Source organism: Solea senegalensis, linkage group LG17 (genome assembly GCF_019176455.1).
Source record: "Solea senegalensis isolate Sse05_10M linkage group LG17, IFAPA_SoseM_1, whole genome shotgun sequence".
NCBI classification, from domain to species: domain Eukaryota; kingdom Metazoa; phylum Chordata; class Actinopteri; order Pleuronectiformes; family Soleidae; genus Solea; species Solea senegalensis.
The window spans coordinates 12,866,801-12,931,420 of NC_058037.1; the positions used below are offsets into that span (position 1 = coordinate 12,866,801).

The following is a 64,620-nucleotide window of genomic DNA, read 5'->3' on the forward strand; positions in this document are numbered from 1 at the left end:
GATTTCTTGTTAATACTGTACCTGGTAAAACATTAGGAATAAAGCTGTGCAAGATTAAATCCCACAGTATTTGTTTTTCTGACAGTGCAGCTGACGTGTTTGGTGTTATATTAATTAAAACTTACTGGCGATCACTCGGTTGCTGTCGGGGCTGTGCTTCATGGAGCACCCATCGGCCCATTGCTGCGCATTGTTCGCAGCCTCATTGTTCCAGGTCTGTGGGAAGCAGAGGAGAGATCGGCACGTGTGTATTGTCCACCAGCGTAATCTGGCATATCATTTAAGTTTTATCTTTTAATGCATGAAAGAAATATACAATTGCACTTTTTTTTATCTTTTATCTTTTATCATTTTTACCATTTTCAACATGTCGCTAGCAGTGGGTGTAACACCCCTCCTCAGGGCATTATGCTTGTTGACAATCTCAGTCTTCTCCGAAGAAGTGACTGCAACATTAAAAAAAGAAAAAAAGATGCGGATTCACTCATATTTATGAATTACTACACTGAATCTCAAAAGACACTGAGGTGACTCATAACAAACACTCACCTGCCTTCATGTATGATCGTCAACGATGGGAGGGGAAAAAAAAGAAAGAACTATGTGTTAATTTATTGCAAACGTTTCAATACAATACAGTAGCTTCTTCAATTCAGCCTCAGTTTCTCGGTATAGCAGTGTTTTGTTTCCACGTCACATAATACTGCGTTTGACATCATGACTGACAGGCGGAAGGTGTGAGCATAACAGTACACAACTTTAGGTTAAGGATTTAACAGTCCTCTGAAACAAGTGGTTGGAATGTGGTTCTTGAGCCGTCCTTTAGGCAGTTCTGTGGCGGCAGCGATACTGTGGCTTTAGCGACACACGAGTTACACACTGGAGCTTTAAAAGTGTACAAAAAAGTTTGAATATTTCTTGAGGGAAAAGAGTTAGAACAGGTACAGTTACTTACCTCCAAAAGAGCAGGCAGGAGCCCGAAGGCGCACAAGAAGGTGAAGGTGTACATCGTTCGCGGGTTCAGTCGAGGACTCTCTACCTTTCCGAGAGCCATGCCTGTCATATTTATGTGCAAACTCTCAGAGACACGTGATCATTGAACACAGTCTCAAGGGATTAACCAGGTTCCCAACAACCAATCTATAAATCCTTGAAAACTCCATCATGTTTTTGTGAACATTTTTCACCTTGTGACAAAAGCAGTGCCAAATTTGTCAAGGGAGGTCCTGGAAACACACAGAGAGGGATGTTTGCACAAGTCATTTCATTCATAGATAGATTAATGACATTAATCTGCCGGATTCTAAGGAGGTTGTTTGTATTATATTCGTCTCTTTTCTTTTCTTTTTTTTTTTTACATTAAGTCTCTCTGGAGGGGAGTTGGATGAAACCATGCAGGTAAATGCTTGAGAGAGTGGTGTCACAAATGTTTGATTCTGTACGATATTGACTGCTACCTCAACGTTTTAAAATGCCTCATTGAAATTTGAGTTTCTATTATTTCGCAAACCCCAACTCCAATGTTCAGATGTTGTGTAAAACAATGATTTGCAAATGCTTCGCGACCTATATTCAGTCGAATTCACTTCCGAGACCAATGTTCAAACTAGTGCTGTCAAACGATTAAAAGATTTAATCGCGATTCATCGCATTAATGTCATCATTAACTCGCAATTAATCGCACATTTTTATCTATTCTAAATGTCCATTGATTTCTTTTTGTCCAATAATTTTTTCTTACCAACATAGAAAAGTGGATCGGCTTGCTTTGGGCGAATGACCTCTGACCCTTGGGCTGCACCCCATTAAAAAGCAACATCATTCTGTAAAGGATATTACCACATGGGCTCAGGAAGACTGGCCTGCCTGTAAAAATAAGCAAAATAACACAACAAAGACCCCAGAATGTCGAGCAACTGAAGTCGTACATCGAGCAAAGAATGGGAAAGAATTCAACGATTAGTGACTTGAGAAAAGAAAGGTGATGTAACACAGTGGTTAACATTGCTCGGTCTGAACTGTTGCACGCATCACATTCAAAATCCAAAATCCAAAATACTTCATATACTGTATGTCTAAAATACACTTACATATTTTTTTTTTTTAATGACCTCCCGTGACATGGGAGGTGCCGGATCCACTTCCAACATGTTCCGGCCCAGTCTTTATCCCGGGCTTAATTTGCACCAGATCTGGCCAAACAGACTCCAGCTCAAATTAAGCCCTCATGCAGCTGAGGTTGTGAGGAGAAGGCGTGTCGCCTGAAAAAGAACATTTATGGTCTTAAGGTAAATCTTGATCACAAATAAAGATAGCGTTGAATTATAATTTAAGAACTAAAAAGAATCAAAAGACATAAAACTATATAATTAATCTATCAAAACATATACACTGGAAAGCATTTAGACTGAAGATATTGATTTTTGTTCTTCATATAAAGCTAATTGTGTTAATTATCACACAAATGATTACATATCATATAATATTATTGCGTATTAGTGCAGTATCTCATTAAATATGTGACAATTGGCTTATTTTAATACGTCTGAAACTTCATTTCTAAAGACAAGGAACAGATGGTCCTGACAGATGGACGTTTTCTTGTCCCTGGTCTAGTAAACTAAAATAACCACAAACATTTCTATGGGACTTCAAAAAGACACAGCAAAGACAAACACAATACGGATAATAAATTAAAACCAAACGACACAAAAACCAACTCTGAACAAGAGTCTTGTTCAGAGTTCACAAATCATTACTTTTATATTCATTGTCTGTCAGCATTTCACTGTTGCATGAATAATAGAAACAGGAAATTTAAAAGAAAAAAGATAAATAAAACATATATTACAAATTATTATCATACAATACAGAAGGTTAAGTTAAATAATTATTGAGACACAAATTAATAAATAAATCACCCTCCCCCTCTCTCTCCCTCCTTTAATTTATTTGCTGTATGTCATGCACAGCAAAACAATAAACCATTAAGATCATAATACTGCCTCCTACTGGCCACAGGTGGTAGTATCAGCTATGGAACCACAATCATCACCATCACAATAATTCCATATAATCAAAGTTCCATTCCATATATATAGACTTTCATTCTATATATTCAGTGTCAGTCTCTATATTCAAGTTCAATTCTATATAATCAAAGTTTCATTGGATATATTAAAAGTTCCATTCCATATGTTCAAGTTGCATTCTATATATTCAAAGTTTCATTCTACATATTTAAGGTTCATTCCATATATTCAAAGTTTCATTCCATATATTCAAAGTTTCATTCCATATATTCAGACTTTCGTTTCATATATTCGAAACTGAATAACACAACTATAATGAATCCAATGTATAGTGTTACATTTGTATGAATAATAGTCATAGCAATAGGTGGGGTCTGTTCGGCTTAGGGCCCCATAAAGGCTTGGCGCAGCCCTGGTTAGTACAGTGTGTTCTGTGTGTTTATCTGCTCCCCTCCTGCGCCCAACACTTGTAGGTACAGTCTCTAGTGCGCATGCGCAGAGCTGCTCCGCTCTCCTGTATCTGTTCCCAGACATCATCATCAGCAGCAGCAGCAGCATCATCGTCACAGGTTGAGCTGAACATCTTCTCCTTTAAAGAACGACCTCTCTCTCCCTCTTTCTGTGTGTTTGTCAATCTGCATTCATTTATTCACTCTCTGTTTGTTGTGTTTGTTTGTGTTTGCGCGTCGTCGACAACAACAACAACAACAACACGGAGCAGCAGCAGCAGCAGCGGTTGCGGAGGGAGAGGAAGCCATAAGATGAAGAAACGCTATGTGGACGCGAGCAAGCTACGGAAAATGAAGAAGCTGAGGCTGACGGAGAAGCTGTCTGAGAGGTGAGATGATGCCGCAGCTGATGCTTTTGTTGTGCTCTTTGTGTGAAATGTCACCTGTCGTCTGCCTCCTCTTCCTCCCCTCCTCTCCTCCTCCTCCTTACATCCATCCATCCATACCCATCATCCCCGCCGCCGCCGCGTCCTCCACCAGCTCTTTGTTGTCATCAGTGAAATGTGCAGACTTACTTCATGCATGCATTGTTTACAGAAACAGCGGATTTTCAGCCGCCGGCCTGTCTCCTCTCTGTCTGCGTCTGTTAGCTGCCGTGCAGTGAACGCATCACCTATTTTATTTCTAAATAAAAACAAAAAAGAAAAACTGTTGTTTTTATAGCAGACAAAAAAGAGGACACTCATTTTACTGCTGCTTTTTGTGTCACAAAATCCAGTTAGAATAAAAAACATTTGTGATTTATTTGGAAAATGTGACATTTTAAGGGTATTATTATATATATAGTTACATATATAATATGTAGCTCGTGTGTTGTGTTGTTTGTAAGCTTTATTGTGAACATTACCTTTATATTTATTAACAATTTGTCATCAATTCCATTTAAAGGAAATTGTGAACCTTAAAAAAATTAAAATATCAAAATTGTTTTTCCTAAAAATGAAACAAAAATGTATTTCCTTTGCAAAAACCCTGAGTAAAATTATTGTTATTATTATTATTGTTATTATCATTGTTGTATTGTACTGTATTGGTCATATGAAGATTTTGGGATGCTACCATGCTTCTTTTGCCCCACCCCCTTCACTATTAGTTTTTTTTTGTTGACGAATAATAATTAATGCCATATAATCTGGCAGTTTTGTGTACCATTCTAGTGAGATTAATTTAAAAAATATGCTCTTTTCTTAATTTATAAAGCAGAATTGAACCTGAATTTATGATGCTGTAGTCTATTCTAGATTTATTTTATTTTTTCCAATGATACATACAAATAATGGAGGCATTACTTGGCAGCTTATGACATAAAATAACTGTAAGGGACATTAAAAACAGTGTAATTAAAAAGGCTGATTTGAGCCTGGACGTGTAATAGGACGCTGTAGTGCTCCGTCTCTCCTCCAGATGAAATATTGCCATGGTTACCAAACAAAGAAGGGGTGATGTGATAGCAGCCTATGGATGGGCAGAACAAAGGAGGGAAACCACAGCTCCCGTTTGTCTCGCGGTCGTCTCATAAAACGAACGAGGGAACCGTTATTGTTCTGTGGTGACTCTACTTAAAAGGACGGACTGTACGTTTAAGATGCAGCTGCTCAATTACAGGGTTAGAATTGTGTGAATTCCATCTCAAGTGTTTTATTAGCTTATGTGTGTGATTAAGGCTTTGGCTGAAGAGGCTTTGGTGCGTCTTAAATGTCTTCATTTAACCAGAACCAGAGGCAGGGATTACATTTTTATGGTTTTTTTTAACAGTTGTTCAATGTGAAATGCTGATATTTGAAATTTTAAACCAGTGATCAGCAACTGGCGGCTCGTGGGCCAAAACTGGCCCGCCAGAATTCATATCCTGCCCGGTAGATTAATTCAAAAATCTGACATTTTGTTTATGTTCACAAAAATGACAAAATAATGCAGAATTCAGTGCCTTCTATTATGAAAATAGACAAACTGAATTTTAAGACCGGAGTTATAAACCAAAACATCCTAAAATTGGCGTTTGGATTTAGGGATGAGAATCAGTATCAATTCAATACTAGTCGGAATCACCGGAACTAATATCGGACAGATAAAAATGTAAAATCTGATACAATCCAAAAATCCTATATATATCACATGCTTCACTATGCACAGACTGTAAAAATGTAAATAAAAATCAGCAATTAGCATTTTAGCTGAGTCATGTTTGGGAGAACAGTAGCAGAATCATGTCTTTGTAATGACTCGGCACAAATGTGTTGTTAACAGCTTCATAGCTCATAACTGGTCTAAAATGACTGTATCAGACTAATATCCGTATGGGTAGATACTCAAGTTTGTGACATTGGTATCGGACACGGAAAAGTGGTATCGTTCCATCTCTGTTTAGATGAGAAGAAAAATGGTTAGTAGGATTTAGCCTGATGAAGATATGATGATCCCCCTTGTTTTAAATCAATATAAATACATATGTCTGTGTGTTACTTCAGTGCGTACACCTTCCTGAAGTTCATGATGATGTGGACCCTGGTGCTGCTGGCAGACTTCATCCTTGAATTCAGACTGGAGTACCTGTGGCCCTGCTGGCTCTTCTTTGGCAGCGTATACACCACTTTCCACTGCCATGGCCTGGTGAGCGCCCCCTGCTGCGTGATGTCATTTTGTTGCCTCCAGCTGATGATGATGATAACAACCGCATTAAGCTGAAATCAGTGTTGTCTTTTCTTGTGTGTTTGCAGGTGATTTGTGTTGTTTTTGTGTGTGCTGCCTTCACGCTGGACATCTTTTGTTTGATTTTTGTTCCTTTGCACTGGCTGTTCTTTGTGGCCAGCACCTACGTGTTATTCAATTACATATGGCACACAGGTGAGTATGTGCATTGTTTGTTTGTTTGTTTGTTTGTAAGCGTATTGCATTCACCTAACATCATTTCTAAAAAGGATATTTTTATGAGATTTTTTTCAGGGTCTGTTTTTATGAGATTTTTTGTGGTGGGAGTGAATGAAATAACAGAAAAGCTTCCTGTCTTGTCGCTGAATTGAAAGCAAATGCGTCCCAGTTTAATCCGGTTGTACTTTGCTTTGGGTTGGAGACATTGGTAATATTGAAGGAATTGTTATTAGTTTTGTCGACTTTACGCAGGCACCGCAGGACTTTGCAGTTGTTCAGACAGAAAGAACACTCGCAGACGGGCTGGCTACGTTGTGACACAGGAAATATTAGGAGATTGTTAAAAATACTGAGCTAATACTAAGGTTCCTCTACAGATGTGTATTGCAGCCAAAAATCCCGTAAAAATAAATCTTGTAAAAAACAGACCTCGGGCAAAAAATGACGCAAAAACAGAACTTGAAAAAAATCTCTTAAAAACCCTGGAAAGAATCTTGGAAAAACAGAACCTGAAAAAAAATCTTGGAATCTTCACTTCTGATTGTGTCATATTTGTTTCCAGAGAAGGGCATCTGTATATCCACAGTGTCCCTGTGGATTCTGCTCGTGTACACAGAGGCTTCACTTCGACTTAAAGACCTCAAATCCTCTCACGCCAACCTGTCTCATCTTTTTGCTGCGCACTGGTACGTTGACTTGATTTAAAAAAAAAAGAAAAAAAAAAGCACTCACTGTGCCTTCAGCAAAAATGAAATGAATCCTCCAGCAGAAAATGAATTGAGCCGTCATTAAAAGCATTCATATCACACCTCTGTGAAAACTGAGCGATCGCAGCATCATTTCATTTCACAGAGTAGCCGTTAGTGACAGAGGTCTGTCAGCCGGGATGTTCACATTTGAATACTTCTGCGCTCACCTTTAGCATTGGATATCCTGTCGTGTACCTGGGCTTTGATGCCACCTGCTACTTCACCAACATCTTCAAGCTGCGCATACAGAAGGCCGTTCAGAGCGAGAACGACTTCCACATGCACCTGCTGCAGCACTCGCTCCCTCCAGGCCTGCAGGGTCTCCCCAAGACTGGCACAGACGGCAGCAGCGGTAAGTTCTGTGCATGTTCATGTCCATCCATTCATCTCACGCATGTTCAACTGCAACACAAGAGCACTTAGAATTATAGAATCATGTACAGGGAACAACACAAACGTACTATTACAGAAGAGCAAGTGTCTTAAGATGAGAAGTTTAGTTTTAATTGACAGAGAAGATGGGTGGAGCCTAAGAGCAGAGATGGAAAGAGTACTGTAATATTCTACTCAAGTAAAAGTACCACTATTTTGATCACAAGTAAAATAAAAGTAGCTTGTTTAAAATGTACTCAGAATAAAAGACAAAATAAAATATGTAAACACATCATGTATCAGTCAGAATGGGTCAAAGGGCACACACTTTTAAAATGTAGGGAAGTATAGTACTTCCAAATAAAAACATGCTTAAGTAAAAGTACAATTACACAAAAAACAATCACAGTAACGCTGTAATTCCTTACTTTCCACCTCTGCCTAAGAGGGAAATATAATTTAAAGAAAGAGCATGTTTCATTTCATTTTGTGGAACAGTTTGGATCATGATGATCAAAGGAAGCAGAACTGTGATGCAGTTAAAGAAGATCTAGAGAAGAGGAATTGGAGGTGTTGAGTCAGCGTATATGGTCGTATATGTCCAGTACTGTCTAGTTTTGTTTTGTAAGACCATCACAGAGACCTGATTTAGTTGAATTTGCAGTGAAAAAGAACAGAATAGGGGTAGGAGCTTCCTCCTACACCTTTTTTTGTTTGTTGCATTGTTATTTTATGTGTTTTTGTTATGATGTTTCGAAATACACGTTCATTCATTCATTCATCCTTATAATCAGGGCCCTGAGCACTGAGCGACGTGAAGGGCTCTATTGTTTTTAGCCTCGATGAATGTTCTTCTTCTCCTCCTCCTTCTTCTTAAACAATGATCACATTTCTGGCGCCTTGAACGTGAATGGAGATTCTCTCGAGTCCTTTGAATCTTTCCCAACTGAAACTGAGACACGTGTGACACGAGTCTCTTCAGCCTGTTAACAAGCACAAATGTGCACAAAACGACCAATTTGGTTTAAGAATTTTAAGATTTCGCCAGCTAGTTTTTCCATCTACTGTCTTAGTCCTCAGTTTAAATTCTCCACACTTTTCAGAGACAATTTGTCAAATGAATTCTGCAGGTGGCGCTCTTTTGCCTGTATGATCCTCTCTCAAAATAACGACTCTGGTCTTGACTGTTTATCCTAATATATATATATAGAGAGAGAGAGAGAGAGAGACAGTTACTACTTGCTTGTGAACTGAACATTTTGTTCTTCTTTAGGTTAGAAATAAATAAACTAAACTAAACTTAAATATAGGGATACACCACCTATTGGTGTACAAGTCCGTTTATGAACTGTTCTTTCAGTGTGAGAACTGAATATTCTCAAGTACATTTTGTTGGGTTTATTCCTATTAAAAGTGATAAAAGTTGCTCACGATAGGCTCTTTTGTTGTTTGGTAAACTAGAGATAGTGTTAGAGAAAGGAGCAGAGGTGAGTTAGACAAACCTTTTGATCCCAGTTTTTTCCACTGTTGCAGACAATCTTTGTCAATGTTTTTTTGCCGCCTAATCGGTTTCATATCCCATGATTCCTCACACATACAGCTTTTTACTCATCTTCACTCAACAACAGCCGCCTGTAAAACACAAAAACATCAAACATAAGCCACTGTATAAGCCACGCTATGATGATGACATGAACCTTTTTATTCCTTTTGTTTTTCCACAGGCTCAAAATGGAAGACAAAGCCTGAGTCGAGTCAGTATCAGTGTCAGAACGGTGCCGTTGTGGCTCACGATGAGGCTCACATCGTGGACTGCCTCCAGATCCGCAGCGAGGAGAGAACGCCAGAAAAGGCAGCGCCGGAGGTGAAATCCACCGAGACAAACCGGCGGACATTGTCGACGCCGTCGTCGTCGTCCAAACACAGCACCAGTGAGTCCAGGGATGTGGTCCACAGTGGTGCAGGAGGAGCTGAGTCCTCCACAAGCACAGAACATCTACCTCAAGAGGAGCAAGGAGGCAAAGGCACGCGGGCGGCCAAAAGCTCCTCGCCAAAGGCGCGCAGAAGCAGCACAAACACTCCTTCTCCACCTGCAACGAGGACCGAGAAGAAACAGAGGTCCTCAAAAACGGTCAGCCCGAACCGGGACGCGACAGACAAGTGTGCCACAGCGACTCAGAACCACAACACTGAGCAGATCAGCAAGTGAGTCTCTCACCCAATTCAGACTGAAATGAGTCACGACGTGGTGAAAAGGTGTTTTAACATTTTGGATTTGGCAGGCTGGAGCAGGAGCTGAAGAAGCTGAAGGGCGAGCTGCAGACGAGCAGGCAGAGCGAGCAGGAGCTGCGGAGTCACATCTGCAACCTAACCAACAGCGAGAGGAGCCTGAGACCTGAGGTTTCCCTGCTCAGACAGTCCAACATGCTGCTGCAGAGCAAGTGAGTGATCGCTCACATACAGCGGCGCACGAGACGCGTAACTCCGTGTTGTAAGCGTGTGAATACAGACCGTTACCAACCCTTTCTTCCAGGATCCTGTGTTTGTCCAAGAACAAGCAGCGGGACAAGCAGAGCAGCGTGATGCTGGAGAAGAAGATGAGAGCGGAGACGGAGGCCAGACTCTGTGCTGAGAAGCAGCTGGCCGAACTTCAGGCTCAGAAACTGGAGGAGGCGGCAAACGCAGCACGGAGCCTGACAACCAGGTAAATCACACCTGTTTGAAACGCATGTGGAGTATAAATTCTGCTCTGTGATATGCCGGTTTGCAGCCTTGCCAAGATTTTACAGAGATCCGTACTTTTGTTTGTTGCTGTTGAAGGGACATTGAACAGGTTGTTAGTTAAGCTGCGTATAAAGACTGGAAACAGGAGGAAGTGGAACAAAAACGAGTTAAAGGTCCATATGTAACAGTATACACTACTCATAGGTATGTCTGTATGTAAGTGTCTAATAATCCCTTTAAAAAAAGATAAGATAGTCCTTTATTAGTAAAGATAGATGAAAATAATCAATAATAAACATGCATTACCAAAAAATGCACAAGATATAAAGATATAAAAAACGAGTTAAAATAGAATGTGGAATGTACGTTGTAGACAGTTAGTAGAATATTCACAGTATGGACTTGATATTTACAGTATAAATAGACAATTGTATAAGAATGAGAGTAAAAACGAACGACCCTCACGTGGGGGATAAAGTGGTAGAAGATAGATGGATGGATACAATATACTTGTCATTACGGTAGCCCTCGGGACTTCTGCCAGATATTGATAGTGAAAGTTATCATTGAACAATTCTACAGCCATAAAATTATCATGATGGTCATAAGATAATGACAACATTGACTTAATTCTCTCAACAAAATAATCCACTAATCCAACTTTTTCCTCAGATCTTTAACATGAGGAAACATCTTCATGACATTCATGAGGATGCAACATAAAAAAGTCTCTGTGTGTCTTTCTTTCTGTGTGATCTGGTTCTGATTTCTGAATGAATCCCCCTCTCTCACCACTGAAAACTGTCATTCTCTCCATCTCCTACACCAGGCAGGAACACTGTGAAACCCAAATGTTAAGGAAAAGGGTTAAAGATCTAGAGACAGAGTACAAACAACTACAGCTGGAGTATCAAGTGAAAGAGAATCGGGTGGTAGATCTAGAGGGTGATGTTGAGGTATCTGCTTTACTCTATTTGAGAATGAACTTGTGAGTTTAAGTCTGTGTCTGTGAGTCTCCAGTGGTCCAGTACTTTGGTTGTGTTCAGTTTGGTCATGCAGTAGTTTCGCCTTTTTTTTTTTTTTACTTCTTCACTTTATGATTTTTGTTTCTGTAAAATTCTTTTGTGTTTTGATGGAAGGTTTCTTCACGGCCTGCCGTCAGCGTTATGCACCTCTTTTATCCATCACATTAATATTACCGTATGGTTATTTACTGTCTGACATCAGGTGTGTGCATATGTAGCGGACAGAGGCCGTTTCTCAAGGATGTACTTGCATACCTGGGAAGTACGACTGGAGTGCTCGCGGTACAGTACTACAGTGCATTATTGAGAAACGGCCATAACTCTCCATGAAGCATGCTGAAACAGAAGCAATGTTCTGCTTCTCTCAGAATGTCAGATAATGTTTCAAATGAATGTGACAGAATCGCTCTCATGTTTCGTAAATGGCTGGGCATTTCATCATCACGTGAAAGTTGTTGTTTACGTATTTGTCCGCGGTGCATTGGTTCCCCGAGTGTCTCAAACTACTTCCATCTCCAAAAAAAAAAAAAAACTTAAAAAAAGATGAAAAGAAAAAAATTGACTGCTATTTTTTTTTTTAATAACACACTCAAGAAACCAAAGCGCTGACTCTCTCAGGTGGTCACCAGCTGTTTTCCACGTTCTACACCCGTTTCTCACTGTGGATCTTGTTCTTGGACTCAGGCTTTGGGGAAGTACCGCTGTGTGGAGAAAGAGACAGACATGCTGCTGTCCACTCTGTCAGCCATGCAGGAGAAAGCTCAGCATCTGGAGTACAACCTGAGCGCCGAGACCCGCATCAAACTGGACCTGTTCTCCGCTCTGGGAGACGCACGCAGGCAGCTGGAAATCGCTCAAGGTTCGTACACAGGTTTTCTCTCTGTGTGCAACAGTAGCATCTACCATGGATGATAGTTGAAAACTATGTATAGTGCTTTACTTTTTTAGTTTAGAGAGTTTTCCCCAGCTGGAAACTCAAGTTTGTGTCCTGCTCACTCTCCCACACCAAAGTCCATTATGAAAAATGGCGATTCTAGTGTCGCGTTTTTGTGAAATTAGGTGCAACTTAGGCCACATCCACACGGAAACGGCACGGAGCAGAAATTATCTTTTTCTTTGCCACTTTCCAGGCTGACTTTAGTTACTTTTCATTGAGAGCGGTCGGTAACACTGTCAAACAATCTCCAAACACAAGACAATGAACGACAGCACAGAGAGCTGGGAAGATGACGTCATCGGTTTCGTAAAGTAGCGCATTCGCCGTCTACACGGAAACGCAAAGCCGGCGTTTTGAGATTTTCACACTCTCAAAAATTATGGTGACACTTTAGGGATTATTCTATATTAGGGAACACATATTCACCATTAACTATATGCTTACTAACATATGTAGTAGCATACTAGCCCTTTATTAGTAATTATTAGCAAACACCTTATTCTACATAACCTTATTCTACCTCTATTACGACATGAATTAAGATTTTTCCTAAATAAGGTGTTAATAAGTGTTTAATAGTTACTAATAAAGGGCTAGTATGCAACTTATATGCATGTTAGTAAGCACCTAGTTGATGGTGAATGTGTTCCCTAATATAAAGTGTTACCAAAAACGCTGTGTCCGTGTGGACGGCCCCTACCAGCTTTCACTTTTTGGGGGCGCTACTGAGCTATTTTGCATTTTATTTTGACGTATTTCTCTCAATTGTATAAAATTGTTCACCAGTTGTGATTTGCGGGCAATGATTTTGTCAGTTTTCACCAACATTTAGTCCCTAAAAGGATGCGATCCTTTGGGGAGGGAGAATAAAAATTCCATGAATTTGCACTTGCCCTAATTAAACCAACTGTTGCATGTTCTGCAGATAAAAAGTTGAAGCAGGACCGGGAAATCAGCGAGATGAAGCAGAAGATTGCAGAGGTGATGGCCGTCAGCCCCGGCGTGTCCTACATGGCTCCTCGGCCTCCGGTGCCGCAGTATCTCACCAAGTTACTCAACTCTGAGCGCTACATGCTGAACCCTCGAGCACTGATGTACCAGTGTCTGAAGAAATAGACGAACGCCAGGAAGGAGGTTTTCTTAAAAAAAAAAGAAAAGAAAAAAAAACACACAGATTTTCTGATCACAGAGCTAAACGACATCTTCTTCCAGCGTACGAGTGGGAACCAGAACCGAGTCGAATGCCTTTTAGCCGGCACTGACGGTGCTAAACGTTGACTCTTTTGATTCTGTACATTTTCACGTTTTCTCTCTCGACGCCGCTCGAGGACGTGTGATATGCAGAGCTGCTGTCGGCCGCAGTTTAACATGTAAAGAAACAGACCTAACGGTGTAAATCATCAGATGCAACAGAGAAAAGAAAAAAGCACAACGTCTCTCGACAAGTTCAGACACTTGGAGCTTTGATGACATTAAAATCCGGTGCTGGGTTCAGGCAATTTTTACTCACGAGACGGAAACAGAAGAGAAGAGTAAACAACTCATGTCCTAACAGCCATAGATGTTCTGTCCAAACAAAGCTGGACCCCAATCAATCTGCCTCTGCTTCTGCCTCTGCTTCTGCCTCTCTCTCTCACCTCTGCGGTCCAAATGATCAGAAAATAAGAATGAATTCTTTACAAATGATTTGTGGATATTTGAGATAAATATTCCCACACAATTTTACCCCCACAGCAGCTTTAAAACACATTTACTTTTTTACTGGCATGTAAAATGATTCATTATCATGTCACCACAGTCTCATCCTGCGTGTTGTTTCTGATACAAGGTCTTAAAAGAAGTTTTTTTTGATTGTTGACGAGGAATTATCTTGACCTGCAATGACAAAAATTATTTTTTTACGCGTTTGTTAGAAGAAAATCATCTAATGGGCACATGCTTATATATGTACTGTATGTATATGTATATGTATATATATATATATATATATATATGTGTGTGTGTATGTATGTATGTATATATATATATATAAATATATATATATACATACATACATATATATGTGTGTGTGTGTATATATATATATATATATATATATACACACACATATACAAGAAACATGGCTGTGTTCTATTCAACTAATATTTTTATTATTTACATGACATGCCAAATATCTTCTGTGGAATAAGGCTAAATTATTATTCTAAGGTGACAAATGATAATACTGAATTATGGCCAAACCCCATACATATATATATATATACATATATATATATATATATATATATATATATATACATATACATACATATATATATACACGTGTATATATATATATACACGTATATATATATACACATATATATATGTATTAATATATGTATATATATATATATATATATATATATATATATATACACACATATATGTATATGTATTTGAAACACAATCATTTTACATGCATTTTATTATTACCATCGTCCGCATACTAAATGTTCCCCAAGAAGTATGCAACAATTATTGTTATTGTCGGTGCCTGTAAATAGAGGATTTAAAAAAGAAAAAAAATTATAATTGAAATTCAGACTAAATGAGAGTCGTGAGTTTGTTGAATTAGAATCAGAACCGTACATTTTTTTTTTAAATGAGACATTTCAGAGTTGGAATATTTCTACTCGGCGACGAGTCAAGCAATGTTTATTTGTCCGCGTAAAAGCGGTAAAAGGAGGTCGGCGTGAGCGGTGATTGTCCGTGTGTGGCAGCTCTCTGTGAATCAGAGGAAAGTGTGAACAATTGGCCATAATTCGACTTTGTTTGCGTCAAAAAGAGGAGCTGTGAATAACGAGTCATACCGGTCGTTGATTTAATTACTGTGCCTATATACATTACTTTCAAACTGGAGAGTAAAAAACAAAAAAAACAAAAAAAACCCACACAATTTTAATGTGACAAAGTAATGTGTTTGCATTGAAGTGCTATGTACTGTTTTTGTAGGTTTTTTTTTGTTTTTATGAATCACGATGTACAGAATTGACAATTCCCGTGCCGCTGAAAAACACTCACGAACTGGATGTCGCCATTTTGGTAGCTTTTTATTTGGAGTGTGTTTCTAGGGCGTTTTATATAAGAACTATTTTTTAGTCTCACTGTACTTTTATTATAATTATTATTATTATTATTGTTATTATTATACTGCTGTAATTTTGTACGGCAACGTGTTTGTCAGCATGAAATGTGTTTTACCCGACTATTATCCGAGCACACATTGTGACTTAAAGTATGTACGTGGATATACTTGCACAAGGGCTACAAGTTTCTTAACATTTTGATCGAGTCATTGTTAATTCAGTCGGTGATGCTCCGAAGGGTCGAGGTCATGCTCCTGTAAAACCAGGATTGGGTTTTGTATAAACAATTGAAACAAGTGGATTCTCTCATTTGTGTGTCCGTGTCTTAGTATATTATAGTGTCACACATTTAGTTTAATAGTTTTTAACCCTTACTTCCTGTGCCCCTTTAATATTTAAATTCTGCATTATGTGGAGCCTCATGTTCACTTTTTGACCGTTTCATAGTGAAAGAGGTGAAAACGCAAGATATTTAAGTGATAAAGAATATTTTCTTACATATAGACACACACGCACACACTTGTCCTCACAGCCAACTACAGACACACACAGAATGTGACAAGTATCTGTGTTACTTGTCCAGACTGAATGGAGCCAACGGTTCAAACACTGATATCACACTAACACATTCATGACTAGCTAGTATATTGTGTTGTGTATAAAGTCCAGGTTTATTTCTAACAGTACAATCTAATTTTGGAACTATTCATAAGTGATTCTTGTTATTTAAACGTTTTAGCTATTGAAATCTACCATGGTCTTTGCTTTGACAGTGAAATGACATTTCAGCATAAAGTTAAATCCGTGGTTCTTAATCCGACAGCCATGAAATTGTGATACACACACAAGACGACAGCAAACGACGACTTTTAAGTGCTGATAGAGTAATTTTTTTTTTATTTCAGGAGGTGAAAAAGGGGTGGGGGGGGAAATGGGTAGCAGAAACAGAGCACAGTGTCCAGCATACAGTGTACAAGATGGTTACAAGCATGCCAGGCTTCTCCTGCACGTGTATCCCACAATATCTACAGAGAACAGACCCTAATAAATAGGTAGTCACAGCATAAAGTAGGCGGGACTTGATCAGTGTCTGACACCACCGACGCCGCCATTTCCAAATCATCGCGCCTTTTCCGTTGGTGTGAAGGAGACAGAGGCCACGGGACGTTTCCAACAAGATATAAAAGTCTACAGTAGTGCAAACTAGCAGAGAGAGATCATCAAACGGGTAACAGAAAACATCTGTGTGAGCCAGATACGGAGTTGTAAGTGGTTTTAGCAAGCAGAATACCTCCACTACGAAGGAAACAAACACTTCAGAGACAACAAATCTAAACGTTAATGGCCTCAGCAGACATAAGTCTCTCTCTCTCTCTCGGCATCATACTTTACAGGGATCGATCACCATCACTGCTTATAATACATGAGACATTAAAGAAACAAAAAAAAAAATCAACTCTGGAAGCAACTGTACACATACATCAGTTTCCCAGTTCGACAGAAGAGCTATCATGCTTCAAAAACACTCTTCACAGATCATGTGATTAACCGTCAAACGCATCTCCGTATGCGTGTAAGAACCAACCTCTCCAGAAAGAAGTGCCGCCTAAACACAGACCGAGCTGCAGTCGAGAAGTGCTGCAATGGATAAGTAACAGTTGGGCCACGGTTGACAATTCCTTTGTAGAAAATAACAGCATGGCTTTAGAGGAGGACAACAAACAAAAGCACACATTTAAACAGCCACCAGCCTTTGTGCTGCACACCAAGTACAGCACGCGCGCACACACACAAGAAAAGATGCACAAATAAATAGATGGATTTTTAATATTTTCTCTGTATCTCTTCAGATTTGTGTTGCAGCTGAAGTTAAAACCCGATCGCGTGTGTTGCATTAGGAGCTCGATGCATTTGATTCTCGGACAAACCAGTAACACGTAGAACGGTGCCTCAAGAGAAAGTGAGAGCGACCAAACAACCAGACGTAACCGTACAACACCATTATACATACACCTCAGTATGCTGGGACAACTAGTTTTCATTTCATACAGACGACTATTAAAGAATCTTATGTAAAAATGTTTAAAATACACTTTTTAACACTGACTTGAGGGAAATACGGTTGCTATCCTCTTTTCTTTGGCTTATTCTAACATTCTGTCTCTACTCCGAAATGAATGAAAGAAATAAGCCAAAAAAACAAAAACATTTGTATTTTCCTAAAGTTCCAATTCAGTTTTCCTCTTAAAAGAGAAGCAGATGGCTGTAAAAGGTGGGAGGGGAAAATCAAAAAAAAGATGAAAAAATAGAAAGCGAAAAACCACTTAGTGGCAATTTTTCCCACCAGAAGATTCCCACAAGGACAGGCTGCAGGGTCTGCAGTCAGATCGAGGCTTCCTCCTCTGTCCTTGTAAAGCTTTCCTGCAACTCAGTATTGAAGCAAAAAGCTAGTCCTGCTGTAGAGGACGAGGAGGGATGAAAAGACGACCTGGCGAGTCCACTGCTATGAGGAAACGGTCACCGGATTCAGAGAGCCGTTCCGACTGTAGTACTTGGAAAAGGCCTCTTCAAGAACGGACGTGAGTCGCGGCTGATCGCCCTGAAATGGAAGACATGGCGGGGTCAGACTTATCTTGTTGTTTGTTATCTCTGTTCAGACGACAGTTAAAAGTGTCGAGTTCACAGACGGGTCGTGGTGATGAACGCTATATCTACCTCGCTGATAAATCCCAGCTGGACAAGCTCCACGGCCAACTCCTGCACATTCTCATCTGGACACAACCGGTCAGGGACAGAGGGAGTTAAATTTATGACTTTTTAAGAGCAGTTTTAAATACAATTTTTAAAACTGAGAATTTGCGGCGCTGTCAGACAAAGTTTTGATAAACAACTTCCCATGTGGTGTCGGATTTAGCGGCTTTTCTACACATAGCTCACTGCAGTCGAGGAAGACAACAAACTGACTTATCTAATAAAGTTCAAAATTATAGCAAACCCAGTGTGTGTTTGTGTGTGTGCATAGCATTTAGGAGGTGATCTTACAGGAATACCCACTTGGTAACAAATCACAGCTCAAGTGCCTGTTCAGTTTATCCTCAAGTTTCAACAGCAAGGTCAGCTGAAGAGAGAAGAACGACAACGTTGTTTAAAAAAAACAAACAAACAGTGAAGCACTTTGATTCACAAGACAGTACTGCTTAGAGGTGAGAGGTCACAGAGTCATGACTTACATGGTGCTTGGCGCCTTCGTCAACAGGCTCAATATTACACTGCATCTGAACGACCTGGCACATGAGCACACGAAGCATGACTGAAAACGGCTTATTACGATTGTTTATACAGTGTTATGTTGTGATGGGAGAAGGTTTAAAATGATTTAAAATGTTTAAATTACTACCTTCCTGGTCTCTAGCTCTGCAGGTTCAGGTGTTGGGGTTTTGACAGAAGGGGGCACTATAGGAGACTTCACCGCCTCCTGCTGAGGTTGTTGTGGGCACGGTACCCCAAACGCAGTGAGAGGGTAGATTCCATTCCTGATAAATCAAACAGGAAAAGGTTTCAACTCTTTGAAGATGCTGACTAGAGGCTGCCAAGGAAGAAAGCTTACGATACATATGCATCTGCAAAATAACATTTCGGGATGTTTCAGTAGAGGACGAGCATGTCTAATTTCTTATTTTCCTTACCTTACGTCTTCTAGGAACTTGTCCAGCTCAAGGGCAGGAAACTGAGAGAGTCTGAAACAGAGCACAAACTGTAATTAACACTGAATACAGGGTCAGAAATTATAAAACAGAACAGGATGACAAATAGTCACTCACATTAGATCAACATTGTACAACATGTGTGTAGTTTCCATCTACCAATGACTGGCAGTGGCAACTTACTTCATCTGAACTCCTTCCTTGGCCTCGACAATCACCAAGTTGGGGTCCATTTTCTTTGTCATTTCCTCTAAAGCATTTTCTGGAATCATATCTACAAGTAAACGCGAGACTTTAATTAGACATTAATCACTACTTCTGTGATGGTGCACGTTTGACTGAAATCCGACACAAAAGAGTTTGGTCAATGTCGCAACAGATGACTTCACAGCTGCACTTGTATCATGGATTATACCAAAGAAGACCACCGGTATTTTTACAGTAAATCTACCATTATTGTATTGTAATAAACCATTTGATAGATGTGTATATTTGTTACTCACGCTGGTGGCTAACGATGCAGTGTGCAGCCAGAAGCTTAAGTAAGGGCACCTCAAACAAGGCTTGGTGAAATAACAGCTCCTTAGCTGTGGGTCGCTGACTGGGATCCATCTTCAGACATTTCTGGATAAATTCCTGGGTTAAAAAATGTAAGAAAATTAATATTACGTTTAAAAAACTACTCAAGGTCATCAGTGTCCCTTCCAGTCATTTCTTTCTGCTCACCCGTTGCAATGGGTCCTCTAAGGACTGAATGGCACTGTTTATGGCTTCTTGGGACACATAAGACGAATCTCCATTACTCTGGATTTCCAACACAGCCATCTGAGGAAGAGATGAAACGTTAAAGATTATTCAGAAATAAGATAAATACATTTTCTTAAAAAAAATACCAAGCTAACCGACATCTTTAACTATTTCTGTGACAGGTGAATGCATTGACTTGTTAGGAATGCAGTGATACATACACCACTGCTGCATTACTGACCACAATCTTATTGCAGAAAAAGGACAAAACAAATAAAGGAGAGGGCGATCGTGCTCGTGACTCAACAGCTCAGAGACAAAGATGATTTCCTCTCACCTCTAAGGCGCACATTCCAAATGAATAGATATCCACGGCTGTGGTAACGTTGGCATCAGCTGAAAGAGAACAAACACTGGCTGATCAACATAACAGAAACACCAACGCACACGGCAACTGTACTTGAGAAAAAGAATCCACCGGTAAGAATCTTACCTCCATATTCTGGAGCAAAGAAGTGAAGGCTTTTCTTTTCTTCCCGACAGGTTTTCACATGGTTGTTAATGGTGTCCGGAGCAACTAAAACATAATAAAACAAGACTTTCACTGACAAGAGATAACAGTTATCATTCTCATGACGCATTGTAGACATAAATTTGTAGTAAAATACTGGTTTATCCTACAGCCTGTTCAGACCTGGTATTAACATCCATTCTATGAGATTTTATCGGTATTAGTACTACATTGACCAATGCGTGAGTCAACACTGGCTATGTCGGAGGACGTCACCTGGGAAGACGGGCTTTTATGCATCCTAGACTGAGTTCATGTGTGTTTGTGTTCAGGATCGTTTGGTGTCTGCATGTGAGCAAATATATTTCAACACTTTAAGTGTTGTTATGATGATGTTGTCACATTAAAGAAGCTGAAACTTATGAAACCAATTGGTGATTCATTTAGTAATCTATTAATCCTTGCCCTAGTTTGTACACTGGTGCTTTCTATGTGGACCTGTGAGAGCCCAGGAGGTCCCTTATCCTCAGACATGTTTCAGCCATATGTTTTAATTCAATTCAATGTGCTGCTCTCATACAGCCCAAATCATTCCATTCACTTGCCCTCAAATGTCCCCAAATGATCTGTGAGGCCTACCTGAGCCAATCTTGATTAGGCCGTTGTGCTGAATAAAGATGGTGTCACAGGTCAGGTTGCCATGAATGATGGGAGGTTCACAGGAGTGCAGGTAGCTGGAGACATGAGAGAATGAGAACATCATTTCATGTAACTGTCACAACGTAAAGTAGGTAATTATGTGCAAATAATATACAATGCAGATGACTAAAACAAAATCTTCCCTTGAGCATACCTGAGAGCAGACAGTATTTGTGTGCACCAGCGTTTCCAGGCCTGTATAAAAAAAATTAACCTGTTATATTGTGCAAGAGACAACAAGCTTAACAGAATGTGGCGGCATAATTTCCAAAGAAATGCATTTAAAACTTTCACATTCACACCTTTTCATTCATGGTCTTGTGGTTTTTCTTAGTCTTTTTCAAAAACTGTTTGAGACTTCCCGAGGACATGTATTCTGTGATGAAAATGACCTGCAGACAAAAAAAGGCAAAACAGTGGAAAATGTTAGGCAAAAAAGATCTTGACACTGTTCTTTAGATGAATATAAATGAAGAGATTATTCCTTACCCTTGCTCTATTCTCTTTAACATCTGCCCAGTATTTGTGGAACTTTACAATGTTTAAATGCTCCAACTGGATCAAATTGTCAAACACTGCTTTAACCTTTTCCTGAAAAAAACAAAAAAAATACACAGAAGAAACTCCTCATTAATACATAATACCTCATACCTGTAGAATATACTACGGTTGTGTCCACTGACTCTTTGTGTTGTTAAATTTGTCAAACTGAGATAAACTGACTTGATTTTTTTTTATTTGAGACGGTTATCAACACAGGAAAAGAGGCTGTTTGGCCAAAGGTCCAGTGAGATAATCACCAAAACTGGACAATGCCTTCAAATAATGGAGAAGCAGCTCAGTCTCTAGACAATAAAGCCAGAGGTCAGAGGAGGAAAGTCAGAGTAGTTTGAGATGGTAGAAAGGAGGTAATAACTCTAATAACCACTGGTTACAACAAAGGTGTGCAGAAGACCATCTCTGAAAGCACATCATGCTGACCCTTAAAGCAGATGGGCAGCTGAAGGAGACCACACTAGGCACTTTATTAGGCACGCCTACCTAAAGAAGTGGCCAGTAAGTGTTTTCATTCTATGTTTTAACATTGAAGTATAACACTATGCAAATTCTAGCTAGGGAAACTGGACATCTAGTTGTGTAAATGGTACGTGGGCAGCTCAAACAACATGTTACATACCTCACACCCACAGACATTACAAGCAGTTTTAACAGAATTAGAGACAGACGTTCCTCAGGCAGAGATCAGTCCATTAAGATTACAGTGATGTGGTATGCATCTTAACAACAAGTTTATTTATTTTTTTTACAAGAGTGCAACAGAGATTATGTTCAAAACAACCAAGCAGATTGTAAAAAAACAGGTATAAACTGCCTCCAAATTAAGCAAAGCCATCGGGATAAATGCCTGCTTACACCTTCCCCTTCACATTTCGTAAAGCTGTTCCTGCAACTACTTTAGTACAGTGTGTTCTTTGCTGTGCTGCTGGCAGCAACAAGTCTGACCACTAGTCAAAGCAGCTTATAGCCACTGGGGAAATGAAAAAAAGGAAGGCCTCCACTCTGTAAGATCACACCAAAAAAAAACACCAATCAAAAACAGTGCTAAATGCCATGTCTAGATATTTAATTCCTGGCAGATATAAACACCCTCGTCTTATCACACCTTATTAGCTTGTATGTAAAGATGGTACTGCACTATACAAATGCTTCAAACATGTCTTACGCCAAGTTTAGACATCCATCCTGAGAGTTCCGACCTCAAGTGGGCAACATTAAGTATGAATGTTGACACCTGGTATAAAATGCATCCTAGATGCTTCTCTTGTGACTACATGTGGTCACACATATGCAGGCTGTATGCATAGTCACATGTCAAAATGATATATATGAGTATGAGGGTACAAATGTTTCTCTGTGAGTGTGTGCGTGCATCAGTGTCTGTATGTGTAAGGGAGAAAAGTCTTTTTGCTCCAACCATGCACTCACCTCTTGTAGTTTGAAATTCTTCCTCTCTGAGAACATAACCTCATTCCACACCACCTCGACTCCTTCCTCTGTGTCCATGGCCAAGTAAGCATTGTCGATCCCTGGGACGTTACGCTGATTCACCTTCATGAGGAAAATAACACATTGCATAATTCGTATCTAGACTTACACTTATGATTTTTAGTTTTGGAGGTCGGAGTATATGAGATACTTATACACTTAACGGCATGTGGACAGGGGTCAGCAGAGAAAAACTGTTGTATAAGGCCCAGGAATAGCACTGATACTTGTTGCTATAGTTTGAGAGATTCTTAACCTACCATGCTGTCACACAGCACTTTCCTTAGGCACCAACAACACAGATGCTGTGTCACGATGATTTGGCAGAACAGGTGTTTGGATTATACATTCAAACATGTATTTTTAACATGGTTGAAGGCAAGAATTTTATTTTGGTTTCATTTTGCTTCTTCCAGTTGGACGTTCTACTGATCCCATTCAAACAAAACCATAGATTGTTTAAATGAAATGGACTTTTCAGTTTGAAAAGTGAAGCATAGGAAGCAGTAGTTGACCACAAGGGGGTGACTGCAAAAATAATTCAGTTTAAATTGAAATCTATGAGAAAATGAGCCTACTACTCAGTTTACAACGTCAATAAACATTTCCCTCAGGAGTTGATGGTGTCACTCATTGGTTTCATGTCTTCTTCAGTAGAATGTCAGTTGTGTATGTTATGTTCCCATTTACAGGAAAACAGATGATAAAAAATGACACATGCGTAGACATTGTATGACTGACAGTGAGTGTCTTGAATTTTCAGTTTCAAAAACTGTCATGGCACCAGTAAAACTGCACATCTTGAGATTTTACAGCAGAAGTTTGTTTTGCAACCAGGAGACAACGCCCACTTTTATACCCACTCAGAGTAAAACATCTTGTAAACCGTGATCCACATCTCCTAACATTCTCTCAAAACAGGCAGCACGTTAAACGCTGTCTTGAATGTTGCATGTAACACACGGACTTTGCAAACATGACCCCTTTTCCAAATAACTACATTTTCAACAAAGGTACATCTGTGCAGACACACGCCCTTACCTCTTCTCTGCGTTTCTGCCAGCGTCCACACGGACTCTCCTCTAAAATCTCTGACTCATCCTCGCTCTCCTCTTCCTCATCCTCTGTGGCAGCAGTAGCTGGAGGCTGTGTCACCATGGACACAGGGGGAGAGACCGATGTCACTCCTTGACCCGCCGGTGTAACAGCCCCAGGCTCCGGCTTCGCCTCCTGGGCAGAGTCCGGGGCCTGCTTGTTTTCTCCCTCAGACATTCTCTCCCTCTCTGTTGTCAGGCACAACCGCCTGCTGTGTGATTTACAATAAAACACGCAACGTGAGCACCACAGGCCGCTCGTCAAATGCCTATAACTATAAAATTAGACACACGTAAAATATAGCCGAACAATGCATGCACTTGTTAGCTTTAGCTGGCTAACAAGGGTGCATAAGAGTAACTTTGCAAAAGAAGTTAGCTGATTTAGCACTGTGCAGGAAAGGCCATTATGACAATTATCTCAAATGTGAGCAGAAATTACACGTACGTGTTAAATATGGCAAATGTGACGATGCCAGCTCCAGTGTATCAGACTCCCACAGAGGCAGACCTTTCCTGGGTGGTCACTTTGCTCAGCTGGGCTAAAAATCTCCTTTTCTCGGCAGAGTCGCTGCTATCTCCGTGACGCAGCTAGCTCCTTAGCTGAGGTGCGTAACGAGTGAAACGACAGGGCGTAAGAGCTGACACCGCCGGCGAGCATTTAACTCACAAACAAAATCGTTAGTTTATAATCCCTTTTCAGTGGTTATATTCTCGGGTTTGCGTGCTAACTAGCAAACGATCTACTCGGTTCGGTATCAGATTTAGCAGCCCACCGCCCCTCGCTGCTTCTCAAGACTCCAGTTCCGCTAATGAGGAAACTACACAAAATAACAACATCCTAAACACATTAACTTGTTAAATAACAACACAACCGCTCGGACGAACTCGGCACAAAGACAGAGGTTTGAACGGTCTCAGTAACTTCACCTACGCGGACACAACGGCAGACTGACTTGGGAGCTAGGTTAACATTTAGCCCGGTATGATATGATGGCGTCAACTTACAGATGCAGTAAAGGGCTGCGGCTAACTGTGGCTACCATACCGTGGCTTCTCACACTGGTTGCCAGGTCTAGTTAGTGCCATCCCCCTTCAGCAACATTTAAATAAAGCAGCGTTCTGTCTCACACATATGAAAGTGAAAAGTTTATTTTATAAACATTTTCCAGTTCTAGTCTTCATGCCAATTTTCGACAGTTTTCACTAAAGTTTAGTACCTCAAAATGTGATCCTTTCGGAAGAACAAACTATTCCATTACTGCACCACTGTACTTCATCCTGGGGGGGATACATAATGGTGAGATTCTGCTGATACTGAGCTGGAGCAGGCTCATAATAATGAGATAATTTATCATAATGTGAAACTAAGCACATTATAATGAGATAATCCATAACGTGAAACATTTCACCTCAGTGTGAGATTATTTAATTTGTTACAACGTTGTTTTAATGTGAAACCTTTCACGTTATTATGTGATACTGGTTTTCTGGCATGGCAGCCATATGCTTCCATACTTTCTGACCTGTCAGGCATATGTATATACTGTGTTATGAGCATATGTAAGGTAATCAAGAATTAATGAGTTTGACACATGTTCAGCAATGACTGCACAGAGTATGTCAGGGCGTGCCTATGTTCAGTGGGCCCCTTACCACTGGGACATCTGTAAATGTCGGTTAGTGCTGGTGGTCTTTTACGTCAGTTGGCAGACACTGCCTCCTTCTGAATTCCAGTTCTTTCTCACTTTACAAAAAAGTAACCTGAAAAGGATTCATACATTGCATTCAATTTTTTTCTGCTCTTGCAGCTCTCCGCTTGTTCCCCATTCATTATCAATTGGAACACCGTGTACTATCTCTCTTGCACTTATGAAAGGCTGATGAATTTCCCCAACACAGTAACCACAGCAACCCACATCAAAGGCAGATGAAGAGGTGCAACCATTCATGACCTATGGTCATGATAGGTCAACTTCCAGTTGGAAATAAATGTCAACTACTTTCTTTTACCACTAGGTGTCAATGTAGCTATCATTAATCCAAGGGGTGCAAGAGAAGTGACACATCAAATTCCTGTAACAGATCTCAGCCCAGCTAAGAAAACAACCAATAAATAATAATAAATAAATAAAAAAAATCATGTACAATTTTGTTTGGAAAATTCTGAATGTTTAAATTTCCAGATTTCTTTCTTTAATGCATGGCACATTTTTAGATATGTAAAACATTACTCAAAAACAAAACACACAGGATAAATATATTCATAGAAGTTACCTCATGATAAACAGTCACGCACATGTGACTGATTTAAGTTGTATTAACATTTGACTCTGGATAATATAATACATGACTGTCAGATTTGTTGAATAATGTTAAGCAATATCTCAAAAGCTTTATTTTCTATGGCTTAAAGTGTGATAAAAAAAAATTGTTTTCTGATTCCATTTGTTGTTAATGTAATGTTGTAGTCCATGTGCACGTACGATACTGAAATGTTCCTTTCTTGGCAAAGTCTCACTTTTAAAAGAAACTTTAGCCTCAGTTTAACTTCCTAATAAAATAAGGAATTAAACATTTAAATCCATGTTTGGTTCATGATCATTCTAACCACTTGTTGACGTCTTGTGACCTCCATAAATGTACTTTTCATGATTTGGTGATAGCAAAATGCATTCATGGTATAGATTTCAGTCAACACCCCTGACGGTCAGGGTCTCTCTCTGAGAAGCCTCCTCCCCTCCTTGAAAGAGACCTATATTTAGGTCCAGGGACCCAACAGTGACTGTGGGAGTGTTTGTGTGAGAAGCTGCATGTTGGGTGGTTAAAAGGAACTAAAAGTGATCACCAGAGTCAGGGAGGAGGGCACAGGAAGTTTCTTTGGGCTGTTTTGCAAGTTCATTCTCTGTTTCTACAACTAAGGAAGGACTTTACTTCATGACCTGCTCTCTGAAATAGAAATGCCAGTCTAAGGTAAACACTCACAAGATGGGGGACAGAAAATATGACAAGAAAGAGCCAGTTGTGGAAGAGACAAAGGTGAAAGTGCTTCTTGAAAGTGAAGCGTCATTCGAGCCTGATGAAAAAGCTGATTATGCTCCTGCTGGTGCGAACTCAATCTACTCTGCGATTCTGAGCAGAAATGAGGCCGTCAAAGATGCCAAGCGCCTGAAGACATTTCTGGAGCTGCGAGACAAATATGTGAAGAAGAAGGTTCTGTTTGAGGACCCCCTGTTCCCTGCAAATGAATCCTCACTCTTCTATAGTCACAGACCTGCCATGAAGTTTGAGTGGAAGCGCCCCTCGGTGAGTGCCAGTCTTTCATCATTATCACATCCATTAGTGTAGGCCCAAGATAAACTCAACATGTTTGCAAAAGCTCTCCTCTAAAATCTGTATATGTCTCATCACTTACTCCACCGCACACAGATTGGATGTCACGTTGATTGGGCTGAATGGTTGCGGGTGCATTCTTCGAGGTTATCACCTTCTACAGTCACAAACAGCTGATCGAGGAACATTCTCTGCCATGAGTGGGCAGCATAGTGTCTGAGCAGTGTTGGTCTCAGGTTTTCACATGTTCTTGAAACACAAATCTTTGATTGGCGTTCGGTTTATTGTAAACAGCAAATGGGTCTGATCTGCAGCCATTAGACATTAGGTCTGGCATGAAGAGAGTATGTGACATGCTATATGTCCCTTGACTCACAGTACTGTACTTCATGGCAGCAAACTGACACAAATGTAAACACTGATAGACTAACGCTTAGGGGGTGACATTTAACCACACTTTGGTTGCAGGGGGTTTTGGTGCCAATCCCAGCTGACATAGGGCAAAAGGCAGGGTACACCCTGGACAGGTCACCAGTCCATCACAGTCAAACAACCGTCCACTCACACCTACAGTCAGTTTGAAAAGTGTCAAATTTGCCTTATCCCCAAATATGCCTGAGGAAACCGGAGAAAACCCACAAACACAGGGGAGAACATGCAAACTCCAACTACACCAACCGTGTGCCCCAGTATGAACAATGTGTGATAGTGTATATGGCTATATAAAGAAAAGACCATTTAACCATTTATGTTCCACATTAAGATTCTTGGGAATAAAATTAAATCAATACATGGCATAACAACACCTTCTGTAATATCACTTGTATCATTATGTGTTTTTTATATTACTATTGAACACACAAACATAACCTACGACAATTATTTAAAAATATTGTTATTTTAATTACTCTGCACTTCATTTGAAAACAACCATGTTATATTAAAAAAATCCTGTACAACATTAAGTGCACAAAGAGGCAGATAACAAATTTATGTGTCTGATAACTATAAACTGTCAGCTTAGCCTGTCTTAGGTTAGCTTAGCACCAAGGCTAGTAGAGGACACAGCCAACCTGAATAAACAAACTATATTGTTTAGTGTGTTTATTTGTGAGATTTAGACATGCTAGTGGTATATTTTTATACCCAGGAGAGAGTTAAGCTAGCGCTTTCACTCCCATTTCCAGTTTTTTTATATGCTAAACTAAGCTCCTATAGCTTCACACTTTATAAGTTATAATTTCTCAGCAACAAAGCAAATAACTATGTATAGTAGGACTGTACATTTTAAGTCTGAGTAGGATTAAATGGAAATATTGAATGCAGAGAGATTACTGGAGTTAAAGTAGTTGGATTAATCAGTTTAATTTGGTCCTTATTGAGATTTATTGTCTCCATCCATTTGCTTGTTGACCATTCGCTCACACAGGAAAAAGTCAAGATTGCTTACTTGCAAATGAATGAGATCAAAACAATATTTAATTTCAAATTGCTGCCTTGTTGAAATCCAGTGAAATATGAAACTGTAATTGCTGCCTTAATGGCTGACGAAATTGCCTCTAAAAACATTGACATGAGATCATTGATACATGAGTCACACTGAGGGGTCAGCAGAGGTGTCCACTCTAAATTTGGAACATGAGGCTGCATTTCTACAGCTGTAGTTATGGTCAGTTGTGTCATTACAGGACTTAAGTTTCTGCCAAAGTATCATGTGAATAAACTCTGAATAAGAGCTAATTAATAATATTTTTAATGTTATTAATCTTCTGGGAACATTTGGGATATTACATCATTTTTTGAGTTTATAGTTTGGCCCAATGGATCTCAAAAGATTTCAATATACTTCTTGTGTTAACTAATAATTTATAAGAAAAATAAAAAAATAAGGAGGAAACATCAGAGAAAAGCCAGCCAGTTACACATGTACATAACAGAAATATAATTTTCCTTTGTCATTCCAAATCCCGAGGTTAGAAATCATTTTTACAAAACCCATTTAATCCCATGACATGAAATTGCTCCCATGACCTATATACATTGCTTTAAAAGAGAGCTCCAGCATAAATATATCCCTGATGACAGCTGCCTCATTTGGCAGAAGATTCAAGATTCCCACTGAAGCTGTCAACCTTGCTGCCCTGACAGTGCCATGTAGTTATGAGGTGAGGGCTTTGCTGTGCTCAGTGCAGCATTAGCACTTGTCCAGAGGACTAAAGAGTCATGACCCGCTGACCTCTAACAGCTGACTTCTCACAAATATGCAGTGAAAGTCAGAGGGCGACCCGCGGTCCAACGTCCAGCACACCCTGGGAAATCTCTCCAACTAGTTTTCAGTTTCAGGGTCAAGTCCATATGTCATAAATCATGTCAAGCAGAGTTTAAATGCTGACTACTACAGAAAACAATAAATATCATTTTTGTGACCATTAGTTTAAAATGGCAAACTGATGTACAAGAACTATTAACAACAAAACATTTACCTACTCTAATTTTATAAATTATTTTTTTCTGATCAGAAAAAAACAACTGAGTTTTCAGTATACAATATACAATATTATCGCTTATCTGGATTAAAAGCCTTTACAGTAAGTTAAGACCGAGGAGGTCACAGTGGACTACAGGAGGTCCAGGAAGACTGAACACGCTCCCCTCAGCATACATGGAGAGGAGGTGGAGCGTGTAAACAGCATAAAGTTCCTGGGCATCCACATTTCCTCTGACCTCTCCTGAAGTGTGAATACTTCACATTTGGTGAAGAAGGCCCAACAACGGCTCTTCCCAGCTGCTCATAAACTTTTACATAGCTACTTTAGAGAGCATCCTGTGTCTCAGCGTGACAGTGTGGTACGGCAGCTGCACAGCACGGGACAAGAAGAACTTAGCTCGGGTGGTGAGGACAGCACAGGGGATTGTGCTGTGAACATACTTGCAGTTTTATATTTTGTTGTGTCTTATTTAAGTGTTTAAGACTTTCGTTATTTTTGTTATTTTATTGTGTGCCTTTAAGCTGGGAGTCACTGCAAAATTTCGTTATGTCCTCGTAATGACAATAAAAATTCTTGATTCTTGATTAATCGTGGTGAATTTCTATTATCATGTTAATCGTGAATGACTAAGGCCTTAATCATAAGTCTGATTGTTATCGTCCATGAAATTGAAAAGGGTAGAGAATAGAAAAGGTGCTTCAGATGTGTCCTACTATTGACCTCATCAGTCTTTTAGTCCGTTAGTAGTCCATGTTAGTCTTGTGGCACAATCAAATAAATATACCTCATCTGTCATTTCATCTTGCCCAGTCTTTCATGATGAGAGAAATAGAATAAAAACATGTTGCAAAATATGTTCAGAAACATCTCTTGATTGTGGTTTTTCTTTACGACAGGAAATTTGTCAAAGCCCTCACTTCATCATAGATGGAGCCAACAGGACTGACATCTGTCAAGGAGAATTGGGTAATTTTGGACTTTGAGTTGTAAAGTAACTTTATTTCCTGCTAGTTTTTCCAGATATTCCAGATTTTCCCAACTTTTTATTTTCATTTTAAATAAATAAATATATAACACTAAAAGAAACAGCTAATAAATATTCAGCTATATGCCAACATCCTGTGTGTTTACAAGCAGAAACAGACCGACAGAGTAGCGAAGTACAGAAAATATAAATGAGAACCCAGGCTAACGCTAAGGCTAAGGCCTGGTATGGAAAGCAGAGGAACAATTGGAATGACCCTGTTCAGTTATTGACACCTGCAGTGATGTGGTTTGCGTTTGTTTCATATCTCGTGATTCTGCTCTTGACAGGTGACTGCTGGCTGCTCGCCGCCATCGCCTGTCTGACGCTGAATGAGAAGCTGCTGTACAGAGTCATTCCAAGAGATCAGAGCTTCACTGAGAACTACGCCGGCATCTTCCACTTCCAGGTTTTCATTCTATATCACATTTTCTACTAAAATTCTACTGTTTTGTTTTGTTTTTTTGCAGTGTCTCAGTTTGTTTTTTAGTATTTACACAGTAGGTTAGACTTGTATTTAGTGACTGTTTGTCTCGTCTCATTACTAACTACCCACTTTCACCTTGTGCCCTGCTTTTCAGTTCTGGCGTTACGGGGAGTGGGTCGATGTGGTTGTGGACGACCGCATTCCCACCTGCAACAACAAGCTGGTGTTCACCAAGTCCTTCAGGAAGAACGAGTTCTGGAGCGCTCTTCTGGAAAAGGCTTACGCAAAGTAAGTCGCACAGAAACATCAGATTGGAGTAATTTGACCAGTTATCTGTGGTTCTCACACTTTAAATAACAGGAGGAAGACTCATCCTCCTCCTCTTCCTCATATATATTCCACACACCGGTATAGTGAAATTAGATTAAGCTGGAGTGAGTGATAAGGTGACTCTTATTATTTAATTTCCTACACACTGTGGTCAAAATTCCAGTATTTATGATTTTCCTCCAAGTACCACCAGTGGAAGCTCGCGTACCACTCGTGGTATACGTACCACAGATTGAGAACCATGGGTGACAATGTAGATGATTTACATGTGAAACCACTGACTTATAACCTCATTACATTACAGTTGGAGGTAAAACCTATGTTAAGACCTTTACCGTTTGCATATTTTTTTCCACATTGCTCCAGAGGCTGTGAAGAATCTATGCCTCAGAAAACAAACATGTCTGTGCACTGAACAGAATGATTTTACCTCTGTCTCTCTCAGGCTGCACGGGTCTTATGAGGCACTGAAAGGGGGGAACACACTGGAGGCCATGGAGGATTTCACAGGTGGCGTTACCGAGTTCTTTGACTTGGCCGAGGCGCCCAAAGATCTCTACAGCATCATGAGGAAGGCGCTCGAGAGAGGCTCGCTGATGGGCTGCTCCATCGACGTGAGTGGTCGAATGAGAGCGTGGAAAAACACGGGAAGACACAGTGGACGTGCTGCAGTGACACGTGTAACATAATCCAACCTGGGAAAGAAAAAGAATATGCATGAGTGTCAAAAAACAAAAAAAAAATCTCATATCAGCACAAATAACACAAATAATAACCATTAATTGATCATTTTACCATGCAATTTTGCCTTTTTCAACAAGAAGGATTAGCTGATTTAGAGTTTGATTCTTTAATGTATCCATACCATATTTGGACAAGATGGATTATCTGTAATATCCAGTCTGTGTTCTGTTAATATACTATATAAATAAAGTATATAATATATAGTTATCTAATAGATAATTTAATAAATTATAACCATTTAAAAATGAAAAACAGTAGTGAATGAGAGCTCAGAGTTTAACCATTTCATAATTTAACAATTTAGTTGCACTTGGTGATAAATTTCCTCTCGACGTGTGTGTATGTATGTTGTACCTCTCAGGTTGTCTCAGCCAGTGAACTGGAGACTCGAACGGCACAGGGGCTGATCAGAGGTCATGCCTACTCCATCATAGCCCTGGAGGAGGTACAGTTAAATGTTGTCTGGCTGTAACTGCAACATTTTTAAAAAATAACATAAAAAATGTATGTAAATAATTTACTTTCCCACTAAAACGAATGACTTGCCATCGTCAGTGTGATGAAGTTGCAAAGGACTCCAGAATCCGCCTGATTCGCCTGCGCAATCCTTGGGGCCGCGTGCTGTGGAAGGGACCGTGGAATGCAAGGTGAGAATTTATTGCCTCGAGTCCTGACAGTGTTGCTGCGGTCCTGGTACATAATGTGTCACTAACGCGTCTCAGGTCGGAAATGAGAAACTGGCGCCGCAGAATGTTGACACGGTTTTATTGGTGTGGTTTTATTTTTCCATAGCTCAGAGGAGTGGTCGACTATTTCCATCGCGGATAAGGAGAACTTAAAAAAACAGACTGTAGAGTCCAGTGAGTTCTGGTAAGTGAAACCGGTGTGACATTTATTTAACATTTCATTTTGGCCCATTTTTAGAATCATTCACAATAATTCACCATGAATTCAGTGCAGTTGGTTGGTATTCTTCTAAAATCAAACACCATCAGCTGTACCTTTTACATTTTTACCTTAAAGGGATACTTGAGTAAAAGTACAAGCATCTTACCAGATACTATATAATGTAATATAATATTACTTAAGTACAGTTAATGTCATATACTTTTAAGACTTTTACTTAAGTATCCAAAGCAATTTTCTGATATAAAATGTGTGAGGTTGGAGCCATGGTAGCTCAGTGGTAGGGTGAGTTGTCTTTCAACTGGAAGGTTATGGGTTCAATTTCTGGCTCTGCTAGTCTATATGTGTCCTTGAGCAAGACACTTAACCCCATGTTGAATGGGTGAAAACTATGCAGTAAACAGCTCATCAAGACTAGAAAATCCAGACCATAATACCAACTCTTCTTCTTCTTCTGATTTTATTTGGTAGTAACGAGTAACAAAGACAGTTAGAGGAAATATAGCGGAGTAAAAGTTGCTAGAAATACAAATCACAACGTAAAGTACAGATACGGGAATTTTGTACTTAAGTACTTTGTTACATTACCACGCTGATTCTAACACATTCATTTAGCCTGATTTACCATCTATAAAGAATAATACACCCTCCGTGGGAAGCAACCCATTCCAAAAAAGATGGTAAAAACCCCTCAGGAAAGGAAAGTTTTTCTCTTACCAGCTTCCTCTTTCGTGTTCCCGTCCAGGATGTCTTTCGACGAGTTCAAGAGGAACTTCACCAAACTAGAGATGTGTAATTTGACCCCCGATGCCCTGCAGGGTGACGAAAGACACAGCTGGACTGTATCGGTCAATGAGGGCCGCTGGGTGAGAGGCAGCTCTGCTGGCGGCTGCAGGAACTTCCCGAGTAAGTCTTCTTTTTTGGAAGCAGACTGGTGGCCAGTCACCGGGGAAGGGATTAAGTCTCATAAAACTCCAGTCAGCAGAATGACATCTTGCATTTTCCAGGCACGTTTTGGACAAACCCCCAGTACCGGATGCAACTTTATGAGGAGGATGATGAACCAGAGGATGGAAAGGTGGGCTGCACTGTTGTTGTGGCTCTGATGCAGAAAGGCCGACGGAAGCAACGCTTCCAAGGAGCTAAATTCCTCACCATCGGGTTTTCTATCTACGAGGTACAAGAACTTTAACATCCCACGTTTCCTCCTGGTATCTTTCCATAAATCTGCATCGACTGGATTTAAACTATCATGTCCTGTGTGTCTCTGCAGGTACCAGAGGAGGTATGACCATCTCGGTGAAGGACATTACTTTCCATTACATTGACCTGTGACTCCAGAGAGTTGTGTGTGCAGTACATGTAGTGACATGAGAAATGTATTATAGTGTTTCAAGACACTTTTTGGGAATAATCGTCAGATTTGAGAAGACAGATTTACCAATTATTTGGCTTTTTGCAAAATATGTAAATGTGAGTGATGAGATAATGTGCTCGTTGATACAACTGAGCATAATATTCAACTAATAGACATAAAGTACTGTAGTGAAAATAGAGAACCAGTGGAACGATCAAATTCTAATTTCTAAATCTCACTATTTCCATCCACAGATGCAAGGGGAAGATCAACATCTAGAGAAGGATTTCTTCTTGTACACAGCCTCCGTAGCTAAATGCAAAACCTACATTAATCTACGAGAGGTGACCGAACGTTTCTGTTTGCCTCCTGGGGAGTACGCCGTCATCCCCACGACCTTTGAGCCCCATGAAGAGGGCGAATACATCCTCAGGGTTTTCTCTGAGAAGAAGAGCACTTCCGAGTAAGGAGCTCTGGGGGTGGGGCCGGCGAGCGTCTGTGGTGGTGACGCTGCCGATGACGTTATTATGGGGGATTTTTGACAGTGAAACCATCATCACGTCATAGGAATCCTAATGTGTCTGTTTCTCATCACAGGGAAACGGAGAACACCATCGAGACTGGCAAAACGCAGGTTTGCAAGTTGATTAATGAAGTAGCAGGGACAAAGTGGGTTTATTTGAATAATTTGGACCAATACTGCAGTGGTGAAATTTACCTACCCACCTACCTATTTACCCACCTTCCTTCCTTGTATCCACTGTGACTACGATCTGCTTTCACGTTGCAATATCACTTGACTGTAAATCCAAGTTTGGAATTCGATAATTCCAAACTTTGCTCTTGAAATCTTCTCCTAGTGCACGTATTTCACTCATTTTCTCTCCTCACAAGTATGACTAACAAACTTCAATGTCTGAGTGTTTTTTCCTCCTCTTCGTCTCATTTCATCCTCCCGTCCGTCCTCGTCTTACTGGGAATCAGCAAGACGAGAAAAAGAAAGGAAAGGTAACGCATGCAAGTTGTGCACCATTTGCTGTTAAACTCTGCTCCCCCCCACCCCTTCTTCTGTCTGTCATATGTCAGCTTCGGGCGACATTGGCAGCTGTCGTTAATGCCACCATTGAATATACAGATTGTATATGGTGGAGGATCTATATTAATGTTCTCTTTTCTGTTTTCTTTGTCTTTTAACTCCCTTCTCTCCGCTCAAAAACCACGACCATTACCTACTTGCCAGCCTATTGTGTTTGTGTCAGACAGAGCGCGCGCCAACAAAGAGATTGAGCATGACGACATTCAGGGGGAGAAGAGGAAGAAACCAAAGGTAGTGTTTAACGTGAATGTGTATCGATGGCAACTTTGTGTCAAAGTGAACTTTGACCTTTGGCCTCATCATAATTGCCTTGCGCCGATGACCCCGTAATGCAATCTTGACTAGGTCAAATAACGTTGCTACGAATAATAAAACCAAGTTTGAAGCCAAATGATCTCAAGTGGCTCAGCTGCACCTGTTTTCCCATGAGTGCTCGGTTCAGTTGCACATGTGCTGCTCTCCTGTGGTGCAGTGGGGAAATGCACACATAATTAAATCAAAACATGCAGTGATGGAGCAAAATCAGGCAACAAGGCAGTTAGAAAACACCATTCTCTATGCAGATGATACTGTTTTCTTACTCTCTGCTCTAGAAACCTGTTTTACTTTTAATTCCAGCAACAAGTGTCATGTATCTTCTTTTTCTTCATTTTGTTTCAATGTCCTCAGCATAAACTGCTAGAACCCGAGGAGACCGACGAGGAAAAACATTTCAGGGCCATTTACCAACAGATTTCTGGTGACGTGAGTACCAGTGAGACTGAGGACGATGACGGGTGAACGCTGCGTGTTTAATTTGAGCTGAACACAAAACGTGTTTTCCCACCAGGACATGCAGATCTGTGCCAATGAACTCAAGACCATCATGAAGAACGTGCTCGCCAAACGTGAGTGCGCCGGACAGACGAGCTGTCGTTGACGTAATCAGTCTCAACGTTAAACGCTATTGTCTCCACAGATAGCGAAATAAAGACGGAAGAAGGTTTCAGCCTCGAGACGTGTCGCAGTATGATCGCTTTAATGGACGTATCCTTTCTAAGATGTGGGAAAGTGGCATCAGTAGGTTGTTGGTTTGAATCCCTCCTGTGATCTCCACTAGATCAAAATCTGTACTTTTGGTTTTTCTATGACTGAACTTCTTCCAGACGGATGGGACAGGAAAGCTGAACCTGCAGGAGTTCAAGCACATGTGGAAAAAGATCAAGGAGTGGCAGGTTGAGTGTTTTCAGTCACTTTTACGTTTGTTTATGTTGTTTTTTTTTTATTTTACCTTACTAACTAACTGTCAGTGTCTCTTTGTTTACAGCGGATCTTCAAGCGTTACAAGAAAGACAAAAAAGTCTCCATCAGCAGTTTTGAGATGAGGAACGCCGTTAATGATGCAGGTGAGTGACGTGACGGGAATAACTGTTGACTCTATTTGCACATTTTTATTACTGCATTTTGTGTTTAGTGTTTACAGTGGTGTAAATAGGCCGTGCAAACCAAAGGAACGCTCTACAAAGGTTATATGAAGGTTGTGACAAAGTAACGTTAGGGGAACGTTCTGGTAACCGAATGTGCAACCAAAAACTAACATTGGGATAACTTTAGGAGAACATAGGGAGGAACCTTCAGGGAACATTCCCAGAACGTTCTGAGAACCGGAAAAGCTGGGGAGTCAGCTACAGACTTTTCACAGGAGGCAGATTTTACAATAAAATAATCTGCTCTCTCATCATCCTCCCCTTCCTCACATAAGCTGACTCTATTATTATTTTCTACGAAGAACGGTATTTCGGAGGAAGCTTGCGTGCCACCGTTGGTGCACATACCACAGTTTGAGAACCATGGCAATAGAATTTTCTACAGAATACAATAAAATATCTTAGCTTTCTAATTTTCCACATATATCACACCAACTTTTGTCTCCACATGAAGGCTTTCACCTCAACAAACAGCTCTACGACATCATCGCCATGCGCTACTCGGATGAACAACTCGACATCGACTTCGACAGTTACATCTGCTGCTTTGTGAGGCTCGAGGGCATGTTCAGTGAGTACAAATTCAAATCTTTGCAGGAACACATGCAGCTCAGCCTCAAAGGTTTCTATTTAAAAAAAGAAGAAGAAAAAAAAAGCACACACATGAATGTGGGTTTCTCTCGCAGGAGCTTTCAATGCCTTTGACAAAGACGGAGACGGAATCATCAAACTCAACGTGCTGGAGGTACAGTACATCATATATAGCTAAGATTTGGTGTTATTTTTATATTTTATTGTATGCAAAACCACTTAAATGAATAAGCTTAAAAGAAAAAGTCAGTTATGGTCTGAGGGACCTGTAATAATCCCTAATTTATTCAATGAATACAAAAAAAACTGTATTTAAATAAGAAGATTTGCTGGTTTTTTAGTTTTATCATTATAAACTGGACATTTCAAGACTTGTTCAAACCAAAACAAGCATAAACTGTGACATTTTGTTCTCACGGTCATCTTTAAGCCTGCATTTAAACCTGTAGTTGTTTATTTTAAGACTATTTCACTCATCTGACATATTCTCTTTGTGTCTTTGCAGTGGCTCCAGCTCACCATGTACTCTTAAATCGTTTCCCCCCCACACCCGACTCAGCTGCGGACATTCACGCTCACGTTTACGGCAGCAGTTTTGTTCCCGTCACTTCAGTCTCTCTTTAGTTAAACCGCCAGAGTGAACAGAGTGCACTAAGAGCCTATTAATGTGAACAGATTCCATGTTCCCACCGAGCAAACGATATAAACACTGACATCGTAAAGCTACGAACATCATGTTCGTCAAAGCAGTCAGTGAATCAGAAGAATGACTATTTTTGTCCGTTTATTGCCGTACACACACAGTATGTATTAATAACAAATGAAACCACAAAGTATTACATCATACAAGTTGACAGTGTTCACTCCTTTCTATTGTTGCCTGGAAAGAAATGAGTTTTTGAGCATGTTTAGCAGCAGTTTTGTAAATAATCCTCTCATGATCAAAGTTCTCTCACGTGTAGGAGTGACGATAGACAAGAGTAAATGTGTGTCAGCTGTGGAGTCAGGAAACCTAACAAAATATTGTTGGTGTAGGACAAAAACAAATCAAAAATCAAATCTGTAATAATGAACTGATAAAAAAAATGATGATTTTGTGATATTTACACACACAAACGACACGTTTATACATTTTTAACAGTAAAGCCGCCATTTCTCTGTTCTACTTCTGACTAAATGATCCCTTCCGACACTGTGGAAGACGTCAGAATGAAATACTCGACCGCAAGGGACTTGAAATTCCTGAATGTTTTTGTAAAGACAAAGCACCAACTCCACCAGCATCAATGACCTGTGATAGTTTAGCTCACGCACAAAGCGTGACGATGGAAGTTGAAACACACCCATAAAGCTGAGATCGCAACCTTCATTGATATACATGTAAACAAGATTCATTTTAAAAGGCAAATTATTGCAAAAGCCGTTTCACAAAAAGAGATTCAATCATGCACAGTAAGGCGTCAAATGAAATGCTTGAGCGCGCAGTCGTTTCTTTTGTGTGTGTCCTCCATTGACTTAACAGTCAGTGTTCACAAGGTCAAAGAGATCCACGTGTCCATTCAAGTGGAAATCCTTTTTTTTTTTTAAACAACGTGAAAGACAAAAAAGAGGCTCAAATACTGTAACGGATGACAGTCCCGGCGTCCTCTGCGTCCCCTCAGTCATGACTGAATTCACTGTCTTTCTGCACGTGGCACTGCATGTGGACAGGCAGCTCCTGTGGGAAGGAAGAACATCAAACTTAGCAGAGTTTTCATGCGTTGCTCAATGAAGATCCTCGTGCTTGTAAAGCCCGCCCCACACTATAGAGGATTTTCAAATATGACACGGACGACAATTTTTGTAGCCACTTTTCAACACAGACTTGGACGATCCAGTCCAGACGCAGGACCACACACTTTGTGTTTAATCAAACGATTTTAAGGGAGGATGTTCCAGGGATTAGGGATCTCACAGAAACTCAGACATCAGAATGTAAACAGACATGGAGGCGGACTGTCTGCGTCATCAGTTAATAGCTGCTCTGTGTGTGTGTGTGTGTGTGTGTTTGCGCGCGCAAGTTTTGGTTCAATAGAAAAGAACACAACGTCTGTTAATCCCTCACACTACAGGATAATTTGGCCAGATAATCTGTTCAAAATCAAATCAGCCTAAAATTGGAAGACAACCATGATCGTCGGAAGGGCCAGATCGCTCTAGTGTGGGGGCGGGGCTTGAGAAAAGGCCATTAGTCCGTCACCTGCTGAACTGACTGCTGAGTGCAGAAGAAGGAGTTGCAGTTTCTCCAGCGACACTTGACCGTCTGCAGCTTCTGGTTGGTGTGATCTCCTACAAGATGCTGCACTAGATGCTCCGCCATGCCGAATATTAGAGAGCAGTTATGCCACTGGACAAGAGTTGTTAAAATGTTAGTTAGAACAACAACAAAAAAAGGAACATATTTAAGAAGAGTCATTGTTCTTCAAGTGAGCTCAAAGCTTAGTCCTCACCCAGCAGCGGTGGTTTTTCATCAAGTTTAGCTTGACTGCTTGAATGCTGCCATCATAACAGCCGGTGTAGATCTAGAAATGAGGAATAAAACACAACCATTCAGTCTTTACTCATCAACCTCCGGCAAAAAAGGGTCAAGAATGGACTGACTTACCACACTCTTATGGATGGACATGCACATCACCATGTCACTGTGACCGCCGTACACCTGCAGGCGGTCGTGTGACTAGGAAGAAAGACACAAAGTTATAAAATATCTAGAGTATATAAAAGCACAAAGGATGTTTTTGCATAGTCATGAATAGTTAATATAGAGTTAACTGTTATATTTTAGATTCTTCAGTGGCCATCTTTTGTTTTAAAGACAGCTTTGCACAATTCTGGTTTGTTTAACACCTTTTTGTGTGTGTGTTTACTACATAATCATCACAGTCATGTGTGTTCTTTCTCTTCATTATTAAACTACACTTTAAAAAGTGACAAAAACAACATTGAATGAGAAGGCGTGTCCAAACCTGACTGATTAATGGTTGGTTGCACTGCTTATTATTGAAATATACTGTGTCAAAACTGTGAATAAAATAATAATTTGACTCTTGTTGTTAGTTTATTGGGCTTATTTGTGGCAGTGGTTCTGTGGCAGGGACACAAAGACATTAATCATTGACCACAAAACAGTGTTTTATGCTCCTGAATCTCCAGTAAATATAACTCAGCTCGTCTGTGAGTAAGGTGAGTATTGACCAAAGGTAAAAAAAAAAGGACAGGAGAATTTATTTGGCATATCCATAAGTGTGAATGCCAAAGCCAGTTTGTCAGCTTTTAAAAACCTCGTAGAAAACAGCTCGGAGGACGTGTAAATACCTGTAGCTCATACACTCGCACCAGCTTATCCAGACAAGCTGTGACCATCACTTTCCCCAAGATGGAGATCGCTGTGACGGCATGATTGTGACCCTTGTAGATCCGAATCAACTCGCCCGTCTATGAACAACAAAAATAAAAATATATTAAAAGGCTGACATAAGTGGTGGGCAAAGTTTCTTTTTCCTCATATGTAAACATTAAAATACTTTATATTACCCTACAGTATAAATCAATTACATGTAATGGACAGTTTTTACCAAATATAATTGTTTAAACAATTTTATGACTGAACGGGCTTGGTAATAAATTATTAGTATATCAACATTTGCCTAGTATTCTGATCATCTAACATCTAAAACAGAGCTGAAACAATTAATCGATTACTAAACTATTTTGATAACCGATTCATTGCTTTGAAGCTTTATTCATGGTTAAAACTAGTGAATATTTTAGTTTCTTTGCTCCAGATCACAAATAAATCATTAAAAGTCCATCATTTTGGTTTGTAGATAAAACAAGACATTTCGAGGACATCATCATTTCCAGGTTTGACAAACACTGATCGACATCTTTTTAACGCTTTCTGACATTTTATGGACCAAACGATTACTCGATTAATCTTGAAAATAAACGACACATTGATCGATGACGGAAACTAACCGTTAGTTGCAGCTCTACATCTAAAACAGCGGGCTTCAGATACTCGAGTATCACCGACTGTACACTCATGAAACACTTACATGGATATTGTGAGCATGAACCGATGTGTCACTGGAGCCGCTGAAGACCAGGTCATTCACCACCTGAAGACAAACAAAACCAGTTCAGTTTGTGTGTGCAGGTTTTTTTTCTTTTTTTTCCCCACATTCATGATGAAGAATGTTGCTGCAAATGTTAAAATATTATTTAGGAGGATAAAATTAACCTTTTCTGGTCTGATATGTCATAAATAAAATCACGTCGATAGATAATTCGAGTGAAACAGTCACATGACACTTTGCAGATTCAGTCCCTCACCTTCATACACAGGACAGTTTTGGTGTGACCCTCCAGCGAGCGCAGCAGCAGGCCGTTCTTGGCGTCGCGCACGCTGATGGTGCTGTCGTAGGAGCCGACCAGCAGCACGCGGCGGGCTCCCTCCTGCGCGCTGGCCAGGCAGCTCACGCCCCGAGGGCCGTGGCATTCAAACACGTCCAGCTGTTTCAGAGTCTGACGAGAATAATGTGAGAGGGAAGCAACGATCCTATTAAAGTCTATTACGAAAGTGTACATGAGAATGATTGATCAGAAAAAATAAGAATCTGCACAATGAGAGAGTTCTATTTTTGTCTGAACACCAAAAGAACTTGCGTTATACTTCACCACAATACATCAACCCGTTTAAATTCAATTCAATTGAACCTGTTTAACTCACCTTTGAATCATAGGTGGCGACCGATCCGTTGGCGAGTCCGACGTACAAAGTATTCCAGGCTATGTGCAGACACAACACTCGGTCTTGTAAGGAGATCTTCTCCAGGCACTTATTTGACTAAAGAGTGTGTGTGTGTGTTGAAATGAAAAGATAAAAAAGGAAAACAAAGCATTAAAAACACAGGAAACTAAATCAGAGAGGGTACAAGGCTTACAGACGTGCGTGCATAGTTTTAATGGTTTTGAAATGGTTTATTTTACTGGTTCTATTACTGGTATTTTAATGGACAATAGACTTAGTGGGCTATAATTTGTCAAATACAACCCTCATGGCAGAAACATCGTTTCAGTTGCAAGGTAGGGGTTGTAATCAATTTCTGGCAAGTGAAAAACATGCATTTTACTGTTTTTACAGGTATTTGAATGGGCAACAAAAACTGAGCGGGCTTAAATCAAACAATTCTAACTCATTTTGACTTGATACGATCCAGTCAATACTTTGTTTGGGCTTAAGCGTGTGTACTCACTTATTTTGCAAATGAAAAACTGCCTTTCACTGGTTGTGCTGGCTTTTTACAGGTTTGTTTTAACAGGCAAATGGAAATCAATGGCCTATAATCTGCCAGAATTAAATAACTTTTTGGTTAAAAACCCATCAGAAACCCAGTAAACACAGGAAAATATCTCGGCCAGATGTTTGTACCTTTATGCTGTAACAGCGCACGGTCTCGTCACTGGACCCAGTGTAGAGGCGGGCAGACATGTTCGGGAGCGATGACACCAGCAGGCAGTTGACTTTGTGTGTGTGACCGTCAAACACCGCCTTACACTCCCTGGTCTGGCAACGCAGCAATGAAGAAAATACAGGTTCATTTTCTTTTTTCGAGGTTTCTTAGTTTGAACCAAAATAACGTTTGGTTGGTACGTTTCATGCCTGAAACATTATGTTATTAAAGTGAGTTCAAATGAGGTACACATTTATAAACACATGTAAGTGGACGCGAATGGACTGAGAGTCAACAGCTTTGCGCTTTGAACCACGAGCAACTCACCGCCAGACTGTAGGCCCGTGCCGTGTTGTCTCCTGAACACGTGTACAACATGCCACCGTGGATTTGCAGGGCGTGGACAGGCCCCGTGTGATTCTGGAACACTCCCAACGACGGCTCCTCATCTTTGACGGACTCTGTGACACGAGTGATAAAAACGCTTGACATGTTTCGAACCACCTTCATTGTTGTGTGCCTTTTGAAAGAACGAGAAACATTTCCTCACCCACGGGAGCTTTTTCATCTTTGACCAGCAAATTAAACTGATTTTTACTGAGGGATCAGGAAGAAAAAAAGGTCAGTCATATTTCAAATAAGACACACCTGTGACATTTCAGAGCTCCACATCCCCCCCAAAAAAAAGGGCAGAACTCACCTGTCAACGACGAGTTGCTGAGAAGTCTGTGTGCTCGCAGAACTCAATGTCACACTTGCTGGACTCTGCCGAGACTCTTTGTGAAGAGGAACATCTGAGACAATGTCGGGCAAGTCCTCATCTTCTGATTCATCAAGGTTTATGAACACTTTATCCAACTCCATCATTTTGACAGAGTCATCACTCTCATTACCGTCACCGTCCACTGGCACTGCAGCAGACGCGTTTCGGTCTCCTACAGGAATAGTCTTCCCTGACGCTGACCGTCTTCCTTTAGTTTGATTTTGTTCCGCCTCTTCCTGGGAATCACTTTCAACTGTCCACTCTGCTTCCTGTACATCCCTTGCCGTCTTTACACAGTCCTTTAACCCCTGCCTTGACTCTTGCTCCTGCTGCCCGGCAGATTCAGTATTCACCGATGTCAAGGCAGCAGCGGGAAGCGTGGGAGCAGCAACATGCGGCGGTGGGTCAGAAGGAAATAAGGGCACGGGTCGTTTTAAAGGCACTTGAGGTGCAGCAGCAGCAGCAGCAGTTCTTGAGGAGTCAAAGTGATTGGCCTGTCCAGCTATAGTAGACAAAGTCGTTGTGGCAGGTGATTTCTGTCCAGAAGACATAAGGAAGGCACTAGAGGTAGGACGAGGAGAGAGTCTTGGTTGTAAAGGAGTAGCAGCAGCAGCAGCAGCACCTGGTAATGAGGTGCTGGCTTTCTCCGCTACATGGGATGCTCTGGAGTAACCTTCTAAAAAAAAAAGAAAAAAAGAAGATATTGTTATTATGCATTGCATTGTTGAGGGTGCACAAATTTGTTTGTATGGTTTTTGTACATTACCTTGCATCCCCTGCAGGATCTCAATGCGCTTGGTTCTCAGGCAGTCGACCTCAGCAGTAAACTGAAACAGCAAAAGAAGCAATGAGGGGGGTCAGCCATGTTTATTTATTTATGTATATACATATACAGATACACATATATACATATACATATATATACATATACATATACATATATATATATATATATATATACATACATATATATATATATATATATATATATATATATATATATATATACATACACACACACACATACACACATATATGTTTTATTTTACATGGACATAACTTCTTCATTATAGGTAGTGTGGGCAGTGTGGTACCTGCTGTCTCAACAGCAGCAGTTGTTGGACTTCCGTGTAAGCAGCTTGCAGGGCGCTGCGAGCCTGGACAAGACTTTTGTCCAAATCCTGCAGGGAGTGGCTCAGCTCGTCCTCTCGCAGAGACACAGCGAGCAGCTGGTCCATCTGATCCTGGCCTGTATTTAAGCAATCGGTAAGGATTGGTGGGACAACATTTTCTTCTCAGTCTGTGTTCCATGTGTATAGTGTATTTTAAGTGATTTAATTGCACAAAAATCTGGTTACCTTTCTTTGCTCTTTTCATTTTTACACTTGGCTCTTTGTCAAAAGAGTCATTATTCTGTAAGAAAATGAACAATTTATTTACAACGATAAGAACGTGGCAGGAAACTAAAGTTTGCAACTACATGTAGGAATGAACGATATGCTACTCACGCTGTTGTGTTGCCGCTTTTTGGCACCGCCATTGTCTCCCAAAACTTGATTCGATTCATGTTCCCACTGTGGTTCAACTTTGATAGAGACTGCTGTGACTGTGGGACTGCTCCCGCCACCCTGCTGCGCTGTGCAAGTTTCCTGCATCTGAGGTTCAGACTGTGTCTCCCTGCGGGAGCTGGTACCGGTCGTGTCCTGGGCTGGAGGAGCTAAATTCAAGTGTATGTCTGAAGGAGTGTATGGGATTGAGTCCCAGTGGAAACCTTCAGACAGAGGCAAGTCAGTGTCCTGTGGCTGTGATGTGCCTGCTTGGTCACTTGAAGGTTTGGCCAACTTGATTCCAAACCTGTAAACACACAATGTACAACATAAATACAGACATATAACAAATAAAAGGTACATTTGCTCCACCCCTGCTGGTGTTTTTCTCACCTGGGCCTTCCAATAAATCTGTCCTGCTTCTTTCTTTTTACATCACTGAAAACCCCCGTCCGGCTCTGTCTATTCTTGGCACCTGACGAAGTGAGCAACTTGTTCGGCGTAGGTTTAAGTCCAGCCTTTTTCACTTCCTGACTTTTTCCTGATTTGTGGGCAATTCGAACCTTGCGAGAAACGGAGCTGGCGAGAACCCGCTGGGATTCTCTCTCCCCGTTGTTTGACAGTCCATCAGCAACTACTGATGTCGTCTCACTATGCAGAGTTGTTTCTTGTCCCACATTGAAAGCTGTCTGCTGTGGATTAGCAGAAGCAATGTTGGAAGCAGAGACGCCAGCATGGGCAGCAGGCGCAGGTGTGTCGACCTGTGGAGACTGCACGGATGTAGCCCCAGCACCTGAATGTTGCACTTTCTGTGTTGCAGTCTGTTGTGCGGTGTTATGACTAGCCACTCGAACAGCCGCTTCACTGTTCTGCTTTCGTGCTTCACGTTCTGCTCTGCACGGCTCCCTCACTCCCAGCGCTCTTCTGATTTGCTTCAGCATCGAGGGGACATTGACATGCTTTACGGGAGCTGCACTGGTGGATGTGTCCTCTAGAGCAGGATTAGAAGAACAATGTGAAGCCACGAGTTCTGGCTGAGAAGATGTAGCACACTCATTCTGGCCTTTATCAAAGACTCCATTATGCTGTCTGTAATCACGGTCATATTGGCTGAAGCTACACCATGTCATTTGTTCTGGCGCGTCAGCCAGGGTACTTCCTTGTGTGTTGCACTGTCTCTCCGTTTGTGAGTGCTGCCCACTGCCTGAAAACTGGTTGCAGACAGAAAAGTTGCCATCATGTCTCATCTGGTGAGGAGGCTGAGGGGCGTGCTCTCCCACAAAACCCTGATGCCAAGCTTTACCAGCATGTTCTCCTGAAGAACCAGCCAATCTTCCACTTTGATTGTGCCGAGGTGTTTCTGTTTGGTAAAGGGGTCTTTGCTGAGTGGCCACTTTATTCTCTTTGTTTTGGACAACAGCATAGTTTCCTCCTGTCTGGTGAGTTTCCTGAATCTGTCCATGAGTCCATGCGTTCACTTGTGCAGATTTTCTTTGTCGTTTTTGCGTTTCTGCCAGCCTCCGCTTCAGACAACTCAAATTTGCATTCCTGTGAAGAAAAGAGTTGTGAGTTCACATGCACTCCTTTTAATGCATAGAAAAATCTTTTGGACTTTTTAACCGATGAGCAAAATAAATTCTTACTTGCGTGCCAAAGCTTTGTTTCTCGCCCGGAGGTAGCCGATGGTGCTGTAGGTCAAAGTATCACACAGAGAAATAGGCTTCGACTTCACTTTCCTTAAGTTGGCTATGTGTTCAGCGGTGGAGATGTGCTGGCCGTATTCACATATACTCAAGGTAGAAACCTTACACGCAAAGCATTCATGGAGCTGGTTCCTGTTCATCAACACAAAACCAGAAAATGTTTTTTGTCAGATGAACTGTACATAGGCATCCGGAGAGATACTCACCTTGTTACGGTCATCAGCTTGTCGAAAAACACAAACATTTATCTGGGCTACTTATTCTGAAAAAGAAACCGTGTAATCAAACGTCTCCTAATTTTGTATGACAGTTGTGTGAAGGGGTGAAAGTTATTTGTATGTATTTGTATGTCCCAGCCAAAAAAAGAGCATCAAAAAATGAATGTGTTGGATTCAGACCTGAACTTAGTCTGTATGGTTGATGTGATTCTGTTGACTTGAGGAGATTAATTCATGGTCAGTCCAACAGGTAATCTTTATGATATCTGACAAAAAAGTAACTCACATGCCCAGCACCGTCTCCAGCTCTTGGTGATGTTGCAGACTGTGCATATGCTCCTGGGATTCCTGGAGTTGGGAAAATACAGTATGTGTCAAGATTACAGGTCATTAAAAGGAGGTCTGTTCAAAAACCAAACATTAACCAGTGCTGCTGCTGTGTGCATATTTTTCACTTACATATCTTAAATACCCCTGGCGACACAGAATACAAAACATGTTCCCTTTTGTAAGATAGTTCTTGAACCTTTCCTTTGCAGGGCTTCAATTCCCTGGTGAGGGCTGAACCATCGTCATAGCTCTGAAATAAGAACAGCACAGATATGTAAACACAGCGATTGATCAGCATCAAAGACTGAAGCAAATAGAGTCAACAGTCAAATCTACTCTACATTTAAAAACAGACACACAACGTGGTGGAACTAGCCTGTGCTCACTAACAAGTTAGCTCAACAGTTGCAAATTGACGTTATAGTTAGTCAAACAAGCACAAACGCATTTAAAAGAAACAGTTTAAACTCCTCACAGTATTTAGGGGTGACAGGTGAACAAATTGTAACTACCAGGAGGCAGATTTCTCACGGCGACAGGACAAGTACACAACTACTCATAGAAACGCCATGATTGTTACGCTTTACGTCAAAAGTACGTCCGTGTAAAGCGTTTGACGGCAGCGGGTTTTCACAGATCTGTAAGTCATAGCACAACCGGGGACAACGCCGCTCTGTTCCCGTTACTATGTTTTGCCGATCTAATACGCTGCAGGGACTGTCTGAAAATGCGGAAGTGGAGTTTTTAAGCTTAAAAAACATAGCGCGTTGCTCGTTGTCGTTTTTTTAATCGTTAACTGATTTAGATAAAAGGTTTAAATTTAAAAATGTGTAATGGCTGTGTACATAAAGAGTATCCGGACCGGGTGAGTGCTGTTCACTGAGGAACATACCGTTTGTCGTGAACGATAATCTTACTCGTAAAAATCGGGAGCTACTAACGTTCATTTTCCGTGATGCTAGTTATTTAACTTCCTCCAATGCTTAGAATAAAAACCTTTAGAATGTCGTAATTTTAGATTTTATTTTATTTTTTAAATCTGGTGTGAAGTTTATAGTGACTTGTAGTGTATTTTGGTGTATGCATACTCTCCTCCCCCCTTCTCTAAATTTTAAATATCTTTAAAACGTTAATATGATAGCTCTGCAAGTGTGCATGGTTTACTGTCAGAGTTGTTCATATATCGCATGCATTTTTGCCTTAAAGAAGATAAAGCACTGTCTTACTCCCATTACTGTAGTAGCAGGAAGGGTGTGGTGAGGAGAGAAAAAAGGCAATGACTATTCATAGCCACCAATCAAAATAAATTATTGTAAGAGTTATGATGTTCATAAGTTGTTCATGAGTTTATTGATCTTATTTTCATGTGACAGAGCATCGTCTGATTATGACACAATAATTAGAGGTTGAACAATACAGGGTTTTCTTTGGCAGATGGCCAGGGGTTAGGGTTCTGATAAAATATAAATGTAATAATATTAAAACGATTCAGAAAACGTGCTTGGATTAAACATTAAACAGCAGCACTTATGTAATACCTCTTTCAGTCTGTCTTATGTGATTTTAAATACAAATAATCAGCCTGATTCATCAACCATACCAATGAATTAGTCTACCTCTTGAGTAACGGTTCCATGGAGTAAGAGACACACTCCAGTATCTAGCACTTTGTTTTTTTATTCAAGAAAGTTACACCAGCAAAATTCTGTCTAACATTATACCTAACATATAGACCTGCTATTGTGCTATGATAATCATCAAAGGTACAAAGGTCAACAGTGGCCTTTAAAGTTAATATTAAAGGTCATCATAGGTCCACAATAACACACTATAATTTGATTATGTCCTCATAATGACTGAAATCTGATTTTACTTGTGGTTTATTACCTGCTTGTTAATTGTCCTGTTTTCTGGAAATTATAGCTTTTTTCACTGTATTTATTTTCATTCAATGTTTTAAACATTGAATGAAAATAAAAAAAATAAAAAATCTTACCATCATCAGTTAATGATGAAACTGTTTTATGTGTAGCTGTATCACTTTGGAGGCCCTTATTTGAAGTATTGTTGAACTGTGTTGTGCTATACCGATGGGTGTTTGTGTTATTTTTGCTTCAAACTAAAAATGAGATTGATTCCTTGCTCAGGGGAACACCTGTCTGGAGAATGGTTCCTACCTGATGAACTACCTGTGCTGTGCCAGCTGCCATCAGAGGGACTTTGTACTGATCAGTAACAAAGCCACAGCGGACGAGGACGGAGAGGAGATCATCACATACGACCGTGAGGCTCTCTTCTTTTTGGCCCCAGCGAGGGAGTTACACATCACAGCTTTCTAAACAAAAACATTTGAAGTCAACTACGAGTCTCCCCAATTGATTAAGTTTTAACCCAAACAATCAAAAGTATTTGGACGCCTGACCAATACACCAATAAGGACTATAATGACTTTGCAGTACTTTAACATATAGTTGGTTCCCCTTCTGCAGCTATAACAGCATCCGCATTTCTTGATTTGGAAGTGTTTCTATGGCAATGTGCCCTTCTTTAATGTGTGTTCTGGCAATAGCACAATATGTTTCCACAGTAGTGGTCATTGTCAGTAACCCCACTTTCCAACAGGGGGGAGACATGGCATGTTCCACCTGGGAAAGAAATTATAAAACAAGCCACACAAGATCAGAAGTAAAGATAATGATAATGATAATAATTGTAATTTTTCCTTCCAGATGTTTGTAAAAACTGTGACCACGTCATCGCCAGACATGAATATACATTCTCTGTTGTCGATGAATATCAGGTGAGTAATGCTGTAGGCTTTATCTACTGCAGATTCTAATTTGAGGAACACAAAAACCTGTTACAGAACTTAATCTAACATTATTCAGGGATAGTCAATCTTTTAATAAGTCTGCACTGTATTGTACAGGAGTACACAATGCTCTGTATGCTGTGTGGAAAGGCAGAGGATTCCATCAGTGTGTTACCGGATGACCCCAGACAGTCTGCTCTTTTTTAAGCCTCGAATGACACCAAACCTGCAGGTCATCGCTCGCGTTTTACTTCAACTAACACCAACACTGGCGTGCTGTTGGCTCCTCACCTCAGGTCACAACCATTTGTATGGTCCATTCACAATTTAAGCACATATCCTGCATTAATTTCTTTGCTTTTTATGAACTACTGTTCTGGTATAGCAGTTGGGCAGAAAATATGGCTTTTTTTCAGGTCAAATTACTTGTACTCTGTATGTTACTATGAATTGTAAATAAAAATTGTATCTTGCCTCTTGGACCCTCTGATTTTGACTCTGTGAATCTGAATAATCGTAAATGATAAGTCTTTAAAGTGATCAGGAAAAACAACCTACCTGTATCTTTCCATACTAGATTACTCATAAGTAATACATCTCGGTGCCATTTTAATAAACACTCATAATTCTAAAATTATTTTTATCTTCTTAATTTAATTTTTAGTTTGTTGGGGCTTATCCCAGTTTGGATTCACTAAATTAATTCACAAGTCTAAGACAACAGAATCACTCTCCCAGTCTACCTGTAGCTGCTTTGTCAGTGTTTTTTGTTGTGGACCATTTTTTATGATTTATCTGATCCGACAGGGCAGCCACACATGGCGCTATTTTCTATTTTAACTAGAGGGAACACAGAGATGCATATGGTCTATCCAGAGTAACAAGGAAACTGCTAATGTCACTTTCTGTTGCCGTGAATGCCACAAACCAAATTCCACTCAGTTGTGTTTGGGTTGTGGCAGAAATCTCAGACATGGTTAACGAAACCAAACCTGTGAGAAAGTTAGGTAATGGCAGTTTTAGGTGAACTAACCCTTACATTGTGATCTAGCATTTATTCAAATGTACAATTTCTTTTAAATAAAATGCAACAACAACAAGTCATGATGAAAAGGTTCCCTCTTTAATCTGCTTTTGTCTCTTGTCCTTTTCCTGGGAAATAAAAATGCACTTTGTTGTGTCTACAGCATATAATATGGTGTATTTTGATCAGAAGCAGTTGAATAAAAACGCAGATGTTTTAACCGATTGTAAAAAAAACCAAACAGAAAAATAAACATTTGCAATGATACTCATGCACTTACAATACAATACTGAAGTATGAGTGCACTTACTGTACATTTACATTCTAATATGCTGATGTCGTTCGCATGGCAAATATAGTCTAGCAAAGTAAACGCGCACTACAACACTGTGATTTGCCAAAATTATGAATTTGTTGGTTATATAGTAGAAATGAGCGGTTTTAAAGGAGTGAAGTGCCCTTATCTTGGTATTTTGTTTGTGGTCTTATTTACTATTAGTCTTCTTACAGTGAGTGCATGGTTTCTGTTAGTGTACGTCATAATCCTAATAATACATTATCTACAATTAGCAGATAATTTTTTTTTTTTTTTTACATCCCTCAAGTATTCGACATGTTTTTGGTCTCATATACAGTACGTAGAGTCTTTGAGGAAAGAATGAGATGAGAGGTAAGAGTTGGCAATCTTCTGTTTTTCCCCCCCGCAGGTTTTCTTCACCTTTTTTTGTTTCAACTGCAGTTGATCAAGCGACGTCTTCAAATATTGTGAGAGCCATGTCCAATAGATGAATAAATAAATAAATACAATTTATCATACATTTTACATTACATACAGTACAAGTACATTCCCTCAAGTAAATACTGTATTTACACATGCTATCAGTGGCTGGATGTGAGGCAGCCTCTCGCGTCAGTCTTTTTCTGAGTCAAACGCAGTCATCGAGTACCAGAACCTTTACCTTCATGGATCAGGTGTCTTCCTCTGGAGCTGTGGCTCCACTGACCCGGACCCGGACCAGACCCGTCTTGTGGGTGAGCGTGCCGAGGAGGGGACCCGGACAAGCTAGAGGGAGAGCGGCTGCGCCCCGGTAGTGTGACGCCTTCACGCAGTTCCTGGCGGGAGGGGGAGGAGCTTAGTGAGCGCTGCAGGGAGGAGGAGGAGCTGCGGGGGCGGGGAGGGGGGCTGAAAAGCATCCCGCTGCGGTCTTGCATCAGCTGGGTCAGACTGGCCAGGAAGTCTGCGTCACTGGTGCTGCTGGCACGCACTCGTAACCGTCGCCGCCTGGAGAAGAGAGGACACAGAGACATTGTGATGACAAGGCAGTAAAATGTCTCATCCTCCTCGTTCTACAAATCTTGAATCTTGAAAAAGAATATTCTTCAAAACATTAATAAAGTTCTATCTGTAATCTTTACTATTTATTTGATTGCGTTTCTTTACTTTTACAATCTGCAAATTGTATGCTGCAAGTATAAGGGATTGTAATTTAATTTCTGCATTTATCAGCCTCCGTGGTAAGTGTTCAGCTTCTGAGCTTCTGTCAGAGCTTCATTAAGTGACTGCTAATCTAAAATCCTCCTGCTTCAAATAAAATTAATTCTGCTGTCCACTACTGTTAAAGTCACACAAAATGAAATTAAACAACTCGAATCACAGTGACTGTCATGTTAGTGACACTGCCTGTGGAATTAAACAGCACTCGACGTTGCCACCACAAACTACAGCTGGCAACCATTTTAGTCTCACTTGAAATCTGAAGAATTAATACATCAATCATTCATCAACTAACAGAAACTGACAAACATTTCTTTCACTAAGTCCCGTTCAAAAAACACCATGACTGTGCAGAGCTCATACCTACTGTCCACACATGGGCGGATGGGCGGTTTTCCAGGGGGCGGCCGAGGCAGAAACCTGCTTGTGAGTTGCTCGGGTATAAACGTGGCACTCACAGGACGTGGAATCTTACTTTTGCTACCTGATGAGGAGGACAAAGAGAGGGGGTCTTCTCCTACACAGTCAGACCTGGAGCCTCGCTCGGAGGACAGTTTGTCTCTAGGCAGAGTGCAGGGCAAGTTGTCGCAGGACAGAGATGGAGAAGGCGAGTGGGTGGGGGAGCCGGGGACCGGACTGCTCCAGCGGTGACGCCTCTCCATGTTGAGGTCCGGGGGAGCAGTGGCGTCTCGTACTGGGATTCGGCTCAGTTTTGGAGATGAGGAAGAGTCTCTCCTCCTCAGCACAGCTGGGGGTGGAGAGGAGGAAACCGTGACAGTGCTCTCCACAGCGCCTCCCACAGTGTCAGCTTGGGGTTGCTGATTGGGCTCTGAGGAGCGATCAGGCAGACCAGAGTCACTCTCTGGGTCTCTGTCATTGGTCAGGTGAGCTGTGGGGCCTTTGGCTGGACATGGCACCGAAGCTAACTCCGACCTCCCTCCGTCCTTTATGATTTCTTCCGAGAGTCTGTCAGATTTACTACATGGAGCCTCCATTGGAATCGCATCACTCCGCTCTTGTACAGGTGACTGTGGTCCACAGCTGGACGTCTGAGAATCGTATATAAAACATGATGTAAACACTGGTGAGGAAATTGCGAGCTTGAAAGATGTTTTTGAAACAATAAAGATAACAAGTGAATGATAATAATTTCCTTTACTTTTTAAAACTCATTAAACACATGTGACCTTAAGGTCCAACATGCGACATTGTTCCTCACAAGATGACAGAAAACAAATATTACCTATGAAAACACACTCATCTGCCAATTCTTCAGGAAAACCTGTTCAACTACTTCTTTAACACCAACACCTGCTGGAGTTCAAACCAAGAATCAAAGTGGCATAGAAAGGTGATTAAAGTGACTTTGAACATGGCACGATTGTTGGTGCCGTGCCGTCCCATGCCACTGTAATTTTCACACATCACTATCTCTAGGGTTTACAATGAAGAGATATCCACTGAGAAGGCTGTTTTCTGGACAAAGACATGCCTCGGAGGACACAGAAAGGCAACAGTAACTCAAATAACCACTGGTGACAACCAAGGTACGCAGAAAACCATCTCTGAATACACAACACAGCAGCAGAAGACAACTCCGAACACCCTATTAAATACACATAAAGACTATTCTCCCTCACATTCATGTCTTTTTAACTCCAAGAGTCCATGAGATTTCAGGAGCTCTGCTTGAACAAAACACGGATAGTAACAGGTCTATCTAAGCATGGTGCATAAGTTTAATGACGTTGGCCGCCATGATGGCATTTGTTTTGGTCTGGTCAACTGCGACAACTAGTGAAACTCAAGTATTGCATGAATAATGTCTATTACATTTTCTGTACATGTTTTTACTCAAAAGTCATTACACAAGTGATGTTCTCAAGATTTATTTGTTAGCGCTTCTTAATATTAATCATTATTAATTATAAACATTTTCACCTTCAGATTTATCATTGAAATAGTATGCAACTAAATATGTACTTTCACTTGTTCTCAGTTACAACAAAACACTTGGTCACTCCTACCTGGTCTATCTGGGGTCTTCCCATGATGACAGAGGGCATTTGTCCCAGCATGCCTGGTAGCCTCCTGTGGCCCAGTAACCATGTGCCAGGCATAGCCATCTGAGAAAGCACAGGGCTGCTTGGTACTGCAGAGGAATGGCCCTCATGTGGCTGAGAGGAGTGGTTATCAGTTTCTGTGGGTATGTGGATGGCCAGCTTGTCCTCCTGTACGGCTTCTGCTGTAGGTTTGCTTCCTCCAGAACCGCTCCCTTGCTCCAGCTCCAGCATCACCCACTCCTGCGAGTCTCCCTCTTGGGGCACAGGACTGAGGTTTACAGCCACATAGCCACTGTTCACTGCACCCTCTTCAGGATCAGGGGTTGCTGTGCCAGAGTGGTCCTCATTGCAAGATGGCGTCGGCTGTCCCTTTAACCTCTCAGTGATGGATTTCTCTCCGACTTGCGAAAGGACTGGACGCTGTTTGCCCAGACTGAAACAAGAAATCATAAAACGTTACCAAACAGTTCTGCCTGCTTTTCTTGTTTTTAAATTCAATTTTATTTCTTGTAATTTGTTGTACTAACTAAGCCTCGAGGAAGCGTTCAATGGTGGGCTTGGGTTCGGGTGCGAGCCTCTTTTCGAACGCTAAGCTCTGACTGTGTCTTATCCTCCGGAGCAGCGGTGCCGCCCGATCCAAGAACATGGTTTCAGATCTGACCCGCCTAGGAGAACTCTGCATGGAGCCTGTGTTGGGACTCTGGTTCCCCTGGTTCTGACTGTGTTCATCCTCACTCACCACCTGAAGAAAATGCACAGAAAATGGCTATATATTGTAACTGGTATCCCCAAACATTCATTCCTTTAAATGTGCTAAGGTTTCAGGAAGACTGTGGGTGAGAATAGATGAGCACCATGTAAGATTCTATTCAAGGTCAAAATGTTATGATGTCTTTTCCAGCAGAAGAAAAATGTAGACTAGAATTTAGATTTATGTTTTAATTTACCTATAGCACAGGGTGTCGTTTATGTGCACACATTTATAGAAAAAAATACCACAGCAGTAGTTAGGAACATTTACAGTTGCCCTGACCTTCCTGGTTATCTGCTGAGCTTGTTTATGGTTGCGGTTGCGGTCCATCTCTTCCCATACATCTCCACCTGGGGTGGTCGGCGTGGGGATGGGGGGGCAGTTGTCAGCATCACTGAGGCGCTCCCCTTGCAGGACATCCTCAGTGTTCTCCCGCTGCAGCTCGCCCGGCAGCACTGAAGCATTGGCCATGCTGTGGAGGAGAAAGAAGGTCGTGATGCCAGTTCCAGATCACAATTTAGAGCAGTGATTTTTCTGTGATATCTGACTATGCGTACTTCGAATTTTCAAAAGAAAAAAAGCTGCAGATACAGTATATGTCTGAACACATGTCTAAAAGCATACAATGACAGTTTACATAGCACAAGTTAAATAGCAACAACAAGCCTAAAGCACTTTAAAATCTAAATGGATAAATGTAAGCACCCCAAGTACGCTGGTGTGAGGCGGGTGAGCTGCTGAGCAGTGGTGGCTGTGGCAGTGATTGTCAGCACATCTTCTGAATCACATTTCTCCCAGTCATAAGGGTCATTCTCCAGCACGCTGTGGCTCTTCATAGCATTCTCAAACACTGACATCAAGAGCTGTCACAGACAAAAAGAACACACGGACATCAGCGTTTGACAGCAGGGGAGAAAAAAAATCTATAAAGGCGGAGATAACAACATAATAAACAAAAGATTACCAACCTGATAATCAGGTTTAGTGAAGTAGTCCAAGGTCAAGATATGATCCAGGAAACCACTGAACTCAGAAGGAAGATGCTTCAGCATGAGCCGATGGTCATATGTGTCTTTAAGATTTCCAACTTGTTCCTGGGGAGAAGTGGAATAGTAAGACTTTCAGTCAACACACACACACAGAACTAACAAAAACTACAAGTAATCATAAAGACACACACTTTGTCTTTAATTTTCCTCCAGGGAAGTTGCCCGACCGTAAACTCAACCAGCATGTAGAAGAGGGACCAGAGGTCATCGTGACGACCCATTTCCTGCAAAGTCAGACACAGAAAGGTGAGGAAGCAAGTAAATTATAAGTGACTTGAACAAACTAGACTGCTGTTATTATGTGTCTCTGGTCACCTTATTCTTATGAGCATTGATTGAAGCATACCGCACAGTTCCCCTGAATCCTGCCACAGGACGAGGCTGAAAGAAAGAAAGAGAGTGAGTAAAATACACAATAATACACTGTGTTTACTTTACAAAAGGTTTATAGAGACCATCAAGTAAGAGCACTGCAATGTACTATATCGATACACACTGCATCAAAGGAAACAGGATGTAAAGTAGTTTTTTACACTTTGGAGTTAGACAAAGACTTTGTCCTCCACAGTGGACACATTTTTAAACTGCTTTTTTAGACATGAAGTAATTTACACAGGTTGTAATTTACAAATTTACACATTTACACAGGTTATAATTAACTAAGCAATGCTTTCAAGATGCTGGCACAGAGTACTTACTGGACGGACTTCCTGGTTAGAGTTGGTAAATTGACGGGCCAAACCAAAATCAAGCATGTAACAGCATCTGCAGGTACTGGCTAGTCTTCCCATTGCAAAATTAGACTGCACAGATATAAACAGAAACATGTTAAGATTAAACAGTTAACTGACAGTCACATGATGAACCGTGCTATATAGGAAAGTTATAGTTATGTTGGAAAAATCGCAACAACAGAAAACGTATCAACCATAAAAGGGATTGAGTTCAACTTACTGGTTTAATGTCACGGTGCAGGAAGCCAACAGAATGGATGCTCTCAATTGCTTCTAATATCTGCTTGCCAAGTCTCAGAGTTGTAGAGACAGTGAAGGTGCCACGGGTCATGGTTCTGCGCAGATCTGCCAAATTCCTCCCCTTAAGACATGAAACCATTGTAACATGTCATATCCGCGACACAAAATGCTGTGGTGTCAGAATCGAATCAAATACTTAACCAGCAATCTCTAGTTTATAAAAGATTTCCTACCTGGAGTTCCATCACCACATAGTTGAAGCGATCGTTCCTGCCACAGCCCACGAAGCGACACACGTGGTCTTTGCCTGTCCAGGTAATAAGGTTTATGGATGACACAGGAAATAAAGCCGCAATACACAGTTTGTAAATTTCTGTGCATTAAAGATAAAATATCTGTGTGCAAATGTCATAGCTCAGTTGATGGTATAAATTTCAGTGTTGATAAACAATCTCTAATTTGCTCCATAAACATTAGCTCTGAAATTACATAAAGAACCCATAAGGACAAATAACATGGAAGCTAGTGCATAGCAGATAATGCAGGTGTTTAATGCAGGGTTTCTACAGTACTTTAATAGAAAAAAAACACCTTACATTTCTTATTACTTTTAGCAAATAATCAAAACTTTTTTAATTCATTTTTAGAGGGGAATTCCAAGCTGATCCCGTTTCAGACTAGGAGTCAACCAATACGGGTATTTCTAAGGCAGAATCTGACATAAAACATTAGGAATCAGGGCAGCTCATGGTTGATATATGCCAGTTAACCTGATTAAATATCAGTGCTGAAAAACTACAAACAATACACAAATGTGTTTAACGTAAACATTTACTATATGATAATACTTTATTGTCAGAACATAAGTGAAATTTGTCTTGCAGCACAGCAGCCTTGTTTGAAAAAACATATGGGACAGAAAAATTACAGACATAAATACACAGATATTATTGAACACACTGTGTTGCAAATCTGCATTTTGTATCTACACTGCAGTGCAGTTACATTGTCACATGAACTTTTAGATGAAATGCAGCATTTGTCAGGTTACTAAGAACAAAATTGACTAATGTCAAGGCAATCAGCCAATGCCAAAACAAAGGATTTAGTAAAATAGCAAAAATCAGCCCAACTATCAGCAAAACTATCAAGAGCACGTTGATAAAGAGTTGTATCTATTGATATCATGCTGAATAGCCTTGGGATCATTTACTAACTACACTGATGAACTGTGTCCATATCTGTGCCAACACATTGCAGGAGTTTCTGTGATTTTTCAATGGCAGGATGACAGCATCACTCACCCTGCAGCTTCTTGAGCACAGCTACCTCCATCTTCAGCACCTGCTTGGGTTGCTGCGCTGACTCCACCTTCAAGGCAACAGTGGCCTGGCTCAGCTGATCCAGGACCTCGTAAATCTCCCCAAACCCGCCACCACCGATCTTCCTCGCCTGGTGTGAAGAAGATGACTCGTTGTCAAGAAGAACGTGCGATCCTAATTTTTGACTCTCTGTGATTTGGTGAAATGACCACTCACCACTTTCCATCTGTCCCTGACCACGTCTGCCACTGACAGGATGTCTGTGTGCTCTGCAGCCCCACTCATCCTGAGTGCTCTCAGCCGCAGCCTGCACCTGGCATCAGCGGCGCAAGACCCTCACTGAAACACCAGAGAATTGATTTAAAAACACTATTTATTTATTTTCTGATTCACACAGTCATACCATACGACTGGGCCTCCGCATGATTAAAAACATTCCAACTGACTGTAAAGAAACGTGTGAAGAATAACTGAAACGTTAGCCACACCTCGCGTCTTCAAGTGTCACGGATGACGCTATCCTATGCTACCTAATGGTCAATAACAGCAGCTACTCTTTGGTTATTTCTTGTGTGTTTTAGTGTGTGTCATAATAAAGACCCATATGGTAATAAATGGAGAATGACTGCTCGTTTGAGAGGATTAGTTGTTAAGAAGCTAAACTCGTAAAGTGACCGCAGCAGCAGTGGCAACGGCGGCTCCGGTGGTCCTGTAAACAAGCTAACTAGCATGTTTGCTAACGTTGACCGTTGTATATCCACCCTCTCTCGTTCGCTCTTACGTCGCTTCGTTGCGCCAGAGTGGTCGCAGTTAGCGCTCACAGTTCGTCCCCATGCTCCCCGTCTGACAGCTCATTCGAGGCGGTGGCGGCTACTGCGAAGGTAACGGACCATGGCTGGTGTAAGGCAGCTAGCTTGTTAATGGATGCGGAGACTTGAAGATGCCCCGTGTGCTGGTTCACAACAGCAGCGGCGGTGACGTCACGACAGGGAAAGACCAGCAAAGTCCAACCTCCGTCATGAGGAGCAGCATCACTGCACTAAAAAACTCTCTGCATGACACGCGGCGTGACAGGGCACAGTGTTAATAACATTGTATTATCACCAGTACCTTCAGTCATTGCTCAAAATGATCAATCAGGGGCCGAGTTGCTTGTTTCACCAAATATCACCTTTACTCTGCTGTAGTCCTCACAATGATTAAAGCTCCAGTGTGCTACTTCTGTCACCAAAATGTTGCATTGCTGGCATCACTGCAGAACAAGCAGAGTGATGAATGAAAGACAATAAAGGCACATTTCCACTGCATAGTTCCAGGAACTATAGAACCAAGAACCCGTGGCGTGCACAGACCTTTGGAAGGGCCGGGGTGGAAATTAAAAGGGAACCCACTGTAGGTCACCTTGTTTTATTTATTTGACCTGGTGCAAGAAGCAAGTACATTTACACATATAAGGAATTTGACTTTAAAAACAATCAATTTTTATTTTGCTTTAGAGGCCACAAAAGAACAGCAGCCAGAAGGACACTTCCTTATGTTTTTGCCGGGGTGTCAAACTTGTTTTAGTTCAGAGGCCACATACAGTGCAATCTGATCTCAAGTGGGCCAGATCAGTAACAGCATACTAACAGCATAATAACCTACAAACAAGAACTCCAAATTTCCCCTATTGCTTTACATGTATTATCCTTTTACAAAACATTATGAACAACCGGAAATATCTTGAGAAAAATAAATGCAATTTCAATATAATATTATGCCTAAGTTTACCATGTACACATGTTACGTTACAACATAACGTTTGGTTAGTTTCTTCATTGTGAGCTACTGTAAATACATGGTGACCCAACAGGGCTGCTAATGATGTAAATATAATAGTTTTTATACTTATTGTAGCTTTCAATTTAGCCAGATATTAATAATATTAAGTACATGACTTTTAAAATAAAATAAAATTAGAATTTTGGTCTCATTTCAGGAGCTACCGTTGCTTAGGGCCTCCAAAGTCGTGTCTACGGCCCTGCTGCTTCAGTCCACCACAAACGACTGTTTCCGTGAGAGACGAGCTGAGGCTCCGCTTTCCGGGGCAGCCATGACAGCAAAAACAAACGTACACGGATACAGTGATGGGAGTGGTCAGACAATCGGATTGGATAACAGGATGTGAGTTGAGCTGTTTTGGGGTGAGGCGGTACGTTTAGGGGTGCACAACTTTCTCCGTGTTTGCGCAGTTTTCCTGCGTTTTTACACTGCGAAGTGACTCGAGTCGACGGACGTGGAGCCGCGGCGAAGTTTGGAGATCAGCGGAAACACCCGTGCGGGCCCGACACGCCGCACAGTTGTCACGCTCTACACCGACTCATGTGCGGTTTACCCGTCGGTGCGGGGCAAAGAAAGTTATGGACATGTTTTCCTGGAAGTGCATAGCTTCACGGACACACCGTGCAGCACCGAAACCGCGGTGTTAAAGCGCGTCTACAGTCTGCGCGGACTTTGGAGTGTCATTTTGTTTTCCTGTGTTGATTGTAAAGCCGCCTGTTCGCCATATTGTGCGCTGTGGAACTCGAGGGAAAGTTGTCAAGAGTTATGACATTTGCTGCGCACTATCCCTTCACGGGGCTGCATGCAGTCGACTTTGATCAAAGTGACTTCATGGAGCAGACCATGGAAAGTCCTGCGCACTAGTGATAAGGTAACTTCGCTCTCCAATCTGCTGTGTTGGCTAACAGTAGCATGCTCTTCCTTGTTGCTGATTTTTTTTTGAACATAACATCACTGGCTATCGCTCGGGTGATTGCACGAGCCCCTTCGTTTCCTGTATTTCTTGTTATGCCAAATGGCAGCTGAACTGTAAAGCGCCTCCTCATTGCTGCTGGCTGTTTCAAAACTTCAGCCCGTGCATGTAAACAAACACGTAACTCTCCTCTGCTTATGCACAAGTATATTTATTATTTCTTGGCCATTTGCTTGTTTAGGCCTTAGTTTCCGCTTAGTGAAAAGTTTGCATGCTTGTCCACAAAGAAAAAAAGAGTGTCTAACACCTCCCTTCTCTTACAAGGTCTGGCAGCCCGAAGAGGATGTGAAGAATGGACAACACACCTCAGATTTGACTTGTGAAAGGAGGATTGCATATTCCCCACCCTGCACTTTCCTTTGGGATTTATATTTCCTCCCAAATACCTCTGTATACAAACAAACGTTAAACAAAGAATTTCTCAACCACAGACGGCAGCGATCAGACTGCGACTGCTGAAGCCCAGTTTTCCTCAACACAATAATCATCTTTGTCAGCTCTAGAGTTTTTCCACATCTTATAATATTATTATGAGTCTCCCTCAAGTTAATGCTGACAAGAGCGGCAAGCACCGGGCTGCAGCCATGAAGGAGACTGTGCAGCATTCAGGGGAGGTTTATTATGGTATGGCGCCTCCTACTTTAGAGTCAAGCCACAGTGACTCTGCCAGCAGCTCTGGAGTTTACAACCCAGAGAAAGGGCCCCAAAGTTTACCACACTACCAACAGGGTGCTCCAGTAAAGTGGATGCCCCAGGACTCCAGCTGGTCTCAGGAAGGCCCTGTGCCAGCCTGGGGGCAAAACTTTGGTCCCTACATGGGTGGAGTAAACGTCAGGGGCCACATGGCATTCCATAAAGGAGTCCATGAAGGTGTAGCTCTCCCAATGGGGGGAGAAAATCAACTACCGGGGTCTGTTGAAGTCTACAGAGAGACCAACCAGGCTCAAGGTCAGGGAAGAGGGCTTGAGTGGGAGCAGCACACTGTGGCTGCAATGCACCAAGCTCAGCTTCAAGCATATCAGCATAAAAGTGTGGAGCTCCAGGGCCAGGCCCATGTGCAGCCCCACGCTATGCAGGGGCCAATGCTGCAGCCCTTCCAGACAACGTATAGACCCAATAAGCAGCAGTTCTCATCTGGGTATTACTCTGTGTTTCCGGGAAACAAGGCAATGCCAAGTCTGGCCTACAGTGAGCAACCTAAAACTCAACAACTGCTGCTGCAGCAACAGCAACAACAACAGCAGCAGCAGCAGCAGCAACAACAACAACAAAAAATGCATCATCACCACCAGCAACAGCAACAACAGCAGCAGCAACTGCAGCAACAGCATCACATTCAGCTGCAGCAGCAGCAGCAGCATTTGCAGCAGCAACAGATCCAACAGCATCAAATGCAACAGCAGCAGCTGCAGCACATGCAGCAGTATCACCAGCAGCTGCAGGGGCGGCAGCAACAAATGCAGCAAATGCAACAGCAACAAATGCAACAACAAAACGTGCCACAGCAAGATGCAACGCAACTACAGGTGCAGCCGAAACAGCAGCAGACCCAGAACTTTGCAGCTTATCAGTCTCCTGATTCTTGTCCACCTGATCTGAAAAAGGAAAATGTCATGTCAGTGGAGCTGCAGCCACAAACTTGTGACACGTCTGCCGCACATGAACCGTGTCCTGAAAAGGTCACCACAGATCCTGCTGAGACCTCAGGTTCACAGGCAGCCGCCCCTCGACGCTCACGTCGCCTCTCTAGAGACGGACATTCCCCGTTGGGTCCTCCTACAACAAACATCTGGTCTCAAGGCCCCAAAGAGCCTTTGCTGTCCCAGAATGGGGTAGCGGCCACACAGAGGGCAGAGGAAAGCCAAGTGACAACAGGCGGGGTCATCCAAATCAGCCGTCGGAGGAGGAGGGCGTCTAAGGAGATCAACTTGGAGACTCTTGCACAGACAGCATCCGAAAGGCAAAAAATCATCAAGGTGAACAAGTCACTCATTTTGTTTACACTGCCCTTTATTCCCTTTTGTATTCGCAGTCATTTGACAGCAAAGCGGCAATGTAAATACTCACTGTCGCTGTGCCCATGAGAGCAAATGGTCTCATCTGGTTTGATTGGAAAGCAGCTGCATAAAGAGGAAGAAACCCTGTTTCTATGCAGAACTTCCCTGTGGTTTACAAAATCCTCATATTCTGTCTGTTTACTTGATTTCTACAGCGTCGGCCATAGCAGATTGTACACAGTCCAATTTTTTTACTGTATATTTTTCATGCACCTAATACTGGTGCAACCGGAAAAACTGCTATTATTGAACTTTTTGAATTTTAGAGATTGCTCTCGTTTTATTGCTGTGAGAAAAGCGACACCTTTAACCTTG

General features: G+C 41.2%; 8 protein-coding genes across 14 annotated transcripts in view; 4 read left to right on the forward strand and 4 right to left on the reverse strand.

Moving 5' to 3' along the window:
- Positions 1-1,069, reverse strand: part of LOC122784191 (cysteine-rich venom protein-like) — a 3,394-nt gene extending 2,325 nt beyond the window's left edge. The window contains exons 1-3 of the mRNA XM_044049345.1: positions 956-1,069; positions 358-450; positions 126-216 (exon numbers count right to left, since the gene is read on the reverse strand). Coding sequence (XP_043905280.1) covers positions 126-216; positions 358-450; positions 956-1,063 — 292 coding nt within the window. The 5' untranslated portion in view covers positions 1,064-1,069. The remainder of the gene's footprint in view (positions 1-125; positions 217-357; positions 451-955) is intronic.
- A 2,505-nt stretch (positions 1,070-3,574) lies between these two features.
- si:dkey-12h9.6 (macoilin) lies at positions 3,575-13,630 on the forward strand. Of its 2 annotated transcripts, XM_044049344.1 has the most exons (12): positions 3,575-3,601; positions 3,754-3,870; positions 6,010-6,151; positions 6,259-6,385; positions 6,972-7,095; positions 7,332-7,510; positions 9,255-9,735; positions 9,813-9,971; positions 10,064-10,234; positions 11,084-11,210; positions 11,964-12,138; positions 13,142-13,630. In XM_044049344.1, the coding sequence occupies exons 2-12, from the start codon at positions 3,794-3,796 to the stop codon at positions 13,330-13,332; spliced, it is 1,953 nt and encodes a 650-aa protein (XP_043905279.1). In that variant the 5' UTR covers positions 3,575-3,601; positions 3,754-3,793; the 3' UTR covers positions 13,333-13,630. The 2 variants fall into 2 exon arrangements, with proteins under 2 accessions (XP_043905279.1, XP_043905277.1); XM_044049342.1 differs by lacking the exon at positions 3,575-3,601 and having other exon boundaries at positions 3,719-3,870.
- A 2,594-nt stretch (positions 13,631-16,224) lies between these two features.
- nrbp1 (nuclear receptor binding protein 1) lies at positions 16,225-25,178 on the reverse strand. Of its 2 annotated transcripts, none has more exons than XM_044049761.1 (18): positions 24,594-25,178; positions 24,093-24,357; positions 22,992-23,114; positions 21,495-21,596; positions 21,308-21,397; positions 21,160-21,200; positions 20,946-21,040; positions 20,289-20,372; positions 20,133-20,191; positions 19,775-19,873; positions 19,552-19,684; positions 19,232-19,322; positions 19,031-19,081; positions 18,742-18,877; positions 18,575-18,628; positions 18,399-18,462; positions 18,060-18,115; positions 16,225-17,943 (listed from the first exon to the last, which is right to left on the reverse strand). In XM_044049761.1, exons 2-18 carry the CDS (start codon positions 24,321-24,323, stop codon positions 17,848-17,850), a joined length of 1,605 nt encoding a protein of 534 aa, XP_043905696.1. In that variant the 5' UTR covers positions 24,324-24,357; positions 24,594-25,178; the 3' UTR covers positions 16,225-17,847. The 2 variants fall into 2 exon arrangements, with proteins under 2 accessions (XP_043905696.1, XP_043905695.1); XM_044049760.1 differs by having other exon boundaries at positions 18,387-18,462.
- A 1,762-nt stretch (positions 25,179-26,940) lies between these two features.
- Positions 26,941-40,996, forward strand: capn3b (calpain 3b). Of its 2 annotated transcripts, XM_044049758.1 has the most exons (23): positions 26,941-27,451; positions 30,864-30,933; positions 31,282-31,400; positions 31,573-31,706; positions 32,194-32,362; positions 32,854-32,937; positions 33,048-33,139; positions 33,285-33,362; positions 34,144-34,304; positions 34,406-34,575; positions 34,672-34,683; positions 35,010-35,218; positions 35,353-35,389; positions 35,740-35,763; positions 35,996-36,082; positions 36,521-36,595; positions 36,681-36,738; positions 36,810-36,877; positions 36,997-37,065; positions 37,158-37,236; positions 37,772-37,888; positions 38,004-38,062; positions 38,414-40,996. In XM_044049758.1, exons 1-23 carry the CDS (start codon positions 27,134-27,136, stop codon positions 38,438-38,440), a joined length of 2,316 nt encoding a protein of 771 aa, XP_043905693.1. In that variant the 5' UTR covers positions 26,941-27,133; the 3' UTR covers positions 38,441-40,996. The 2 variants fall into 2 exon arrangements, with proteins under 2 accessions (XP_043905693.1, XP_043905694.1); XM_044049759.1 differs by lacking the exon at positions 35,740-35,763.
- On the reverse strand, positions 38,680-48,540 carry znf106b (zinc finger protein 106b). 3 transcript variants are annotated; one of them, XM_044049756.1, is made up of 21 exons: positions 48,477-48,540; positions 48,094-48,214; positions 47,921-47,982; positions 47,357-47,548; positions 46,107-47,261; positions 45,675-46,020; positions 45,525-45,579; positions 45,261-45,415; positions 44,933-44,993; positions 44,104-44,842; positions 43,954-44,000; positions 43,731-43,864; positions 43,382-43,516; positions 42,680-42,796; positions 42,283-42,474; positions 42,006-42,068; positions 41,263-41,382; positions 40,553-40,624; positions 40,398-40,469; positions 40,148-40,294; positions 38,680-39,625 (listed from the first exon to the last, which is right to left on the reverse strand). In XM_044049756.1, the coding sequence occupies exons 2-21, from the start codon at positions 48,130-48,132 to the stop codon at positions 39,566-39,568; spliced, it is 3,963 nt and encodes a 1,320-aa protein (XP_043905691.1). In that variant the 5' UTR covers positions 48,133-48,214; positions 48,477-48,540; the 3' UTR covers positions 38,680-39,565. The 3 variants fall into 3 exon arrangements, with proteins under 3 accessions (XP_043905691.1, XP_043905692.1, XP_043905690.1); XM_044049757.1 differs by having other exon boundaries at positions 44,104-44,839; positions 48,440-48,534; XM_044049755.1 differs by having other exon boundaries at positions 48,440-48,534.
- Positions 48,541-48,652: 112 nt separating this feature from the next.
- On the forward strand, positions 48,653-51,258 carry churc1 (churchill domain containing 1). Its single transcript, XM_044049158.1, has 4 exons — positions 48,653-48,829; positions 50,112-50,247; positions 50,694-50,764; positions 50,894-51,258. Exons 1-4 carry the CDS (start codon positions 48,791-48,793, stop codon positions 50,981-50,983), a joined length of 336 nt encoding a protein of 111 aa, XP_043905093.1. The 5' UTR covers positions 48,653-48,790; the 3' UTR covers positions 50,984-51,258.
- Positions 51,259-51,877: 619 nt separating this feature from the next.
- On the reverse strand, positions 51,878-60,435 carry ttbk2b (tau tubulin kinase 2b). The gene is made up of 15 exons (XM_044049156.1): positions 60,236-60,435; positions 59,671-59,793; positions 59,437-59,584; positions 58,366-58,439; positions 58,113-58,253; positions 57,857-57,961; positions 57,474-57,539; positions 57,290-57,382; positions 57,078-57,203; positions 56,815-56,972; positions 56,392-56,581; positions 55,886-56,100; positions 55,323-55,791; positions 53,659-54,344; positions 51,878-53,082 (listed from the first exon to the last, which is right to left on the reverse strand). Exons 2-15 carry the CDS (start codon positions 59,737-59,739, stop codon positions 52,737-52,739), a joined length of 2,886 nt encoding a protein of 961 aa, XP_043905091.1. The 5' UTR covers positions 59,740-59,793; positions 60,236-60,435; the 3' UTR covers positions 51,878-52,736.
- A 1,114-nt stretch (positions 60,436-61,549) lies between these two features.
- mideasa (mitotic deacetylase associated SANT domain protein a) overlaps positions 61,550-64,620 on the forward strand; it is a 9,640-nt gene continuing 6,569 nt past the window's right edge. Inside the window, exons 1-2 of one of the 2 annotated variants that reach the window (XM_044049112.1) lie at positions 61,550-61,617; positions 62,513-64,224. In XM_044049112.1, the coding sequence (XP_043905047.1) occupies positions 62,779-64,224 (1,446 nt within the window). In that variant the 5' untranslated portion in view covers positions 61,550-61,617; positions 62,513-62,778. The other variant, XM_044049111.1, reaches the window with a different exon arrangement.

Excerpts from the sequence above, each read along its gene's own strand:
- ttbk2b (XM_044049156.1), bottom strand. The coding sequence starts at position 59,739 with ATGAGTGGGGCTGCAGAGCACACAGACATCCTGTCAGTGGCAGACGTG. Across the intron at positions 58,254-58,365 it reads ATGTGGTGATGGAACTCCAG|GGGAGGAATTTGGCAGATCT; the intron begins GTAGGAAATCTT and ends TCATGTCTTAAG. Across the intron at positions 57,204-57,289 it reads GGAGGAAAATTAAAGACAAA|GAACAAGTTGGAAATCTTAA; the intron begins GTGTGTGTCTTT and ends ACTTCTCCCCAG.
- nrbp1 (XM_044049760.1), bottom strand. The coding sequence starts at position 24,323 with ATGTCTGAGGGAGAAAACAAGCAGGCCCCGGACTCTGCCCAGGAGGCG. Across the intron at positions 21,597-22,991 it reads AGAATTTCAAACTACAAGAG|GAAAAGGTTAAAGCAGTGTT; the intron begins GTGAGTGCATGG and ends TGTTTTTTTCAG. Across the intron at positions 21,041-21,159 it reads CAAATACTGTCTGCTCTCAG|CTACCTGCACTCCTGTGAAC; the intron begins GTATGCTCAAGG and ends TCATGTCTCCAG.
- znf106b (XM_044049756.1), bottom strand. The coding sequence starts at position 48,132 with ATGTTTTGTATTCTGTGTCGCCAGGGGTATTTAAGATAT. Across the intron at positions 43,517-43,730 it reads CACGGGCCTACAGTCTGGCG|ACCAGGGAGTGTAAGGCGGT; the intron begins GTGAGTTGCTCG and ends CTGCGTTGCCAG. Across the intron at positions 39,626-40,147 it reads CTCAGCAGTCAGTTCAGCAG|GAGCTGCCTGTCCACATGCA; the intron begins GTGACGGACTAA and ends TCCTTCCCACAG.
- si:dkey-12h9.6 (XM_044049344.1), top strand. The coding sequence starts at position 3,794 with ATGAAGAAACGCTATGTGGACGCGAGCAAGCTACGGAAAATGAAGAAG. Across the intron at positions 3,871-6,009 it reads ACGGAGAAGCTGTCTGAGAG|TGCGTACACCTTCCTGAAGT; the intron begins GTGAGATGATGC and ends GTGTTACTTCAG. Across the intron at positions 11,211-11,963 it reads ATCTAGAGGGTGATGTTGAG|GCTTTGGGGAAGTACCGCTG; the intron begins GTATCTGCTTTA and ends TCTTGGACTCAG.
- capn3b (XM_044049758.1), top strand. The coding sequence starts at position 27,134 with ATGGGGGACAGAAAATATGACAAGAAAGAGCCAGTTGTGGAAGAGACA. Across the intron at positions 35,764-35,995 it reads ACGAGAAAAAGAAAGGAAAG|CCTATTGTGTTTGTGTCAGA; the intron begins GTAACGCATGCA and ends CCTACTTGCCAG. Across the intron at positions 37,237-37,771 it reads GAACGCCGTTAATGATGCAG|GCTTTCACCTCAACAAACAG; the intron begins GTGAGTGACGTG and ends CTCCACATGAAG.
- churc1 (XM_044049158.1), top strand. The coding sequence starts at position 48,791 with ATGTGTAATGGCTGTGTACATAAAGAGTATCCGGACCGG. Across the intron at positions 48,830-50,111 it reads ATAAAGAGTATCCGGACCGG|GGGAACACCTGTCTGGAGAA; the intron begins GTGAGTGCTGTT and ends TTCCTTGCTCAG. Across the intron at positions 50,765-50,893 it reads CTGTTGTCGATGAATATCAG|GAGTACACAATGCTCTGTAT; the intron begins GTGAGTAATGCT and ends TGTATTGTACAG.